A 72089-nucleotide genomic window follows, 5' to 3' on the forward strand; every position below is an offset into this window, starting at 1 on the left:
TTCCCCGCCTTTTATTCCCGGCCTCTGTTTCCCTGCCACTGATTCCCTGCTTCTGATTCTGATTCCCTGCCTCTGATTCCCCATCTCTGATTCCGCACATCTGATTCCCTGCCTCTGATTCCCCACCTCTGATTCCCCATATCTGATTCCCCGCCTCTGTTTCCCCGCCTCTGATTCCCCGCCTCTGTTTCCCCATATCTGATTCCCCGCCTCTGATTCCCCAACTCTGATTCCCCTCCTCTAATTCGCCAGCTATGATTCCCCGCCTCTGATTCCCTGCGTCTGATTCCCTGCCTCTGATTCCGAGCCTCTGATTCCCCTTCTCTGATTCACCACCTCTGAATCCCCACCTCTCATTCCCCATCTCTGATTCCGCACATCCGATTCCCTGCCTCTGATTCCCCGCCTCTGATTCCCCACCTCTGATTCGCAACCTCTAATTCCCCACCTCTGATTCCCCATATCTGATTCCCCGCCTCTGTTTCCCTGCCTCTGATTCCCGGCCTCTGTTTCCCCATATCTGATTCCCCTCCTCTGATTCCCCAACTCTGATTCCCCGTCTCTGATTCCCCAGCTCTGATTCCCCGCCTTTTATTCCCGGCCTCTGATTCCCTGCCATTGATTCCCCGCCCCTGATTCCCCACCTCTCATTCCCCATGTCTGATTCCCCGCCTCTGTTTCCCCAGCTCTGATTCCCCACCTCTGATTCCCCAGCTCTGATTCCCTGCCACTGATTCCCCGCCCCTGATTCCCCACCTCTGATTCCACATATCTGATTCCCCGCCTCTGTTTCCCCAGCTCTGATTCCCTGCCCCTGATTCCCTGCACTGATACCCCATCTCTGTTTCACCGCCTTTGATTCGCCACCTCTGATTCCCCATATCTGATTCCCCGCCTCTGATTCCCCAACTCTGATTCCCCGCCTCTGATTCCCCAGCTCTGATTCCCCGCCTCTGATTCCCGGCGTCCGATTCCCTGCCTCTGATTCCCGGCCTCTGATTCGCCATCTCTGATTCCCCGCCTCTGATTCCCCGTGTCTGATTCCCTGCCTCTGATTCCCCGCCTCAGATTCCCCGCCTCTGATTCCCTGCCACTGATTCCCTGCCCCTGATTCCCCACCTCTGATTCCCCATATCTGATTCCCCGCCTCTGTTTCCCCGCCTCTGATTCCCCGCCTCTGATTCCCCATATCTGATTCCCTGCCTCTGATTCCACTACTCTGATTGCCCGCCTCTGATTCCCCAGCTCTGAATCCCCGCCTCTGATTCCCCGCGTCTGATTCCCTCCCTCTGATTCCCCGCCTTGATTCCCCATCTCTGATTCACAACCTCTGATTCCCCACCTCTGATTCCCCATATCTGATTCCCAGCCTCTGTTTCCCCGCCTCTGATTCCCCGCCTCTGATTCCCCATATCTGATTCGCCGGCTCTGATTGCCCACCTCTGATTCCCCGCCTCTGATTCGCCAGCTCTGATTCCCTCCTCTGAATCCCCGCATCTGATTCCCTGCCTCTGATTCCCCGCCTCTGATTCCCCATCTCTGATTCACCGCCTTTGATTCGCCACCTCTGATTCCCCATATCTGATTCCCACCTCTGTTTCCCCGCCTCTGATTCCCCGCCTCTGATTCTCCATATCTCATTCCCCGCCTCTGAATCCCCATCTCTGATTCCCGGACTCTGATTCCCCACCTCTGATTCCCGGCTTCTTATTCCGAGCATCTGATTCCCGGCCTCTGATTCCCAGCCTCTGATTCCCCGCTTCTGATTCTGATTCCCTGACTCTGATTCCCCATCTCTGATTCCGCACATCTGATTCCCTGCCTCTGATTCCCCACCTCTGATTCCCCATATCTGATTCCCCGCCTCTGTTTCCCCACCTCTGATTCCCCGCCTCTGTTTCCCCATATCTAATTCCCCACCTCTGATGCCCCAATTCTGATTCCCCGCCTCTGATTCCCCACCTCTGATTCCCCATATCTGATTCCCCGCCTCTGTTTCCCCGCCTCTGATTCCCCGCCTCTGTTTCCCCATATCTAATTCCCCACCTCTGATGCCCCAACTCTGATTCCCCGCCTCTGATTCCCCAGCTCTGATTCCCCGCCTCTGATTCCCCGCATCCGATTCCCCATGTCTGATTCCCCGCCTCTGTTTCCCCGCCTCTGATTCCCCGCCTCTGTTTCCCCATATCTGATTCCCCGCCTCTGATTCCCCAGCTCTGATTCCCCGCCTCTGTTTCCCTATATCTGATTCCCCACCTCTGATTCCCGGCTTCTTATTCCGAGCATCTGATTCCCGGCCTCTGATTCCCAGCCTCTGATTCCCCGCTTCTGATTCTGATTCCCTGACTCTGATTCCCCATCTCTGATTCCGCACATCTGATTCCCTGCCTCTGATTCCCCACCTCTGATTCCCCATATCTGATTCCCCGCCTCTGTTTCCCCGCCTCTGATTCCCCGCCTCTGTTTCCCCATATCTAATTCCCCACCTCTGATGCCCCAATTCTGATTCCCCGCCTCTGATTCCCCACCTCTGATTCCCCATATCTGATTCCCCGCCTCTGTTTCCCCGCCTCTGATTCCCCGCCTCTGTTTCCCCATATCTAATTCCCCACCTCTGATGCCCCAACTCTGATTCCCCGCCTCTGATTCCCCAGCTCTGATTCCCCGCCTCTGATTCCCCGCATCCGATTCCCCATGTCTGATTCCCCGCCTCTGTTTCCCCGCCTCTGATTCCCCGCCTCTGTTTCCCCATATCTGATTCCCCGCCTCTGATTCCCCAGCTCTGATTCCCTGCCTCTGATTCCCCGCGTTCTATTCGCTGCCTCTGAATCCCCGCCTGTGATTCCCCATCTCTGATTCACCACCTCTGATTCCCCACCTCTGATTCCCCATATCTAATTCCCCGCCTCTGCTTGCCCGCCTCTCATTCCCCGCCTCTGTTTCCCCATATCTGATTCCCCGCCTCTGAATCCCCAACTCTGATTCCCTGCCTCTGATTCACCAGCTCTGATTCCCCGCCTTTGATTCCCCCCGTCTGATTCCCAGCCTCTGAATCCCCGTCTGATTTCTTGCCTCTGATTCCCCGCCTCTGATTCCCCATCTCTGATTCACTGCCTCTGATTCCCTACATCTGATTCCCCATCTCTGATTCCGCACAACCGTTTCCCTGCCTCTGATTCCCCGACTCTGATTCCCCACCTCTGATTCCCCAGCTCTGATTCCCCGCCTCTGATTCCCCATCTCTGATTCCGCACATCTGATTCCCTGCCTCTGATTCCCCACCTCTGATTCCCCATATCTGATTCCCCGCCTCTGTTTCCCCGCCTCTGATTCCCCGCCTCTGTTTCCCCATATCTAATTCCCCACCACTGATGCCCCAACTCTGATTCCCCGCCTCTGATTCCCCAGCTCTGATTCCCCGCCTCTGATTCCCCGCATCCGTTTCCCCATGTCTGATTCCCCGCCTCTGTTTCCCCGCCTCTGATTCCCCGCCTCTGTTTCCCAATATCTGATTCCCCGCCTCTGATTCCCCAGCTCTGATTCCCTGCCTCTGATTCCCCGCGTTCTATTCGCTGCCTCTGATTCCCCGCCTGTGATTCCCCATCTCTGATTCACCACCTCTGATTCCCCACCTCTGATTCCCCATATCTAATTCCCCGCCTCTGCTTGCCCGCCTCTCATTCCCCGCCTCTGTTTCCCCATATCTGATTCCCCGCCTCTGAATCCCCAACTCTGATTCCCTGCCTCTGATTCACCAGCTCTGATTCCCCGCCTTTGATTCCCCCCGTCTGATTCCCAGCCTCTGAATCCCCGTCTGATTTCTTGCCTCTGATTCCGCGCCTCTGATTCCCCATCTCTGATTCACTGCCTCTGATTCCCCACATCTGATTCCCCATCTCTGATTCCGCACAACCGTTTCCCTGCCTCTGATTCCCCGACTCTGATTCCCCACCTCTGATTCCCCAGCTATGATTCCCCGCCTCTGATTCCCCGCGTCTGATTCCCTGCCTGTGATTCCCCGCCTCTGATTCCCCATCTCTGATTCCCCACCTCTGATTCCCCGTGTATGATTCCCTTCCTTTGATTCCCCGCCTCTGATTCCCCGCCTCTGATTCCCTGCCACTGATTCCCCGCCCCTGATTCCCCACCTCTGATTCCCCATATCTTATTCCCCGCCTCTGTTTCCCCCCCTCTGATTCCCAGCCTCTGATTCCCCATATCTGATTCCCCGCCTCTGAATTCCCCATATCTGATTCCCCGCCTCTATTTCCCCATATCTGCTTCGCCGCCTCTGATTCCCCAACTCTGATTCCCCGCCTCTGATTCCCCAGCTCTGATTTCCCGCCTCTGATTCCCGGCATCCGATTTCCTGCCTCTGATTACCCGCCTCTGATTCCCCATCTCTGATTCCCCGCCTCTGATTCCCCGTGTCCGATTCCCTGCCTCTGATTCCCCGCCTCTGATTCCCCATATCTGATTCCCCGCCTCTGTTTTCCCGCCTCTGATTCCCTGCCTCTGATTCCCCATATCTGATTCCCCGCCTCTGATTCCCCAACTCTGATTCCCCGCCTCTGATTCCCCAGCTCTGAATCCCCGCCTCTGATTCCCCGCGTCTGATTCCCTGCCTCTGATTCCCCGCCTCTGATTCCCCATCTGTGATTCACAACCTCAGATGCCCCACCTCTGATTCCCCATATCTGATTCCCCGCCTCTGTTTCCCCGCCTCTGATTCCCCGCCTCTGATTCCCCATATCTGATTCCCCGCCTCTGATTGCCCACCTCTGATTCCCCGCGTCTGATTCCCTGCCTCTGATTCCCCGCCACTGATTCCCCATCTCTGATTCACCACCTCTGATTCCCGGCCTCTGATTCCCCATCTCTGATTCCGCACATCCGATTCCCTGCCTATGATTCCCCACCTCTGATTCCCCATATCTGATTCCCCGCCTCTGATTCCCCAACTCTGATTCCCCTCCTCTAATTCGCCAGCTATGATTCCCCGCCTCTGATTCCCTGCATCTGATTCCCTGCCTCTGATTCCCAGCCTCTGATTCCCCTTCTCTGATTCACCACCTCTGAATCCCCACCTCTGATTCCCCATCTCTGATTCCGCACATCCGATTCCCTGCCTCTGATTCCCCGCCTTTTATTCCCGGCCTCTGTTTCCCTGCCACTGATTCCCTGCTTCTGATTCTGATTCCCTGCCTCTGATTCCCCATCTCTGATTCCGCACATCTGATTCCCTGCCTCTGATTCCCCACCTCTGATTCCCCATATCTGATTCCCCGCCTCTGTTTCCCCGCCTCTGATTCCCCGCCTCTGTTTCCCCATATCTGATTCCCCGCCTCTGATTCCCCAACTCTGATTCCCCTCCTCTAATTCGCCAGCTATGATTCCCCGCCTCTGATTCCCTGCGTCTGATTCCCTGCCTCTGATTCCCAGCCTCTGATTCCCCTTCTCTGATTCACCACCTCTGAATCCCCACCTCTCATTCCCCATCTCTGATTCCGCACATCCGATTCCCTGCCTCTGATTCCCCGCCTCTGATTCCCCACCTCTGATTCGCAACCTCTAATTCCCCACCTCTGATTCCCCATATCTGATTCCCCGCCTCTGTTTCCCTGCCTCTGATTCCCGGCCTCTGTTTCCCCATATCTGATTCCCCTCCTCTGATTCCCCAACTCTGATTCCCCGTCTCTGATTCCCCAGCTCTGATTCCCCGCCTTTTATTCCCGGCCTCTGATTCCCTGCCATTGATTCCCTGCCCCTGATTCCCCACCTCTCATTCCCCATGTCTGATTCCCCGCCTCTGTTTCCCCAGCTCTGATTCCCCACCTCTGATTCCCCAGCTCTGATTCCCTGCCACTGATTCCCCGCCCCTGATTCCCCACCTCTGATTCCACATATCTGATTCCCCGCCTCTGTTTCCCCAGCTCTGATTCCCTGCCCCTGATTCCCTGCACTGATACCCCATCTCTGTTTCACCGCCTTTGATTCGCCACCTCTGATTCCCCATATCTGATTCCCCGCCTCTGATTCCCCAACTCTGATTCCCCGCCTCTGATTCCCCAGCTCTGATTCCCCGCCTCTGATTCCCGGCGTCCGATTCCCTGCCTCTGATTCCCGGCCTCTGATTCGCCATCTCTGATTCCCCGCCTCTGATTCCCCGTGTCTGATTCCCTGCCTCTGATTCCCCGCCTCAGATTCCCCGCCTCTGATTCCCTGCCACTGATTCCCTGCCCCTGATTCCCCACCTCTGATTCCCCATATCTGATTCCCCGCCTCTGTTTCCCCGCCTCTGATTCCCCGCCTCTGATTCCCCATATCTGATTCCCTGCCTCTGATTCCACTACTCTGATTGCCCGCCTCTGATTCCCCAGCTCTGAATCCCCGCCTCTGATTCCCCGCGTCTGATTCCCTCCCTCTGATTCCCCGCCTTGATTCCCCATCTCTGATTCACAACCTCTGATTCCCCACCTCTGATTCCCCATATCTGATTCCCTGCCTCTGTTTCCCCGCCTCTGATTCCCCGCCTCTGATTCCCCATATCTGATTCGCCGGCTCTGATTGCCCACCTCTGATTCCCCGCCTCTGATTCGCCAGCTCTGATTCCCTCCTCTGAATCCCCGCATCTGATTCCCTGCCTCTGATTCCCCGCCTCTGATTCCCCATCTCTGATTCACCGCCTTTGATTCGCCACCTCTGATTCCCCATATCTGATTCCCACCTCTGTTTCCCCGCCTCTGATTCCCCGCCTCTGATTCTCCATATCTCATTCCCCGCCTCTGAATCCCCATCTCTGATTCCCGGACTCTGATTCCCCACGTCTGATTCCCGGCTTCTTATTCCGAGCATCTGATTCCCGGCCTCTGATTCCCAGCCTCTGATTCCCCGCTTCTGATTCTGATTCCCTGACTCTGATTCCCCATCTCTGATTCCGCACATCTGATTCCCTGCCTCTGATTCCCCACCTCTGATTCCCCATATCTGATTCCCCGCCTCTGTTTCCCCACCTCTGATTCCCCGCCTCTGTTTCCCCATATCTAATTCCCCACCTCTGATGCCCCAATTCTGATTCCCCGCCTCTGATTCCCCACCTCTGATTCCCCATATCTGATTCCCCGCCTCTGTTTCCCCGCCTCTGATTCCCCGCCTCTGTTTCCCCATATCTAATTCCCCACCTCTGATGCCCCAACTCTGATTCCCCGCCTCTGATTCCCCAGCTCTGATTCCCCGCCTCTGATTCCCCGCATCCGATTCCCCATGTCTGATTCCCCGCCTCTGTTTCCCCGCCTCTGATTCCCCGCCTCTGTTTCCCCATATCTGATTCCCCGCCTCTGATTCCCCAGCTCTGATTCCCCGCCTCTGTTTCCCTATATCTGATTCCCCACCTCTGATTCCCGGCTTCTTATTCCGAGCATCTGATTCCCGGCCTCTGATTCCCAGCCTCTGATTCCCCGCTTCTGATTCTGATTCCCTGACTCTGATTCCCCATCTCTGATTCCGCACATCTGATTCCCTGCCTCTGATTCCCCACCTCTGATTCCCCATATCTGATTCCCCGCCTCTGTTTCCCCGCCTCTCATTCCCCGCCTCTGTTTCCCCATATCTAATTCCCCACCTCTGATGCCCCAATTCTGATTCCCCGCCTCTGATTCCCCACCTCTGATTCCCCATATCTGATTCCCCGCCTCTGTTTCCCCGCCTCTGATTCCCCGCCTCTGTTTCCCCATATCTAATTCCCCACCTCTGATGCCCCAACTCTGATTCCCCGCCTCTGATTCCCCAGCTCTGATTCCCCGCCTCTGATTCCCCGCATCCGATTCCCCATGTCTGATTCCCCGCCTCTGTTTCCCCGCCTCTGATTCCCCGCCTCTGTTTCCCCATATCTGATTCCCCGCCTCTGATTCCCCAGCTCTGATTCCCTGCCTCTGATTCCCCGCGTTCTATTCGCTGCCTCTGAATCCCCGCCTGTGATTCCCCATCTCTGATTCACCACCTCTGATTCCCCACCTCTGATTCCCCATATCTAATTCCCCGCCTCTGCTTGCCCGCCTCTCATTCCCCGCCTCTGTTTCCCCATATCTGATTCCCCGCCTCTGAATCCCCAACTCTGATTCCCTGCCTCTGATTCACCAGCTCTGATTCCCCGCCTTTGATTCCCCCCGTCTGATTCCCAGCCTCTGAATCCCCGTCTGATTTCTTGCCTCTGATTCCCCGCCTCTGATTCCCCATCTCTGATTCACTGCCTCTGATTCCCTACATCTGATTCCCCATCTCTGATTCCGCACAACCGTTTCCCTGCCTCTGATTCCCCGACTCTGATTCCCCACCTCTGATTCCCCAGCTCTGATTCCCCGCCTCTGATTCCCCGCGTCTGATTCCCTGCCTGTGATTCCCCGCCTCTGATTCCCCATCTCTGATTCCCCACCTCTGATTCCCCGTGTATGATTCCCTTCCTTTGATTCCCCGCCTCTGATTCCCCGCCTCTGATTCCCTGCCACTGATTCCCCGCCCCTTATTCCCCACCTCTGATTCCCCATATCTTATTTCCCGCCTCTGTTCCCCCCCCTCTGATTCCCCATATCTGATTCCCCGCCTCTGAATTCCCCATATCTGATTCCCCGCCTCTATTTCCCCATATCTGCTTCGCCGCCTCTGATTCCCCAACTCTGATTCCCCGCCTCTGATTCCCCAGCTCTGATTCACCGCCTTTGATTCGCCACCTCTGATTCCCCATATCTGATTCCCCACCTCTGTTTCCCCGCCTCTGATTCCCAGCCTCTGATTCTCCATATCTCATTCCCCGCCTCTGAATCCCCATCTCTGATTCCCGGACTCTGATTCCCCACCTCTGATTCCCGGCCTCTTATTCCCAGCATCTGATTCCCGGCCTCTGATTCCCGGCCTCTGATTCCCCGCTTCTGATTCTGATTCCCTGCCTCTGATTCCCCATCTCTGATTCCGCACATCTGATTCCCTGCCTCTGATTCCCCACCTCTGATTCCCCATATCTGATTCCCCGCCTCTGTTTCCCCGCCTCTGATTCCCCGCCTCTGTTTCCCCATATCTAATTCCCCACCTCTGATGCCCCAACTCTGATTCCCCGCCTCTGATTCCCCAGCACTGATTCCCCGCCTCTGATTCCCCGCATCCGATTCCCCATGTCTGATTCCCCGCCTCTGTTTCCCCGCCTCTGATTCCCCGCCTCTGTTTCCCCATATCTGATTCCCCGCCTCTGATTCCCCAGCTCTGATTCCCTGCCTCTGATTCCCCGCGTTCTATTCGCTGCCTCTGATTCCCCGCCTGTGATTCCCCATCTCTGATTCACCACCTCTGATTCCCCACCTCTGATTCCCCATATCTAATTCCCCGCCTCTGCTTGCCCGCCTCTCATTCCCCGCCTCTGTTTCCCCATATCTGATTCCCCGCCTCTGAATCCCCAACTCTGATTCCCTGCCTCTGATTCACCAGCTCTGATTCCCCGCCTTTGATTCCCCCCGTCTGATTCCCAGCCTCTGAATCCCCGTCTGATTTCTTGCCTCTGATTCCCCGCCTCTGATTCCCCATCTCTGATTCACTGCCTCTGATTCACCACATCTGATTCCCCATCTCTGATTCCGCACAACCGATTCCCTGCCTCTGATTCCCCGACTCTGATTCCCCACCTCTGATTCCCCAGCTCTGATTCCCCGCCTCTGATTCCCCGCGTCTGATTCCCTGCCTGTGATTCCCCGCCTCTGATTCCCCATCTCTGATTCCCCACCTCTGATTCCCCGTGTATGATTCCCTTCCTTTGATTCTCCGCCTCTGATTCCCCGCCTCTGATTCCCTGCCACTGATTCCCCGCCCCTGATTCCCCACCTCTGATTCCCCATATCTTTTTCCCCGCCTCTGTTTCCCCCCCTCTGATTCCCAGCCTCTGATTCCCCATATCTGATTCCCCGCCTCTGAATTCCCCATATCTGATTCCCCGCCTCTATTTCCCCATATCTGCTTCGCCGCCTCTGATTCCCCAACTCTGATTCCCCGCCTCTGATTCCCCAGCTCTGATTTCCCGCCTCTGATTCCCGGCATCCGATTCCCTGCCTCTGATTACCCGCCTCTGATTCCCCATCTCTGATTCCCCGCCTCTGATTCCCCGTGTCTGATTCCCTGCCTCTGATTCCCCGCCCCTTATTCCCCATATCTGATTCCCCGCCTCTGTTTTCCCGCCTCTGATTCCCTGCCTCTGATTCCCCATATCTGATTCCCCGCCTCTGATTCCCCAACTCTGATTCCCCGCCTCTGATTCCCCAGCTCTGAATCCCCGCCTCTGATTCCCCGCGTCTGATTCCCTGCCTCTGATTCCCCGCCTCTGATTCCCCATCTGTGATTCACAACCTCAGATGCCCCACCTCTGATTCCCCATATCTGATTCCCCGCCTCTGTTTCCCCGCCTCTGATTCCCCGCCTCTGATTCCCCATATCTGATTCCCCGCCTCTGATTGCCCACCTCTGATTCCCCGCGTCTGATTCCCTGCCTCTGATTCCCCGCCACTGATTCCCCATCTCTGATTCACCACCTCTGATTCCCGGCCTCTGATTCCCCATCTCTGATTCCGCACATCCGATTCCCTGCCTATGATTCCCCACCTCTGATTCCCCGCCTCTCATTCCCTGCCTCTGATTCCCCATCTCCGATTCCGCACATCTGATTCCCTTCCTCTGATTCCCCGCCTCTGTTTCCCCATATCTGATTCCCCGCCTCTGATTCCCCAACTCTGATTCCCCTCCTCTAATTCGCCAGCTATGATTCCCCGCCTCTGATTCCCTGCATCTGATTCCCTGCCTCTGATTCCCAGCCTCTGATTCCCCTTCTCTGATTCACCACCTCTGAATCCCCACCTCTGATTCCCCATCTCTGATTCCGCACATCCGATTCCCTGCCTCTGATTCCCCGCCTTTTATTCCCGGCCTCTGTTTCCCTGCCACTGATTCCCTGCTTCTGATTCTGATTCCCTGCCTCTGATTCCCCATCTCTGATTCCGCACATCTGATTCCCTGCCTCTGATTCCCCACCTCTGATTCCCCATATCTGATTCCCCGCCTCTGTTTCCCCGCCTCTGATTCCCCGCCTCTGTTTCCCCATATCTGATTCCCCGCCTCTGATTCCCCAACTCTGTTTCCCCTCCTCTAATTCGCCAGCTATGATTCCCCGCCTCTGATTCTCTGCGTCTGATTCCCTGCCTCTGATTCCCAGCCTCTGATTCCCCTTCTCTGATTCACCACCTCTGAATCCCCACCTCTCATTCCCCATCTCTGATTCCGCACATCCGATTCCCTGCCTCTGATACCCCGCCTCTGATTCCCCGCCTCTGATTCGCAACCTCTAATTCCCCACCTCTGATTCCCCATATCTGATTCCCCGCCTCTGTTTCCCTGCCTCTGATTCCCGGCCTCTGTTTCCCCATATCTTATTCCCCTCCTCTGATTCCCCAACTCTGATTCCCCGCCTCTGATTCCCCAGCTCTGATTCCCCGCCTTTTATTCCCGGCCTCTGATACCCTGCCACTGATTCCCCGCCCCTGATTCCCCACCTCTCATTCCCCATATCTGATTCCCCGCCTCTGTTTTCCCAGCTCTGATTCCCCACCTCTGATTCCCCAGCTCTGATTCACTGCCACTGATTCCCCGCCCCTGATTCCCCACCTCTGATTCCCCATATCTGATTCCCCGCCTCTGTTTCCCCAGCTCTGATTCCCTGCCCCTGATTCCCTGCACTGATTCCCCATCTCTGTTTCACCGCCTTTGATTCGCCACCTCTGATTCCCCATATCTGATTCCCCGCCTCTGATTCCCCAACTCTGATTCCCCGCCTCTGATTCCCCAGCTCTGATTCCCCGCCTCTGATTCCCGGCGTCCGATTCCCTGCCTCTGATTCCCGGCCTCTGATTCGCCATCTCTGATTCCCCGCCTCTGATTCCCCGTGTCTGATTCCCTGCCTCTGATTCCCCGCCTCAGATTCCCCGCCTCTGATTCCCTGCCACTGATTCCCTGCCCCTGATTCCCCACCTCTGATTCCCCATATCTGATTCCCCGCCTCTGTTTCACGCCTCTGATTCCCCGCCTCTGATTCCCCATATCTGATTCCCTGCCTCTGATTCCACAACTCTGATTCCCCGCCTCTGATTCCCCAGCTCTGAATCCCCGCCTCTGATTCCCCGCGTCTGATTCCCTCCCTCTGATTCCCCGCCTTGATTCCCCATCTCTGATTCACAACCTCTGATTCCCCACCTCTGATTCCCCATATCTGATTCCCCGCCTCTGTTTCCCTGCCTCTGATTCCCCGCCTCTGATTCCCCATATCTGATTCGCCGGCTCTGATTGCCCACCTCTGATTCCCCGCCTCTGCTTCGCCAGCTCTGATTCCCCGCCTCTGAATCCCCGCATCTGATTCCCTGCCTCTGATTCCCCGCCTCTGATTCCCCATCTCTGATTCACCGCCTTTGATTCGCCACCTCTGATTCCCCATATCTGATTCCCCACCTCTGTTTCCCCGCCTCTGATTCCCCGCCTCTGATTCTCCATATCTCATTCCCCGCCTCTGAATCCCCATCTCTGATTCCCGGACTCTGATTCCCCACCTCTGATTCCCGGCCTCTTATTCCCAGCATCTGATTCCCGGCCTCTGATTCCCGGCCTCTGATTCCCCGCTTCTGATTCTGATTCCCTGACTCTGATTCCCCATCTCTGATTCCGCACATCTGATTCCCTGCCTCTGATTCCCCACCTCTGATTCCCCATATCTGATTCCCCGCCTCTGTTTCCCCGCCTCTGATTCCCCGCCTCTGTTTCCCCATATCTAATTCCCCACCACTGATGCCCCAACTCTGATTCCCCGCCTCTGATTCCCCAGCTCTGATTCCCCGCCTCTGATTCCCCGCATCCGTTTCCCCATGTCTGATTCCCCGCCTCTGTTTCCCCGCCTCTGATTCCCCGCCTCTGTTTCCCAATATCTGATTCCCCGCCTCTGATTCCCCAGCTCTGATTCCCTGCCTCTGATTCCCCGCGTTCTATTCGCTGCCTCTGATTCCCCGCCTGTGATTCCCCATCTCTGATTCACCACCTCTGATTCCCCACCTCTGATTCCCCATATCTAATTCCCCGCCTCTGCTTGCCCGCCTCTCATTCCCCGCCTCTGTTTCCCCATATCTGATTCCCCGCCTCTGAATCCCCAACTCTGATTCCCTGCCTCTGATTCACCAGCTCTGATTCCCCGCCTTTGATTCCCCCCGTCTGATTCCCAGCCTCTGAATCCCCGTCTGATTTCTTGCCTCTGATTCCGCGCCTCTGATTCCCCATCTCTGATTCACTGCCTCTGATTCCCCACATCTGATTCCCCATCTCTGATTCCGCACAACCGTTTCCCTGCCTCTGATTCCCCGACTCTGATTCCCCACCTCTGATTCCCCAGCTATGATTCCCCGCCTCTGATTCCCCGCGTCTGATTCCCTGCCTGTGATTCCCCGCCTCTGATTCCCCATCTCTGATTCCCCACCTCTGATTCCCCGTGTATGATTCCCTTCCTTTGATTCCCCGCCTCTGATTCCCCGCCTCTGATTCCCTGCCACTGATTCCCCGCCCCTGATTCCCCACCTCTGATTCCCCATATCTTATTCCCCGCCTCTGTTTCCCCCCCTCTGATTCCCAGCCTCTGATTCCCCATATCTGATTCCCCGCCTCTGAATTCCCCATATCTGATTCCCCGCCTCTATTTCCCCATATCTGCTTCGCCGCCTCTGATTCCCCAACTCTGATTCCCCGCCTCTGATTCCCCAGCTCTGATTTCCCGCCTCTGATTCCCGGCATCCGATTTCCTGCCTCTGATTACCCGCCTCTGATTCCCCATCTCTGATTCCCCGCCTCTGATTCCCCGTGTCCGATTCCCTGCCTCTGATTCCCCGCCTCTGATTCCCCATATCTGATTCCCCGCCTCTGTTTTCCCGCCTCTGATTCCCTGCCTCTGATTCCCCATATCTGATTCCCCGCCTCTGATTCCCCAACTCTGATTCCCCGCCTCTGATTCCCCAGCTCTGAATCCCCGCCTCTGATTCCCCGCGTCTGATTCCCTGCCTCTGATTCCCCGCCTCTGATTCCCCATCTGTGATTCACAACCTCAGATGCCCCACCTCTGATTCCCCATATCTGATTCCCCGCCTCTGTTTCCCCGCCTCTGATTCCCCGCCTCTGATTCCCCATATCTGATTCCCCGCCTCTGATTGCCCACCTCTGATTCCCCGCGTCTGATTCCCTGCCTCTGATTCCCCGCCACTGATTCCCCATCTCTGATTCACCACCTCTGATTCCCGGCCTCTGATTCCCCATCTCTGATTCCGCACATCCGATTCCCTGCCTATGATTCCCCACCTCTGATTCCCCATATCTGATTCCCCGCCTCTGATTCCCCAACACTGATTCCCCTCCTCTAATTCGCCAGCTATGATTCCCCGCCTCTGATTCCCTGCATCTGATTCCCTGCCTCTGATTCCCAGCCTCTGATTCCCCTTCTCTGATTCACCACCTCTGAATCCCCACCTCTGATTCCCCATCTCTGATTCCGCACATCCGATTCCCTGCCTCTGATTCCCCGCCTTTTATTCCCGGCCTCTGTTTCCCTGCCACTGATTCCCTGCTTCTGATTCTGATTCCCTGCCTCTGATTCCCCATCTCTGATTCCGCACATCTGATTCCCTGCCTCTGATTCCCCACCTCTGATTCCCCATATCTGATTCCCCGCCTCTGTTTCCCCGCCTCTGATTCCCCGCCTCTGTTTCCCCGCCTCTGATTCCCCGCCTCTGTTTCCCCATATCTGATTCCCCGCCTCTGATTCCCCAACTCTGATTCCCCTCCTCTAATTCGCCAGCTATGATTCCCCGCCTCTGATTCCCTGCGTCTGATTCCCTGCCTCTGATTCCCAGCCTCTGATTCCCCTTCTCTGATTCACCACCTCTGAATCCCCACCTCTCATTCCCCATCTCTGATTCCGCACATCCGATTCCCTGCCTCTGATTCCCCGCCTCTGATTCCCCACCTCTGATTCGCAACCTCTAATTCCCCACCTCTGATTCCCCATATCTGATTCCCCGCCTCTGTTTCCCTGCCTCTGATTCCCGGCCTCTGTTTCCCCATATCTGATTCCCCTCCTCTGATTCCCCAACTCTGATTCCCCGTCTCTGATTCCCCAGCTCTGATTCCCCGCCTTTTATTCCCGGCCTCTGATTCCCTGCCATTGATTCCCCGCCCCTGATTCCCCACCTCTCATTCCCCATGTCTGATTCCCCGCCTCTGTTTCCCCAGCTCTGATTCCCCACCTCTGATTCCCCAGCTCTGATTCCCTGCCACTGATTCCCCGCCCCTGATTCCCCACCTCTGATTCCACATATCTGATTCCCCGCCTCTGTTTCCCCAGCTCTGATTCCCTGCCCCTGATTCCCTGCACTGATACCCCATCTCTGTTTCACCGCCTTTGATTCGCCACCTCTGATTCCCCATATCTGATTCCCCGCCTCTGATTCCCCAACTCTGATTCCCCGCCTCTGATTCCCCAGCTCTGATTCCCCGCCTCTGATTCCCGGCGTCCGATTCCCTGCCTCTGATTCCCGGCCTCTGATTCGCCATCTCTGATTCCCCGCCTCTGATTCCCCGTGTCTGATTCCCTGCCTCTGATTCCCCGCCTCAGATTCCCCGCCTCTGATTCCCTGCCACTGATTCCCTGCCCCTGATTCCCCACCTCTGATTCCCCATATCTGATTCCCCGCCTCTGTTTCCCCGCCTCTGATTCCCCGCCTCTGATTCCCCATATTTGATTCCCTGCCTCTGATTCCACTACTCTGATTGCCCGCCTCTGATTCCCCAGCTCTGAATCCCCGCCTCTGATTCCCCGCGTCTGATTCCCTCCCTCTGATTCCCCGCCTTGATTCCCCATCTCTGATTCACAACCTCTGATTCCCCACCTCTGATTCCCCATATCTGATTCCCCGCCTCTGTTTCCCCGCCTCTGATTCCCCGCCTCTGATTCCCCATATCTGATTCGCCGGCTCTGATTGCCCACCTCTGATTCCCCGCCTCTGATTCGCCAGCTCTGATTCCCTCCTCTGAATCCCCGCATCTGATTCCCTGCCTCTGATTCCCCGCCTCTGATTCCCCATCTCTGATTCACCGCCTTTGATTCGCCACCTCTGATTCCCCATATCTGATTCCCACCTCTGTTTCCCCGCCTCTGATTCCCCGCCTCTGATTCTCCATATCTCATTCCCCGCCTCTGAATCCCCATCTCTGATTCCCGGACTCTGATTCCCCACCTCTGATTCCCGGCTTCTTATTCCGAGCATCTGATTCCCGGCCTCTGATTCCCAGCCTCTGATTCCCCGCTTCTGATTCTGATTCCCTGACTCTGATTCCCCATCTCTGATTCCGCACATCTGATTCCCTGCCTCTGATTCCCCACCTCTGATTCCCCATATCTGATTCCCCGCCTCTGTTTCCCCACCTCTGATTCCCCGCCTCTGTTTCCCCATATCTAATTCCCCACCTCTGATGCCCCAATTCTGATTCCCCGCCTCTGATTCCCCACCTCTGATTCCCCATATCTGATTCCCCGCCTCTGTTTCCCCGCCTCTGATTCCCCGCCTCTGTTTCCCCATATCTAATTCCCCACCTCTGATGCCCCAACTCTGATTCCCCGCCTCTGATTCCCCAGCTCTGATTCCCCGCCTCTGATTCCCCGCATCCGATTCCCCATGTCTGATTCCCCGCCTCTGTTTCCCCGCCTCTGATTCCCCGCCTCTGTTTCCCCATATCTGATTCCCCGCCTCTGATTCCCCAGCTCTGATTCCCCGCCTCTGTTTCCCTATATCTGATTCCCCACCTCTGATTCCCGGCTTCTTATTCCGAGCATCTGATTCCCGGCCTCTGATTCCCAGCCTCTGATTCCCCGCTTCTGATTCTGATTCCCTGACTCTGATTCCCCATCTCTGATTCCGCACATCTGATTCCCTGCCTCTGATTCCCCACCTCTGATTCCCCATATCTGATTCCCCGCCTCTGTTTCCCCGCCTCTGATTCCCCGCCTCTGTTTCCCCATATCTAATTCCCCACCTCTGATGCCCCAATTCTGATTCCCCGCCTCTGATTCCCCACCTCTGATTCCCCATATCTGATTCCCCGCCTCTGTTTCCCCGCCTCTGATTCCCCGCCTCTGTTTCCCCATATCTAATTCCCCACCTCTGATGCCCCAACTCTGATTCCCCGCCTCTGATTCCCCAGCTCTGATTCCCCGCCTCTGATTCCCCGCATCCGATTCCCCATGTCTGATTCCCCGCCTCTGTTTCCCCGCCTCTGATTCCCCGCCTCTGTTTCCCCATATCTGATTCCCCGCCTCTGATTCCCCAGCTCTGATTCCCTGCCTCTGATTCCCCGCGTTCTATTCGCTGCCTCTGAATCCCCGCCTGTGATTCCCCATCTCTGATTCACCACCTCTGATTCCCCACCTCTGATTCCCCATATCTAATTCCCCGCCTCTGCTTGCCCGCCTCTCATTCCCCGCCTCTGTTTCCCCATATCTGATTCCCCGCCTCTGAATCCCCAACTCTGATTCCCTGCCTCTGATTCACCAGCTCTGATTCCCCGCCTTTGATTCCCCCCGTCTGATTCCCAGCCTCTGAATCCCCGTCTGATTTCTTGCCTCTGATTCCCCGCCTCTGATTCCCCATCTCTGATTCACTGCCTCTGATTCCCTACATCTGATTCCCCATCTCTGATTCCGCACAACCGTTTCCCTGCCTCTGATTCCCCGACTCTGATTCCCCACCTCTGATTCCCCAGCTCTGATTCCCCGCCTCTGATTCCCCATCTCTGATTCCGCACATCTGATTCCCTGCCTCTGATTCCCCACCTCTGATTCCCCATATCTGATTCCCCGCCTCTGTTTCCCCGCCTCTGATTCCCCGCCTCTGTTTCCCCATATCTAATTCCCCACCACTGATGCCCCAACTCTGATTCCCCGCCTCTGATTCCCCAGCTCTGATTCCCCGCCTCTGATTCCCCGCATCCGTTTCCCCATGTCTGATTCCCCGCCTCTGTTTCCCCGCCTCTGATTCCCCGCCTCTGTTTCCCAATATCTGATTCCCCGCCTCTGATTCCCCAGCTCTGATTCCCTGCCTCTGATTCCCCGCGTTCTATTCGCTGCCTCTGATTCCCCGCCTGTGATTCCCCATCTCTGATTCACCACCTCTGATTCCCCACCTCTGATTCCCCATATCTAATTCCCCGCCTCTGCTTGCCCGCCTCTCATTCCCCGCCTCTGTTTCCCCATATCTGATTCCCCGCCTCTGAATCCCCAACTCTGATTCCCTGCCTCTGATTCACCAGCTCTGATTCCCCGCCTTTGATTCCCCCCGTCTGATTCCCAGCCTCTGAATCCCCGTCTGATTTCTTGCCTCTGATTCCGCGCCTCTGATTCCCCATCTCTGATTCACTGCCTCTGATTCCCCACATCTGATTTCCCATCTCTGATTCCGCACAACCGTTTCCCTGCCTCTGATTCCCCGACTCTGATTCCCCACCTCTGATTCCCCAGCTATGATTCCCCGCCTCTGATTCCCCGCGTCTGATTCCCTGCCTGTGATTCCCCGCCTCTGATTCCCCATCTCTGATTCCCCACCTCTGATTCCCCGTGTATGATTCCCTTCCTTTGATTCCCCGCCTCTGATTCCCCGCCTCTGATTCCCTGCCACTGATTCCCCGCCCCTGATTCCCCACCTCTGATTCCCCATATCTTATTCCCCGCCTCTGTTTCCCCCCCTCTGATTCCCAGCCTCTGATTCCCCATATCTGATTCCCCGCCTCTGAATTCCCCATATCTGATTCCACGCCTCTATTTCCCCATATCTGCTTCGCCGCCTCTGATTCCCCAACTCTGATTCCCCGCCTCTGATTCCCCAGCTCTGATTTCCCGCCTCTGATTCCCGGCATCCGATTTCCTGCCTCTGATTACCCGCCTCTGATTCCCCATCTCTGATTCCCCGCCTCTGATTCCCCGTGTCCGATTCCCTGCCTCTGATTCCCCGCCTCTGATTCCCCATATCTGATTCCCCGCCTCTGTTTTCCCGCCTCTGATTCCCTGCCTCTGATTCCCCATATCTGATTCCCCGCCTCTGATTCCCCAACTCTGATTCCCCGCCTCTGATTCCCCAGCTCTGAATCCCCGCCTCTGATTCCCCGCGTCTGATTCCCTGCCTCTGATTCCCCGCCTCTGATTCCCCATCTGTGATTCACAACCTCAGATGCCCCACCTCTGATTCCCCATATCTGATTCCCCGCCTCTGTTTCCCCGCCTCTGATTCCCCGCCTCTGATTCCCCATATCTGATTCCCCGCCTCTGATTGCCCACCTCTGATTCCCCGCGTCTGATTCCCTGCCTCTGATTCCCCGCCACTGATTCCCCATCTCTGATTCACCACCTCTGATTCCCGGCCTCTGATTCCCCATCTCTGATTCCGCACATCCGATTCCCTGCCTATGATTCCCCACCTCTGATTCCCCATATCTGATTCCCCGCCTCTGATTCCCCAACTCTGATTCCCCTCCTCTAATTCGCCAGCTATGATTCCCCGCCTCTGATTCCCTGCATCTGATTCCCTGCCTCTGATTCCCAGCCTCTGATTCCCCTTCTCTGATTCACCACCTCTGAATCCCCACCTCTGATTCCCCATCTCTGATTCCGCACATCCGATTCCCTGCCTCTGATTCCCCGCCTTTTATTCCCGGCCTCTGTTTCCCTGCCACTGATTCCCTGCTTCTGATTCTGATTCCCTGCCTCTGATTCCCCATCTCTGATTCCGCACATCTGATTCCCTGCCTCTGATTCCCCACCTCTGATTCCCCATATCTGATTCCCCGCCTCTGTTTCCCCGCCTCTGATTCCCCGCCTCTGTTTCCCCATATCTGATTCCCCGCCTCTGATTCCCCAACTCTGATTCCCCTCCTCTAATTCGCCAGCTATGATTCCCCGCCTCTGATTCCCTGCGTCTGATTCCCTGCCTCTGATTCCGAGCCTCTGATTCCCCTTCTCTGATTCACCACCTCTGAATCCCCACCTCTCATTCCCCATCTCTGATTCCGCACATCCGATTCCCTGCCTCTGATTCCCCGCCTCTGATTCCCCACCTCTGATTCGCAACCTCTAATTCCCCACCTCTGATTCCCCATATCTGATTCCCCGCCTCTGTTTCCCTGCCTCTGATTCCCGGCCTCTGTTTCCCCATATCTGATTCCCCTCCTCTGATTCCCCAACTCTGATTCCCCGTCTCTGATTCCCCAGCTCTGATTCCCCGCCTTTTATTCCCGGCCTCTGATTCCCTGCCATTGATTCCCCGCCCCTGATTCCCCACCTCTCATTCCCCATGTCTGATTCCCCGCCTCTGTTTCCCCAGCTCTGATTCCCCACCTCTGATTCCCCAGCTCTGATTCCCTGCCACTGATTCCCCGCCCCTGATTCCCCACCTCTGATTCCACATATCTGATTCCCCGCCTCTGTTTCCCCAGCTCTGATTCCCTGCCCCTGATTCCCTGCACTGATACCCCATCTCTGTTTCACCGCCTTTGATTCGCCACCTCTGATTCCCCATATCTGATTCCCCGCCTCTGATTCCCCAACTCTGATTCCCCGCCTCTGATTCCCCAGCTCTGATTCCCCGCCTCTGATTCCCGGCGTCCGATTCCCTGCCTCTGATTCCCGGCCTCTGATTCGCCATCTCTGATTCCCCGCCTCTGATTCCCCGTGTCTGATTCCCTGCCTCTGATTCCCCGCCTCAGATTCCCCGCCTCTGATTCCCTGCCACTGATTCCCTGCCCCTGATTCCCCACCTCTGATTCCCCATATCTGATTCCCCGCCTCTGTTTCCCCGCCTCTGATTCCCCGCCTCTGATTCCCCATATCTGATTCCCTGCCTCTGATTCCACTACTCTGATTGCCCGCCTCTGATTCCCCAGCTCTGAATCCCCGCCTCTGATTCCCCGCGTCTGATTCCCTCCCTCTGATTCCCCGCCTTGATTCCCCATCTCTGATTCACAACCTCTGATTCCCCACCTCTGATTCCCCATATCTGATTCCCAGCCTCTGTTTCCCCGCCTCTGATTCCCCGCCTCTGATTCCCCATATCTGATTCGCCGGCTCTGATTGCCCACCTCTGATTCCCCGCCTCTGATTCGCCAGCTCTGATTCCCTCCTCTGAATCCCCGCATCTGATTCCCTGCCTCTGATTCCCCGCCTCTGATTCCCCATCTCTGATTCACCGCCTTTGATTCGCCACCTCTGATTCCCCATATCTGATTCCCACCTCTGTTTCCCCGCCTCTGATTCCCCGCCTCTGATTCTCCATATCTCATTCCCCGCCTCTGAATCCCCATCTCTGATTCCCGGACTCTGATTCCCCACCTCTGATTCCCGGCTTCTTATTCCGAGCATCTGATTCCCGGCCTCTGATTCCCAGCCTCTGATTCCCCGCTTCTGATTCTGATTCCCTGACTCTGATTCCCCATCTCTGATTCCGCACATCTGATTCCCTGCCTCTGATTCCCCACCTCTGATTCCCCATATCTGATTCCCCGCCTCTGTTTCCCCACCTCTGATTCCCCGCCTCTGTTTCCCCATATCTAATTCCCCACCTCTGATGCCCCAATTCTGATTCCCCGCCTCTGATTCCCCACCTCTGATTCCCCATATCTGATTCCCCGCCTCTGTTTCCCCGCCTCTGATTCCCCGCCTCTGTTTCCCCATATCTAATTCCCCACCTCTGATGCCCCAACTCTGATTCCCCGCCTCTGATTCCCCAGCTCTGATTCCCCGCCTCTGATTCCCCGCATCCGATTCCCCATGTCTGATTCCCCGCCTCTGTTTCCCCGCCTCTGATTCCCCGCCTCTGTTTCCCCATATCTGATTCCCCGCCTCTGATTCCCCAGCTCTGATTCCCCGCCTCTGTTTCCCTATATCTGATTCCCCACCTCTGATTCCCGGCTTCTTATTCCGAGCATCTGATTCCCGGCCTCTGATTCCCAGCCTCTGATTCCCCGCTTCTGATTCTGATTCCCTGACTCTGATTCCCCATCTCTGATTCCGCACATCTGATTCCCTGCCTCTGATTCCCCACCTCTGATTCCCCATATCTGATTCCCCGCCTCTGTTTCCCCGCCTCTGATTCCCCGCCTCTGTTTCCCCATATCTAATTCCCCACCTCTGATGCCCCAATTCTGATTCCCCGCCTCTGATTCCCCACCTCTGATTCCCCATATCTGATTCCCCGCCTCTGTTTCCCCGCCTCTGATTCCCCGCCTCTGTTTCCCCATATCTAATTCCCCACCTCTGATGCCCCAACTCTGATTCCCCGCCTCTGATTCCCCAGCTCTGATTCCCCGCCTCTGATTCCCCGCATCCGATTCCCCATGTCTGATTCCCCGCCTCTGTTTCCCCGCCTCTGATTCCCCGCCTCTGTTTCCCCATATCTGATTCCCCGCCTCTGATTCCCCAGCTCTGATTCCCTGCCTCTGATTCCCCGCGTTCTATTCGCTGCCTCTGAATCCCCGCCTGTGATTCCCCATCTCTGATTCACCACCTCTGATTCCCCACCTCTGATTCCCCATATCTAATTCCCCGCCTCTGCTTGCCCGCCTCTCATTCCCCGCCTCTGTTTCCCCATATCTGATTCCCCGCCTCTGAATCCCCAACTCTGATTCCCTGCCTCTGATTCACCAGCTCTGATTCCCCGCCTTTGATTCCCCCCGTCTGATTCCCAGCCTCTGAACCCCGTCTGATTTCTTGCCTCTGATTCCCCGCCTCTGATTCCCCATCTCTGATTCACTGCCTCTGATTCCCTACATCTGATTCCCCATCTCTGATTCCGCACAACCGTTTCCCTGCCTCTGATTCCCCGACTCTGATTCCCCACCTCTGATTCCCCAGCTCTGATTCCCCGCCTCTGATTCCCCATCTCTGATTCCGCACATCTGATTCCCTGCCTCTGATTCCCCACCTCTGATTCCCCATATCTGATTCCCCGCCTCTGTTTCCCCGCCTCTGATTCCCCGCCTCTGTTTCCCCATATCTAATTCCCCACCACTGATGCCCCAACTCTGATTCCCCGCCTCTGATTCCCCAGCTCTGATTCCCCGCCTCTGATTCCCCGCATCCGTTTCCCCATGTCTGATTCCCCGCCTCTGTTTCCCCGCCTCTGATTCCCCGCCTCTGTTTCCCAATATCTGATTCCCCGCCTCTGATTCCCCAGCTCTGATTCCCTGCCTCTGATTCCCCGCGTTCTATTCGCTGCCTCTGATTCCCCGCCTGTGATTCCCCATCTCTGATTCACCACCTCTGATTCCCCACCTCTGATTCCCCATATCTAATTCCCCGCCTCTGCTTGCCCGCCTCTCATTCCCCGCCTCTGTTTCCCCATATCTGATTCCCCGCCTCTGAATCCCCAACTCTGATTCCCTGCCTCTGATTCACCAGCTCTGATTCCCCGCCTTTGATTCCCCCCGTCTGATTCCCAGCCTCTGAATCCCCGTCTGATTTCTTGCCTCTGATTCCGCGCCTCTGATTCCCCATCTCTGATTCACTGCCTCTGATTCCCCACATCTGATTCCCCATCTCTGATTCCGCACAACCGTTTCCCTGCCTCTGATTCCCCGACTCTGATTCCCCACCTCTGATTCCCCAGCTATGATTCCCCGCCTCTGATTCCCCGCGTCTGATTCCCTGCCTGTGATTCCCCGCCTCTGATTCCCCATCTCTGATTCCCCACCTCTGATTCCCCGTGTATGATTCCCTTCCTTTGATTCCCCACCTCTGATTCCCCGCCTCTGATTCCCTGCCACTGATTCCCCGCCCCTGATTCCCCACCTCTGATTCCCCATATCTTATTCCCCGCCTCTGTTTCCCCCCCTCTGATTCCCAGCCTCTGATTCCCCATATCTGATTCCCCGCCTCTGAATTCCCCATATCTGATTCCCCGCCTCTATTTCCCCATATCTGCTTCGCCGCCTCTGATTCCCCAACTCTGATTCCCCGCCTCTGATTCCCCAGCTCTGATTTCCCGCCTCTGATTCCCGGCATCCGATTTCCTGCCTCTGATTACCCGCCTCTGATTCCCCATCTCTGATTCCCCGCCTCTGATTCCCCGTGTCCGATTCCCTGCCTCTGATTCCCCGCCTCTGATTCCCCATATCTGATTCCCCGCCTCTGTTTTCCCGCCTCTGATTCCCTGCCTCTGATTCCCCATATCTGATTCCCCGCCTCTGATTCCCCAACTCTGATTCCCCGCCTCTGATTCCCCAGCTCTGAATCCCCGCCTCTGATTCCCCGCGTCTGATTCCCTGCCTCTGATTCCCCGCCTCTGATTCCCCATCTGTGATTCACAACCTCAGATGCCCCACCTCTGATTCCCCATATCTGATTCCCCGCCTCTGTTTCCCCGCCTCTGATTCCCCGCCTCTGATTCCCCATATCTGATTCCCCGCCTCTGATTGCCCACCTCTGATTCCCCGCGTCTGATTCCCTGCCTCTGATTCCCCGCCACTGATTCCCCATCTCTGATTCACCACCTCTGATTCCCGGCCTCTGATTCCCCATCTCTGATTCCGCACATCCGATTCCCTGCCTATGATTCCCCACCTCTGATTCCCCATATCTGATTCCCCGCCTCTGATTCCCCAACTCTGATTCCCCTCCTCTAATTCGCCAGCTATGATTCCCCGCCTCTGATTCCCTGCATCTGATTCCCTGCCTCTGATTCCCAGCCTCTGATTCCCCTTCTCTGATTCACCACCTCTGAATCCCCACCTCTGATTCCCCATCTCTGATTCCGCACATCCGATTCCCTGCCTCTGATTCCCCGCCTTTTATTCCCGGCCTCTGTTTCCCTGCCACTGATTCCCTGCTTCTGATTCTGATTCCCTGCCTCTGATTCCCCATCTCTGATTCCGCACATCTGATTCCCTGCCTCTGATTCCCCACCTCTGATTCCCCATATCTGATTCCCCGCCTCTGTTTCCCCGCCTCTGATTCCCCGCCTCTGTTTCCCCATATCTGATTCCCCGCCTCTGATTCCCCAACTCTGATTCCCCTCCTCTAATTCGCCAGCTATGATTCCCCGCCTCTGATTCCCTGCGTCTGATTCCCTGCCTCTGATTCCCAGCCTCTGATTCCCCTTCTCTGATTCACCACCTCTGAATCCCCACCTCTCATTCCCCATCTCTGATTCCGCACATCCGATTCCCTGCCTCTGATTCCCCGCCTCTGATTCCCCACCTCTGATTCGCAACCTCTAATTCCCCACCTCTGATTCCCCATATCTGATTCCCCGCCTCTGTTTCCCTGCCTCTGATTCCCGGCCTCTGTTTCCCCATATCTGATTCCCCTCCTCTGATTCCCCAACTCTGATTCCCCGTCTCTGATTCCCCAGCTCTGATTCCCCGCCTTTTATTCCCGGCCTCTGATTCCCTGCCATTGATTCCCTGCCCCTGATTCCCCACCTCTCATTCCCCATGTCTGATTCCCCGCCTCTGTTTCCCCAGCTCTGATTCCCCACCTCTGATTCCCCAGCTCTGATTCCCTGCCCCTGATTCCCCGCCCCTGATTCCCCACCTCTGATTCCACATATCTGATTCCCCGCCTCTGTTTCCCCAGCTCTGATTCCCTGCCCCTGATTCCCTGCACTGATACCCCATCTCTGTTTCACCGCCTTTGATTCGCCACCTCTGATTCCCCATATCTGATTCCCCGCCTCTGATTCCCCAACTCTGATTCCCCGCCTCTGATTCCCCAGCTCTGATTCCCCGCCTCTGATTCCCGGCGTCCGATTCCCTGCCTCTGATTCCCGGCCTCTGATTCGCCATCTCTGATTCCCCGCCTCTGATTCCCCGTGTCTGATTCCCTGCCTCTGATTCCCCGCCTCAGATTCCCCGCCTCTGATTCCCTGCCACTGATTCCCTGCCCCTGATTCCCCACCTCTGATTCCCCATATCTGATTCCCCGCCTCTGTTTCCCCGCCTCTGATTCCCCGCCTCTGATTCCCCATATCTGATTCCCTGCCTCTGATTCCACTACTCTGATTGCCCGCCTCTGATTCCCCAGCTCTGAATCCCCGCCTCTGATTCCCCGCGTCTGATTCCCTCCCTCTGATTCCCCGCCTTGATTCCCCATCTCTGATTCACAACCTCTGATTCCCCACCTCTGATTCCCCATATCTGATTCCCCGCCTCTGTTTCCCCGCCTCTGATTCCCCGCCTCTGATTCCCCATATCTGATTCGCCGGCTCTGATTGCCCACCTCTGATTCTCCGCCTCTGATTCGCTAGCTCTGATTCCCTCCTCTGAATCCCCGCATCTGATTCCCTGCCTCTGATTCCCCGCCTCTGATTCCCCATCTCTGATTCACCGCCTTTGATTCGCCACCTCTGATTCCCCATATCTGATTCCCACCTCTGTTTCCCCGCCTCTGATTCCCCGCCTCTGATTCTCCATATCTCATTCCCCGCCTCTGAATCCCCATCTCTGATTCCCGGACTCTGATTCCCCACCTCTGATTCCCGGCTTCTTATTCCGAGCATCTGATTCCCGGCCTCTGATTCCCAGCCTCTGATTCCCCGCTTCTGATTCTGATTCCCTGACTCTGATTCCCCATCTCTGATTCCGCACATCTGATTCCCTGCCTCTGATTCCCCACCTCTGATTCCCCATATCTGATTCCCCGCCTCTGTTTCCCCACCTCTGATTCCCCGCCTCTGTTTCCCCATATCTAATTCCCCACCTCTGATGCCCCAATTCTGATTCCCCGCCTCTGATTCCCCACCTCTGATTCCCCATATCTGATTCCCCGCCTCTGTTTCCCCGCCTCTGATTCCCCGCCTCTGTTTCCCCATATCTAATTCCCCACCTCTGATGCCCCAACTCTGATTCCCCGCCTCTGATTCCCCAGCTCTGATTCCCCGCCTCTGATTCCCCGCATCCGATTCCCCATGTCTGATTCCCCGCCTCTGTTTCCCCGCCTCTGATTCCCCGCCTCTGTTTCCCCATATCTGATTCCCCGCCTCTGATTCCCCAGCTCTGATTCCCCGCCTCTGTTTCCCTATATCTGATTCCCCACCTCTGATTCCCGGCTTCTTATTCCGAGCATCTGATTCCCGGCCTCTGATTCCCAGCCTCTGATTCCCCGCTTCTGATTCTGATTCCCTGACTCTGATTCCCCATCTCTGATTCCGCACATCTGATTCCCTGCCTCTGATTCCCCACCTCTGATTCCCCATATCTGATTCCCCGCCTCTGTTTCCCCGCCTCTCATTCCCCGCCTCTGTTTCCCCATATCTAATGCCCCACCTCTGATGCCCCAATTCTGATTCCCCGCCTCTGATTCCCCACCTCTGATTCCCCATATCTGATTCCCCGCCTCTGTTTACCCGCCTCTGATTCCCCGCCTCTGTTTCCCCATATCTAATTCCCCACCTCTGATGCCCCAACTCTGATTCCCCGCCTCTGATTCCCCAGCTCTGATTCCCCGCCTCTGATTCCCCGCATCCGATTCCCCATGTCTGATTCCCCGCCTCTGTTTCCCCGCCTCTGATTCCCCGCCTCTGTTTCCCCATATCTGATTCCCCGCCTCTGATTCCCCAGCTCTGATTCCCTGCCTCTGATTCCCCGCGTTCTATTCGCTGCCTCTGAATCCCCGCCTGTGATTCCCCATCTCTGATTCACCACCTCTGATTCCCCACCTCTGATTCCCCATATCTAATTCCCCGCCTCTGCTTGCCCGCCTCTCATTCCCCGCCTCTGTTTCCCCATATCTGATTCCCCGCCTCTGAATCCCCAACTCTGATTCCCTGCCTCTGATTCACCAGCTCTGATTCCCCGCCTTTGATTCCCCCCGTCTGATTCCCAGCCTCTGAATCCCCGTCTGATTTCTTGCCTCTGATTCCCCGCCTCTGATTCCCCATCTCTGATTCACTGCCTCTGATTCCCTACATCTGATTCCCCATCTCTGATTCCGCACAACCGTTTCCCTGCCTCTGATTCCCCGACTCTGATTCCCCACCTCTGATTCCCCAGCTCTGATTCCCCGCCTCTGATTCCCCGCGTCTGATTCCCTGCCTGTGATTCCCCGCCTCTGATTCCCCATCTCTGATTCCCCACCTCTGATTCCCCGTGTATGATTCCCTTCCTTTGATTCCCCGCCTCTGATTCCCCGCCTCTGATTCCCTGCCACTGATTCCCCGCCCCTTATTCCCCACCTCTGATTCCCCATATCTTATTTCCCGCCTCTGTTCCCCCCCCTCTGATTCCCCATATCTGATTCCCCGCCTCTGAATTCCCCATATCTGATTCCCCGCCTCTATTTCCCCATATCTGCTTCGCCGCCTCTGATTCCCCAACTCTGATTCCCCGCCTCTGATTCCCCAGCTCTGATTTCCCGCCTCTGATTCCCCGTCATCAGATTCCCTGCCTCTGATTCCCCGCCTCTGATTCCCCATCTCTGATTCCCCGCCTCTGATTCCCCGTGTCTGATTCCCCTCCTCTGATTCCCCGCCTCTGTTTTCCCGCCTCTGATTCCCTGCCTCTGATTCCCCATATCTGATTCCGCACATCTGATTCCCTGCCTCTGATTCCCCACCTCTGATTCCCCATATCTGATTCCCCGCCTCTGTTTCCCCGCCTCTGATTCCCCGCCTCTGTTTCCCCATATCTAATTCCCCACCTCTGATGCCCCAATTCTGATTACCCGCCTCTGATTCCCCACCTCTGATTCCCCATATCTGTTTCCCCGCCTCTGATTCCCCGCCTCTGTTTCCCCATATCTAATTCCCCACCTCTGATGCCCCAATTCTGATTCCCCGCCTCTGATTCCCCACCTCTGATTCCCCATATCTGATTCCCCGCCTCTGTTTCCCCGCCTCTGATTCCCCGCCTCTGTTTCCCCATATCTGATTCCGCACATCTGATTCCCTGCCTCTGATTCCCCACCTCTGATTCCCCATATCTGATTCCCCGCCTCTGTTTCCCCGCCTCTGATTCCCCGCCTCTGTTTCCCCATATCTAATTCCCCACCTCTGATGCCCCAATTCTGATTCCCCGCCTCTGATTCCCCACTTCTGATTCCCCATATCTGTTTCCCCGCCTCTGATTCCCCGCCTCTGTTTCCCCATATCTAATTCCCCACCTCTGATGCCCCAATTCTGATTCCCCGCCTCTGATTCCCCACCTCTGATTCCCCATATCTGATTCCCCGCCTCTGTTTCCCCGCCTCTGATTCCCCGCCTCTGTTTCCCCATATCTAATTCCCCACCTCTGATGCCCCAACTCTGATTCCCCGCCTCTGATTCCCCAGCTCTGATTCCCCGCCTCTGATTCCCCGCATCCGATTCCCCATGTCTGATTCCCCGCCTCTGTTTCCCCGCCTCTGATTCCCCGCCTCTGTTTCCCCATATCTGATTCCCCGCCTCTGATTCCCCAGCTCTGATTCCCCGCCTCTGTTTCCCCATATCTGATTCCCCACCTCTGATTCCCGGCTTCTTATTCCGAGCATCTGATTCCCGGCCTCTGATTCCCAGCCTCTGATTCCCCGCTTCTGATTCTGATTCCCTGACTCTGATTCCCCATCTCTGATTCCCCATATCTGATTCCCCGCCTCTGTTTCCCCGCCTCTGATTCCCCGCCTCTGTTTCCCCATATCTAATTCCCCACCTCTGATGCCCCAATTCTGATTCCCCGCCTCTGATTCCCCACCTCTGATTCCCCATATCTGATTCCCCGCCTCTGTTTCCCCGCCTCTGATTCCCCGCCTCTGTTTCCCCATATCTAATTCCCCACCTCTGATGCCCCAACTCTGATTCCCCGCCTCTGATTCCCCAGCTCTGATTCCCCGCCTCTGATTCCCCGCATCCGATTCCCCATGTCTGATTCCCCGCCTCTGTTTCCCCGCCTCTGATTCCCCGCCTCTGTTTCCCCATATCTGATTCCCCGCCTCTGATTCCCCAGCTCTGATTCCCTGCCTCTGATTCCCCGCGTTCTATTCGCTGCCTCTGATTCCCCGCCTGTGATTCCCCATCTCTGATTCACCACCTCTGATTCCCCACCTCTGATTCCCCATATCTAATTCCCCGCCTCTGCTTGCCCGCCTCTCATTCCCCGCCTCTGTTTCCCCATATCTGATTCCCCGCCTCTGAATCCCCAACTCTGATTCCCTGCCTCTGATTCACCAGCTCTGATTCCCCGCCTTTGATTCCCCCCGTCTGATTCCCAGCCTCTGAATCCCCGTCTGATTTCTTGCCTCTGATTCCCCGCCTCTGATTCCCCATCTCTGATTCACTGCCTCTGATTCCCTACATCTGATTCCCCATCTCTGATTCCGCACAACCGTTTCCCTGCCTCTGATTCCCCGACTCTGATTCCCCACCTCTGATTCCCCAGCTCTGATTCCCCGCCTCTGATTCCCCAGCTCTGATTCCCCGCCTCTGATTCCCCACGTCTGATTCCCTGCCTGTGATTCCCCGCCTCTGATTCCCCATCTCTGATTCCCCACCTCTGATTCCCCGTGTATGATTCCCTTCCTTTGATTCCCCGCCTCTGATTCCCCGCCTCTGATTCCCTGCCACTGATTCCCCGCCCCTTATTCCCCACCTCTGATTCCCCATATCTTATTTCCCGCCTCTGTTCCCCCCCCTCTGATTCCCCATATCTGATTCCCCGCCTCTGAATTCCCCATATCTGATTCCCCGCCTCTATTTCCCCATATCTGCTTCGCCGCCTCTGATTCCCCAACTCTGATTCCCCGCCTCTGATTCCCCAGCTCTGATTTCCCGCCTCTGATTCCCCGTCATCAGATTCCCTGCCTCTGATTCCCCGCCTCTGATTCCCCATCTCTGATTCCCCGCCTCTGATTCCCCGTGTCTGATTCCCCTCCTCTGATTCCCCGCCTCTGATTCCCCATATCTGATTCCCCGCCTCTGTTTTCCCGCCTCTGATTCCCTGCCTCTGATTCCCCATATCTGATTCCGCACATCTGATTCCCTGCCTCTGATTCCCCTCCTCTGATTCCCCATATCTGATTCCCCGCCTCTGTTTCCCCGCCTCTGATTCCCCGCCTCTGTTTCCCCATATCTAATTCCCCACCTCTGATGCCCCAATTCTGATTACCCGCCTCTGATTCCCCACCTCTGATTCCCCATATCTGTTTCCCCGCCTCTGATTCCCCGCCTCTGTTTCCCCATATCTAATTCCCCACCTCTGATGCCCCAATTCTGATTCCCCGCCTCTGATTCCCCACCTCTGATTCCCCATATCTGATTCCCCGCCTCTGTTTCCCCGCCTCTGATTCCCCGCCTCTGTTTCCCCATATCTGATTCCGCACATCTGATTCCCTGCCTCTGATTCCCCACCTCTGATTCCCCATATCTGATTCCCCGCCTCTGTTTCCCCGCCTCTGATTCCCCGCCTCTGTTTCCCCATATCTAATTCCCCACCTCTGATGCCCCAATTCTGATTCCCCGCCTCTGATTCCCCACCTCTGATTCCCCATATCTGTTTCCCCGCCTCTGATTCCCCGCCTCTGTTTCCCCATATCTAATTCCCCACCTCTGATGCCCCAATTCTGATTCCCCGCCTCTGATTCCCCACCTCTGATTCCCCATATCTGATTCCCCGCCTCTGTTTCCCCGCCTCTGATTCCCCGCCTCTGTTTCCCCATATCTAATTCCCCACCTCTGATGCCCCAACTCTGATTCCCCGCCTCTGATTCCCCAGCTCTGATTCCCCGCCTCTGATTCCCCGCATCCGATTCCCCATGTCTGATTCCCCGCCTCTGTTTCCCCGCCTCTGATTCCCCGCCTCTGTTTCCCCATATCTGATTCCCCGCCTCTGATTCCCCAGCTCTGATTCCCCGCCTCTGTTTCCCCATATCTGATTCCCCACCTCTGATTCCCGGCTTCTTATTCCGAGCATCTGATTCCCGGCCTCTGATTCCCAGCCTCTGATTCCCCGCTTCTGATTCTGATTCCCTGACTCTGATTCCCCATCTCTGATTCCGCACATCTGATTCCCTGCCTCTGATTCCCCACCTCTGATTCCCCATATCTGATTCCCCGCCTCTGTTTCCCCGCCTCTGATTCCCCGCCTCTGTTTCCCCATATCTAATTCCCCACCTCTGATGCCCCAATTCTGATTCCCCGCCTCTGATTCCCCACCTCTGATTCCCCATATCTGATTCCCCGCCTCTGTTTCCCCGCCTCTGATTCCCCGCCTCTGTTTCCCCATATCTAATTCCCCACCTCTGATGCCCCAACTCTGATTCCCCGCCTCTGATTCCCCAGCTCTGATTCCCCGCCTCTGATTCCCCGCATCCGATTCCCCATGTCTGATTCCCCGCCTCTGTTTCCCCGCCTCTGATTCCCCGCCTCTGTTTCCCCATATCTGATTCCCCGCCTCTGATTCCCCAGCTCTGATTCCCTGCCTCTGATTCCCCGCGTTCTATTCGCTGCCTCTGATTCCCCGCCTGTGATTCCCCATCTCTGATTCACCACCTCTGATTCCCCACCTCTGATTCCCCATATCTAATTCCCCGCCTCTGCTTGCCCGCCTCTCATTCCCCGCCTCTGTTTCCCCATATCTGATTCCCCGCCTCTGAATCCCCAACTCTGATTCCCTGCCTCTGATTCACCAGCTCTGATTCCCCGCCTTTGATTCCCCCCGTCTGATTCCCAGCCTCTGAATCCCCGTCTGATTTCTTGCCTCTGATTCCCCGCCTCTGATTCCCCATCTCTGATTCACTGCCTCTGATTCCCTACATCTGATTCCCCATCTCTGATTCCGCACAACCGTTTCCCTGCCTCTGATTCCCCGACTCTGATTCCCCACCTCTGATTCCCCAGCTCTGATTCCCCGCCTCTGATACCCCGCGTCTGATTCCCTGCCTGTGATTCCCCGCCTCTGATTCCCCATCTCTGATTCCCCACCTCTGATTCCCCGTGTATGATTCCCTTCCTTTGATTCCCCGCCTCTGATTCCCCGCCTCTGATTCCCTGCCACTGATTCCCCGCCCCTTATTCCCCACCTCTGATTCCCCATATCTTATTTCCCGCCTCTGTTCCCCCCCCTCTGATTCCCCATATCTGATTCCCCGCCTCTGAATTCCCCATATCTGATTCCCCGCCTCTATTTCCCCATATCTGCTTCGCCGCCTCTGATTCCCCAACTCTGATTCCCCGCCTCTGATTCCCCAGCTCTGATTTCCCGCCTCTGATTCCCCGTCATCAGATTCCCTGCCTCTGATTCCCCGCCTCTGTTTCCCCGCCTCTGATTCCCCGCCTCTGATTCCCCATATCTGATTCGCCGGCTCTGATTGCCCACCTCTGATTCCCCGCCTCTGATTCGCCAGCTCTGATTCCCTCCTCTGAATCCCCGCATCTGATTCCCTGCCTCTGATTCCCCGCCTCTGATTCCCCATCTCTGATTCACCGCCTTTGATTCGCCACCTCTGATTCCCCATATCTGATTCCCACCTCTGTTTCCCCGCCTCTGATTCCCCGCCTCTGATTCTCCATATCTCATTCCCCGCCTCTGAATCCCCATCTCTTATTCCCGGACTCTGATTCCCCACCTCTGATTCCCGGCTTCTTATTCCGAGCATCTGATTCCCGGCCTCTGATTCCCAGCCTCTGATTCCCCACTTCTGATTCTGATTCCCTGACTCTGATTCCCCATCTCTGATTCCGCACATCTGATTCCCTGCCTCTGATTCCCCACCTCTGATTCCCCATATCTGATTCCCCGCCTCTGTTTCCCCGCCTCTGATTCCCCGCCTCTGTTTCCCCATATCTAATTCCCCACATCTGATGCCCCAATTCTGATTCCCCGCCTCTGATTCCCCAGCTCTGATTCCCCGCCTCTGATTCCCCGCATCCGATTCCCCATGTCTGATTCCCCGCCTCTGATTCCCTGAATCTGATTCCCCACCTCTGATTCCCCATATCTGATTCCCCGCCTCTGTTTCCCCGCCTCTGATTCCCCGCCTCTGTTTCCCCATATCTAATTCCCCACCTCTGATGCCCCAACTCTGATTCCCCATCTCTGATTCCCCAGCTCTGATTCCCCGCCTCTGATTCCCCGCATCCGATTCCCCATGTCTGATTCCCCGCCTCTGTTTCCCCGCCTCTGATTCCCCGCCTCTGTTTCCCCATATCTGATTCCCCGCCTCTGATTCCCCAGCTCTGATTCCCTGCCTCTGATTCCCCGCATTCTATTCGCTGCCTCTGATTCCCCGCCTGTGATTCCCCATCTCTGATTCACCACCTCTGATTCCCCACCTCTGATTCCCCATATCTAATTCCCCGCCTCTGCTTGCCCGCCTCTCATTCCCCGCCTCTGTTTCCCCATATCTGATTCCCCGCCTCTGAATCCCCAACTCTGATTCCCTGCCTCTGATTCACCAGCTCTGATTCCCCGCCTTTGATTCCCCCCGTCTGATTCCCAGCCTCTGAATCCCCGTCTGATTTCTTGCCTCTGATTCCCCGCCTCTGATTCCCCATCTCTGATTCACTGCCTCTGATTCCCTACATCTGATTCCCCATCTCTGATTCCGCACAACCGTTTCCCTGTCTCTGATTCCCCGACTCTGATTCCCCACCTCTGATTCCCCAGCTCTGATTCCCCACCTCTGATTCCCCGTGTATGATTCCCTTCCTTTGATTCCCCGCCTCTGATTCCCCGCCTCTGATTCCCTGCCACTGATTCCCCGCCCCTTATTCCCCACCTCTGATTCCCCATATCTTATTTCCCGCCTCTGTTCCCCCCCCTCTGATTCCCCATATCTGATTCCCCGCCTCTGAATTCCCCATATCTGATTCCCCGCCTCTATTTCCCCATATCTGCTTCGCCGCCTCTGATTCCCCAACTCTGATTCCCCGCCTCTGATTCCCCAGCTCTGATTTCCCGCCTCTGATTCCCCGTCATCAGATTCCCTGCCTCTGATTCCCCGCCTCTGATTCCCCATCTCTGATTCCCCGCCTCTGATTCCCCGTGTCTGATTCCCTGCCTCTGATTCCCCGCCTCTGATTCCCCATATCTGATTCCCCGCCTCTGTTTTCCCGCCTCTGATTCCCTGCCTCTGATTCCCCATATCTGATTCCCCGCCTCTGATTCCCCAACTCTGATTCCCCACCTCTGATTCCCCAGCTCTGAATCCCCGCCTCTGATTCCCCGCGTCTGATTCCCTGCCTCTGATTCCCCGCCTCTGATTCCCCATCTGTGATTCACAACCTCTGATGCCCCACCTCTGATTCCCCATATCTGATTCCCCGCCTCTGTTTCCCCGCCTTTGATTCCCCGCCTCTGATTCCCCATATCTGATTCCCCGCCTCTGATTGCCCACCTCTGATTCCCCGCGTCTGATTCCCTGCCTCTGATTCCCCGCCACTGATTCCCCATCTCTGATTCACCACCTCTGATTCCCGGCCTCTGATTCCCGGCCTCTGATTCCCCACCTCTGTTTCCCCATATCTGATTCCCCGCCTCTGTTTCCCCGCCTCTGATTCCCCACCTCTGTTTCCCCATATCTGATTCCCCGCCTCTGTTTCCCCGCCACTGATTCCCCATCTCTGATTCCGCACATCCGATTCCCTGCCTATGATTCCCCACCTCTGATTCCCCGCCTCTCATTCCCCATATCTGATTCCCTGCCTCTGTTTCCCCGCCTCTGATTCCCCACCTCTGTTTCCCCATATCTGATTCCCCGCCTCTGATTCCCCAACTCTAATACTCCGCCTCTGATTCCCCAGCTCTGATTCCCCGCCTCTGATTCCCCGCATCTGATTCCCAGCCTCTGATTCCCCGCCTCTGATTCCAGGCCTCTGATTCCCAGCATCTGATTCCGGCCTCTGATTCCCAGCCTCTGATTCCCCGCTTCTGATTCTGATTCCCTGACTCTGATTCCCCATCTCTGATTCCGCACATCTGATTCCCTGCCTCTGATTCCCCACCTCTGATTCCCCATATCTGATTCCCCGCCTCTGTTTCCCCGCCTCTGATTCCCCGCCTCTGTTTCCCCATATCTAATTCCCCACCTCTGATGCCCCAATTCTGATTCCCCGCCTCTGATTCCCCACCTCTGATTCCCCATATCTGATTCCCCGCCTCTGTTTCCCCGCCTCTGATTCCCCGCCTCTGTTTCCCCATATCTAATTCCCCACCTCTGATGCCCCAACTCTGATTCCCCGCCTCTGATTCCCCAGCTCTGATTCCCCGCCTCTGATTCCCCGCATCCGATTCCCCATGTCTGATTCCCCGCCTCTGTTTCCCCGCCTCTGATTCCCCGCCTCTGTTTCCCCATATCTGATTCCCCGCCTCTGATTCCCCAGCTCTGATTCCCCGCCTCTGTTTCCCTATATCTGATTCCCCACCTCTGATTCCCGGCTTCTTATTCCGAGCATCTGATTCCCGGCCTCTGATTCCCAGCCTCTGATTCCCCGCTTCTGATTCTGATTCCCTGACTCTGATTCCCCATCTCTGATTCCGCACATCTGATTCCCTGCCTCTGATTCCCCACCTCTGATTCCCCATATCTGATTCCCCGCCTCTGTTTCCCCGCCTCTGATTCCCCGCCTCTGTTTCCCCATATCTAATTCCCCACCTCTGATGCCCCAATTCTGATTCCCCGCCTCTGATTCCCCACCTCTGATTCCCCATATCTGATTCCCCGCCTCTGTTTCCCCGCCTCTGATTCCCCGCCTCTGTTTCCCCATATCTAATTCCCCACCTCTGATGCCCCAACTCTGATTCCCCGCCTCTGATTCCCCAGCTCTGATTCCCCGCCTCTGATTCCCCGCATCCGATTCCCCATGTCTGATTCCCCGCCTCTGTTTCCCCGCCTCTGATTCCCCGCCTCTGTTTCCCCATATCTGATTCCCCGCCTCTGATTCCCCAGCTCTGATTCCCTGCCTCTGATTCCCCGCGTTCTATTCGCTGCCTCTGAATCCCCGCCTGTGATTCCCCATCTCTGATTCACCACCTCTGATTCCCCACCTCTGATTCCCCATATCTAATTCCCCGCCTCTGCTTGCCCGCCTCTCATTCCCCGCCTCTGTTTCCCCATATCTGATTCCCCGCCTCTGAATCCCCAACTCTGATTCCCTGCCTCTGATTCACCAGCTCTGATTCCCCGCCTTTGATTCCCCCCGTCTGATTCCCAGCCTCTGAATCCCCGTCTGATTTCTTGCCTCTGATTCCCCGCCTCTGATTCCCCATCTCTGATTCACTGCCTCTGATTCCCTACATCTGATTCCCCATCTCTGATTCCGCACAACCGTTTCCCTGCCTCTGATTCCCCGACTCTGATTCCCCACCTCTGATTCCCCAGCTCTGATTCCCCGCCTCTGATTCCCCGCGTCTGATTCCCTGCCTGTGATTCCCCGCCTCTGATTCCCCATCTCTGATTCCCCACCTCTGATTCCCCGTGTATGATTCCCTTCCTTTGATTCCCCGCCTCTGATTCCCCGCCTCTGATTCCCTGCCACTGATTCCCCGCCCCTTATTCCCCACCTCTGATTCCCCATATCTTATTTCCCGCCTCTGTTCCCCCCCCTCTGATTCCCCATATCTGATTCCCCGCCTCTGAATTCCCCATATCTGATTCCCCGCCTCTATTTCCCCATATCTGCTTCGCCGCCTCTGATTCCCCAACTCTGATTCCCCGCCTCTGATTCCCCAGCTCTGATTTCCCGCCTCTGATTCCCCGTCATCAGATTCCCTGCCTCTGATTCCCCGCCTCTGATTCCCCATCTCTGATTCCCCGCCTCTGATTCCCCGTGTCTGATTCCCCTCCTCTGATTCCCCGCCTCTGATTCCCCATATCTGATTCCCCGCCTCTGTTTTCCCGCCTCTGATTCCCTGCCTCTGATTCCCCATATCTGATTCCGCACATCTGATTCCCTGCCTCTGATTCCCCACCTCTGATTCCCCATATCTGATTCCCCGCCTCTGTTTCCCCGCCTCTGATTCCCCGCCTCTGTTTCCCCATATCTAATTCCCCACCTCTGATGCCCCAATTCAGATTACCCGCCTCTGATTCCCCACCTCTGATTCCCCATATCTGTTTCCCCGCCTCTGATTCCCCGCCTCTGTTTCCCCATATCTAATTCCCCACCTCTGATGCCCCAATTCTGATTCCCCGCCTCTGATTCCCCACCTCTGATTCCCCATATCTGATTCCCCGCCTCTGTTTCCCCGCCTCTGATTCCCCGCCTCTGTTTCCCCATATCTGATTCCGCACATCTGATTCCCTGCCTCTGATTCCCCACCTCTGATTCCCCATATCTGATTCCCCGCCTCTGTTTCCCCGCCTCTGATTCCCCGCCTCTGTTTCCCCATATCTAATTCCCCACCTCTGATGCCCCAATTCTGATTCCCCGCCTCTGATTCCCCACCTCTGATTCCCCATATCTGTTTCCCCGCCTCTGATTCCCCGCCTCTGTTTCCCCATATCTAATTCCCCACCTCTGATGCCCCAATTCTGATTCCCCGCCTCTGATTCCCCACCTCTGATTCCCCATATCTGATTCCCCGCCTCTGTTTCCCCGCCTCTGATTCCCCGCCTCTGTTTCCCCATATCTAATTCCCCACCTCTGATGCCCCAACTCTGATTCCCCGCCTCTGATTCCCCAGCTCTGATTCCCCGCCTCTGATTCCCCGCATCCGATTCCCCATGTCTGATTCCCCGCCTCTGTTTCCCGGCCTCTGATTCCCCGCCTCTGTTTCCCCATATCTGATTCCCCGCCTCTGATTCCCCAGCTCTGATTCCCCGCCTCTGTTTCCCCATATCTGATTCCCCACCTCTGATTCCCGGCTTCTTATTCCGAGCATCTGATTCCCTGCCTCTGATTCCCAGCCTCTGATTCCCCGCTTCTGATTCTGATTCCCTGACTCTGATTCCCCATCTCTGATTCCGCACATCTGATTCCCTGCCTCTGATTCCCCACCTCTGATTCCCCATATCTGATTCCCCGCCTCTGTTTCCCCGCCTCTGATTCCCCGCCTCTGTTTCCCCATATCTAATTCCCCACCTCTGATGCCCCAATTCTGATTCCCCGCCTCTGATTCCCCACCTCTGATTCCCCATATCTGATTCCCCGCCTCTGTTTCCCCGCCTCTGATTCCCCGCCTCTGTTTCCCCATATCTAATTCCCCACCTCTGATGCCCCAACTCTGATTCCCCGCCTCTGATTCCCCAGCTCTGATTCCCCGCCTCTGATTCCCCGCATCCGATTCCCCATGTCTGATTCCCCGCCTCTGTTTCCCCGCCTCTGATTCCCCGCCTCTGTTTCCCCATATCTGATTCCCCGCCTCTGATTCCCCAGCTCTGATTCCCTGCCTCTGATTCCCCGCGTTCTATTCGCTGCCTCTGATTCCCCGCCTGTGATTCCCCATCTCTGATTCACCACCTCTGATTCCCCACCTCTGATTCCCCATATCTAATTCCCCGCCTCTGCTTGCCCGCCTCTCATTCCCCGCCTCTGTTTCCCCATATCTGATTCCCCGCCTCTGAATCCCCAACTCTGATTCCCTGCCTCTGATTCACCAGCTCTGATTCCCCGCCTTTGATTCCCCCCGTCTGATTCCCAGCCTCTGAATCCCCGTCTGATTTCTTGCCTCTGATTCCCCGCCTCTGATTCCCCATCTCTGATTCACTGCCTCTGATTCCCTACATCTGATTCCCCATCTCTGATTCCGCACAACCGTTTCCCTGCCTCTGATTCCCCGACTCTGATTCCCCACCTCTGATTCCCCAGCTCTGATTCCCCGCCTCTGATTCCCCGCGTCTGATTCCCTGCCTGTGATTCCCCGCCTCTGATTCCCCATCTCTGATTCCCCACCTCTGATTCCCCGTGTATGATTCCCTTCCTTTGATTCCCCGCCTCTGATTCCCCGCCTCTGATTCCCTGCCACTGATTCCCCGCCCCTTATTCCCCACCTCTGATTCCCCATATCTTATTTCCCGCCTCTGTTCCCCCCCCCTCTGATTCCCCATATCTGATTCCCCGCCTCTGAATTCCCCATATCTGATTCCCCGCCTCTATTTCCCCATATCTGCTTCGCCGCCTCTGATTCCCCAACTCTGATTCCCCGCCTCTGATTCCCCAGCTCTGATTTCCCGCCTCTGATTCCCCGTCATCAGATTCCCTGCCTCTGATTCCCCGCCTCTGTTTCCCCGCCTCTGATTCCCCGCCTCTGATTCCCCATATCTGATTCGCCGGCTCTGATTGCCCACCTCTGATTCCCCGCCTCTGATTCGCCAGCTCTGATTCCCTCCTCTGAATCCCCGCATCTGATTCCCTGCCTCTGATTCCCCGCCTCTGATTCCCCATCTCTGATTCACCGCCTTTGATTCGCCACCTCTGATTCCCCATATCTGATTCCCACCTCTGTTTCCCCGCCTCTGATTCCCCGCCTCTGATTCTCCATATCTCATTCCCCGCCTCTGAATCCCCATCTCTTATTCCCGGACTCTGATTCCCCACCTCTGATTCCCGGCTTCTTATTCCGAGCATCTGATTCCCGGCCTCTGATTCCCAGCCTCTGATTCCCCACTTCTGATTCTGATTCCCTGACTCTGATTCCCCATCTCTGATTCCGCACATCTGATTCCCTGCCTCTGATTCCCCACCTCTGATTCCCCATATCTGATTCCCCGCCTCTGTTTCCCCGCCTCTGATTCCCCGCCTCTGTTTCCCCATATCTAATTCCCCACCTCTGATGCCCCAATTCTGATTCCCCGCCTCTGATTCCCCAGCTCTGATTCCCCGCCTCTGATTCCCCGCATCCGATTCCCCATGTCTGATTCCCCGCCTCTGATTCCCTGAATCTGATTCCCCAACTCTGATTCCCCATATCTGATTCCCCGCCTCTGTTTCCCCGCCTCTGATTCCCCGCCTCTGTTTCCCCATATCTAATTCACCACCTCTGATGCCCCAACTCTGATTCCCCGCCTCTGATTCCCCAGCTCTGATTCCCCGCCTCTGATTCCCCGCATCCGATTCCCCATGTCTGATTCCCCGCCTCTGATTCCCCGCCTCTGTTTCCCCATATCTGATTCCCCGCCTCTGATTCCCCAGCTCTGATTCCCTGCCTCTGATTCCCCGCATTCTATTCGCTGCCTCTGATTCCCCGCCTGTGATTCCCCATCTCTGATTCACCACCTCTGATTCCCCACCTCTGATTCCCCATATCTAATTCCCCGCCTCTGCTTGCCCGCCTCTCATTCCCCGCCTCTGTTTCCCCATATCTGATTCCCCGCCTCTGAATCCCCAACTCTGATTCCCTGCCTCTGATTCACCAGCTCTGATTCCCCGCCTTTGATTCCCCCCGTCTGATTCCCAGCCTCTGAATCCCCGTCTGATTTCTTGCCTCTGATTCCCCGCCTCTGATTCCCCATCTCTGATTCACTGCCTCTGATTCCCTACATCTGATTTCCCATCTCTGATTCCGCACAACCGTTTCCCTGTCTCTGATTCCCCGACTCTGATTCCCCACCTCTGATTCCCCAGCTCTGATTCCCCGCCTCTGATTCCCCGCGTCTGATTCCCTGCCTGTGATTCCCCGCCTCTGATTCCCCATCTCTGATTCCCCACCTCTGATTCCCCGTGTATGATTCCCTTCCTTTGATTCCCCGCCTCTGATTCCCCGCCTCTGATTCCCTGCCACTGATTCCCCGCCCCTTATTCCCCACCTCTGATTCCCCATATCTTATTTCCCGCCTCTGTTCCCCCCCCTCTGATTCCCCATATCTGATTCCCCGCCTCTGAATTCCCCATATCTGATTCCCCGCCTCTATTTCCCCATATCTGCTTCGCCGCCTCTGATTCCCCAACTCTGATTCCCCGCCTCTGATTCCCCAGCTCTGATTTCCCGCCTCTGATTCCACGTCATCAGATTCCCTGCCTCTGATTCCCCGCCTCTGATTCCCCATCTCTGATTCCCCGCCTCTGATTCCCCGTGTCTGATTCCCTGCCTCTGATTCCCCGCCTCTGATTCCCCATATCTGATTCCCCGCCTCTGTTTTCCCGCCTCTGATTCCCTGCCTCTGATTCCCCATATCTGATTCCCCGCCTCTGATTCCCCAACTCTGATTCCCCACCTCTGATTCCCCAGCTCTGAATCCCCGCCTCTGATTCCCCGCGTCTGATTCCCTGCCTCTGATTCCCCGCCTCTGATTCCCCATCTGTGATTCACAACCTCTGATGCCCCACCTCTGATTCCCCATATCTGATTCCCCGCCTCTGTTTCCCCGCCTTTGATTCCCCGCCTCTGATTCCCCATATCTGATTCCCCGCCTCTGATTGCCCACCTCTGATTCCCCGCGTCTGATTCCCTGCCTCTGATTCCCCGCCACTGATTCCCCATCTCTGATTCACCACCTCTGATTCCCGGCCTCTGATTCCCGGCCTCTGATTCCCCACCTCTGTTTCCCCATATCTGATTCCCCGCCTCTGTTTCCCCGCCTCTGATTCCCCACCTCTGTTTCCCCATATCTGATTCCCCGCCTCTGTTTCCCCGCCACTGATTCCCCATCTCTGATTCCGCACATCCGATTCCCTGCCTATGATTCCCCACCTCTGATTCCCCGCCTCTCATTCCCCATATCTGATTCCCTGCCTCTGTTTCCCCGCCTCTGATTCCCCACCTCTGTTTCCCCATATCTGATTCCCCGCCTCTGATTCCCCAACTCTAATACCCCGCCTCTGATTCCCCAGCTCTGATTCCCCGCCTCTGATTCCCCGCATCTGATTCCCAGCCTCTGATTCCCCGCCTCTGATTCCAGGCCTCTGATTCCCAGCATCTGATTCCGGCCTCTGATTCCCGGCCTCTGATTCCCTGCTTCTGATTCTGATACCCTGCCTCTGATTCCCCATCTCTGATTCCGCACATCTGATTCCTTGCTTCTGTTTCCCCACCTCTGATTCCCCATATCTGATTCCCCGCCTGGGTTTCCCCGCCTCTGATTCCCCGCCTCTGTTTCCCAATATCTAAGTCCCCGCCTCTGATTCCCCAAATCTGATTCCCCACCTCTGATTCCCCAGCTCTGATTCCCCGCCTCTGATTCCCCGCATCTGATTCCATGCATCTGATTCCAAGCCTCTGATTCCCTGCCTCTGATTCCCTGCCTCTGATTCCCAAGCTCTGATTCCCCGCCTTTGATTCCCCCCGTCTGATTCCCAGCCTCTGAATCCCCGTGTCTGATTTCCTGCCTCTGATTCCCCGCCTCTGATTCCCCATCTCTGATTCACCGCCTCTGATTCCCCACCTCTGATTCCCCATCTCTGATTCCGCTCATCCAATTCCCTGCCTCTGATTCCCCAACTCTGATTCCCCACCTCTGATTCCCCAGCTCTGATTCCCCGCCTCAGATTCCCCGCGTCTGATTCCCTGCCTCTGATTCCCCGCCTCTGATTCCCTGCCTCTGATTCCCCATATCTGATTCCCCGGCTCTGATTCCCCAACTCTGATTCCCCGCTTCTGATTCCCCAGCTCTGAATCCCCGCCTCTGATTCCCCGCGTCTGATTCCCTGCCTCTGATTCCCCGCCTCTAATTCCCCATCTGTGATTCACAACCTCTGATGCCCCACCTCTGATTCCCCATATCGGATTCCCCGCCTCTGTTTCCCCACCTCTGATTCCCCGCCTCTGATTCCCCATATCTGATTCCCCGCCTCTGATTGCCCACCTCTGATTCCCCGCGTCTGATTCCCTGCCTCTGATTCCCCGCCTCTGATTCCCCATATCTGATTCACCACCTCTCATTCCCGGCCTCTGATTCCCCATCTCTGATTCCGCACATCCGATTCCCTGCCTATGATTCCCCACCTCTGATTCCCCGCCTCTGATTCCCCATATCTGATTCCCTGCCTCTGTTTCCCCGCCTCTGATTCCCCACCTCTGTTTCCCCATATCTGATTCCCCGCCTCTGATTCCCCAACTCTAATACCCTGCCTCTGATTCCCCAGCTCTGATTCCCCGCCTCTGATTCCCCGCATCTGATTCCCTGCCTCTGATTCCCCGCCTCTGATTCCAGGCCTCTGATTCCCAGCATCTGATTCCGGCCGCTGATTCCCGGCCTCTGATTCCCTGCTTCTGATTCTGATTCCCTGCCTCTGATTCCCCATCTCTGATTCCGCACATCTGATTCCCTGCCTCTGATTCCCCACCTCTGATTCCCCATATCTGATTCCCCGCCTCTGTTTCCCCGCCTCTGATTCCCCGCCTCTGTTTCCCCATATCTGATTCCCCGCCTCTGATTCCCCAACTCTGATTCCCGTCCTCTAATTCGCCAGCTATGATTCCCCGCCTCTGATTCCCTGCGTCTGATTCCCTGCCTCTGATTCCCAGCCTCTGATTCCCCTTCTCTGATTCACCACCTCTGAATCCCCACCTCTGATTCCCCATCTCTGATTCCGCACATCCGATTCCCTGCCTCTGATTCCCCGCCTCTGATTCCCCGCCTCTGATTCGCAACCTCTAATTCCCCACCTCTGATTCCCCATATCTGATTCCCCGCCTCTGTTTCCCTGCCTCTGATTCCCGGCCTCTGTTTCCCCATATCTGATTCCCCTCCTCTGATTCCCCAACTCTGATTCCCCGCCTCTGATTCCCCAGCTCTGATTCCCCGCCTTTTATTCCCGGCCTCTGATTCACTGCCACTGATTCCCCGCCCCTGATTCCCCACCTCTGATTCCCCATATCTGATTCCCCGCCTCTGTTTCCCCAGCTCTGATTCCCTGCCTCTGATTCCCCGCCTCTGATTCCCCATCTCTGTTTCACCGCCTTTGATTCGCCACCTCTGATTCCCCATATCTGATTCCGCACAACCGATTCCCTGCCTCTGATTCCCCGACTCTGATTCCCCACCTCTGATTCCCCAGCTCTGATTCCCCACCTCTGATTCCCCGCGTCTGATTCCCTGCCTGTGATTCCCCGCCTCTGATTCCCCATCTCTGATTCCCCACCTCTGATTCCCCGTGTCTGATTCCCTTCCTTTGATTCCCCGCCTCTGATTCCCCGCCTCTGATTCCCAACCACTGATTCCCCGCCCCTGATTCCCCACCTCTGATTCCCCATATCTTATTCCCCGCCTCTGTTTCCCCCCCTCTGATTCCCAGCCTCTGATTCCCCATATCTTATTCCCCGCCTCTGTTTCCCCCCCTCTGATTCCCAGCCTCTGATTCCCCATATCTGATTCCCTGCCTCTGATTCCCCGACTCTGATTCCCCACCTCTGATTCCCCAGCTCTGATTTCCCGCCTCTGATTCCCGGCATTCGATTCCCTGCCTCTGATTCCCCGCCTCTGATTCCCCATCTCTGATTCCCCGCCTCTGATTCCCCGCCTCTGATTCCCCATATCTGATTCCCGCCTCTGTTTTCCCGCCTCTGATTCCCTGCCTCTGATTCCCCATATCTGATTCCCCGCCTCTGATTCCCCGCCTCTGATTCGCCAGCTCTGATACCCCGCCTCTGAATCCCCGCATCTGATTCCCTGCCTCTGATTCCCCGCCTCTGATTCCCCATCTCTGATTCACCGCCTTTGATTCGCCACCTCTGATTCCCCATATCTGATTCCCCACCTCTGTTTCCCCGTCTCTGATTCCCCACCTCTGATTCTCCATATCTCATTCCCCGCCTCTGAATCCCCATCTCTGATTCCCGGACTCTGATTCCCCACCTCTGATTCCCGGCCTCTTATTCCCAGCATCTGATTCCCGGCCTCTGATTCCCGGCCTCTGATTCCGCACATCTGATTCCCTGCCTCTGATTCCCCACCTCTGATTTCCCATATCTGATTCCCCGCCTCTGTTTCCCCGCCTCTGATTCCCCGCCTCTGTTTCCCCATATCTAATTCCCCACCTCTGATGCCCCAACTCTGTTTCCCCGCCTCTGATTCCCCGCCTCTGATTCCCCATATCTGATTCCCCGCCTCTGATTGCCCACCTCTGAATCCCCGCGTCTGATTCCCTGCCTCTCATTCCCCGCCTCTGATTCCCCATCTCTGATTCACCACCTCTGATTCCCGGCCTCTGATTCCCCATCTCTGATTCCGCACATCCGATTCCCTGCCTATGATTCCCCACCTCTGATTCCCCGCCTCTGATTCCCCATATCTGATTCCCTGCCTCTATTTCGCCGCCTCTGATTCCCCACCTCTGTTTCCCCATATCTGATTCCCTGCCTCTGATTCCCCAACTCTAATACCCCGCCTCTGATTCCCCAGCTCTGATTCCCCTCCTCTGATTCCCCGCATCTGATTCCCTGCCTCTGATTCCCCGCCTCTGATTGCAGGCCTCTGATTCCCAGCATCTGATTCCGGCCTCTGATTCCCGGCCTCTGATTCCCTGCTTCTGATTCTGATTCCCTGCCTCTGATTCCCCATCTCTGATTCCGCACATCTGATTCCTTGCCTCTGATTCCCCACCTCTGATTCCCCATATCTGATTCCCCGCCTCTGTTTCCCAATATCTAAGTCCCCGCCTCTGATTCCCCAAATCTGATTCCCCACCTCTGATTCCCCAGCTCTGATTCCCCGCCTCTGATTCCCCGCATCTGATTCCCTGCATCTGATTCCAAGCCTCTGATTCCCTGCCTCTGATTCCCAACCTCTGATTCCCCACCTCTGATTCCCCATATCTGATTCCCCGCCTCTGTTTCCCCGCCTCGGATTCCCTGCCTCTGATTCCCCATATCTGATTCCCGGCCTCTGATTCCCCGCCTCTGATTCCCCGCCTCTGATTCCCTGCCTCTGATTCCCCATCTCCGATTCCGCACATCTGATTCCCTTCCTCTGATTCCCCGCCTCTGTTTCCCCATATCTGATTCCCCGCCTCTGATTCCCCAACTCTGATTCCCCTCCTCTAATTCGCCAGCTATGATTCCCCGCCTCTGATTCCCTGCATCTGATTCCCTTCCTCTGATTCCCAGCCTCTGATTCCCCTTCTCTGATTCACCACCTCTGAATCCCCACCTCTGATTCCCCATCTCTGATTCCGCACATCCGATTCCCTGCCTCTGATTCCCCGCCTTTTATTCCCGGCCTCTGATTCCCTGCCACTGATTCCCTGCTTCTGATTCTGATTCCCTGCCTCTGATTCCCCATCCCTGATTCCGCACATCTGATTCCCTGCCTCTGATTCCCCACCTCTGATTCCCCATATCTGATTCCCCGCCTCTGTTTCCCCGCCTCTGATTCCCCGCCTCTGTTTCCCCATATCTGATTCCCCGCCTCTGATTCCCCAACTCTGATTCCCCTCCTCTAATTCGCCAGCTATGATTCCCCGCCTCTGATTCCCTGCGTCTGATTCCCTGCCTCTGATTCCCAGCCTCTGATTCCCCTTCTCTGATTCACCACCTCTGAATCCCCACCTCTGATACCCCATCTCTGATTCCGCACATCCGATTCCCTGCCTCTGATTCCCCGCCGCTGATTCCCCGCCTCTGATTCGCAACCTCTAATTCCCCACCTCTGATTCCCCATATCTGATTCCCCGCCTCTGTTTCCCTGCCTCTGATTCCCGGCCTCTGTTTCCCCATATCTGATTCCCCTCCTCTGATTCCCCAACTCTGATTCCCCACCTCTGATTCCCCAGCTCTGATTCCCCGCCTTTTATTCCCGGCCTCTGATTCCCTGCCATTGATTCCCCGCCCCTGATTCCCCACCTCTGATTCCCCATATCTGATTCCCCGCCTCTGTTTCCCCAGCTCTGATTCCCCACCTCTGATTCCCCAGCTCTGATTCCCTGCCACTGATTCCCCGCCCCTTATTCCCCACCTCTGATTCCCCATATCTGATTCCCCGCCTCTGTTTCCCCAGCTCTGATTCCCTGCCTCTGATTCCCTGCCCTGATTCCCCATCTCTGTTTCACCGCCTTTGATTCGCCACCTCTGATTCCCCATATCTGATTCACCGCCTCTGTTTCCCCGCCTCTGATTCCCTGCCTCTGATTCCCAACCTCTGATTCCACACCTCTGATTCCCCATATCTGATTCCCCGCCTCTATTTACCCATATCTGATTCCCCGCCTCTGATTCCCCAACTCTGATTCCCCGCCTCTGATTCCCCAGCTCTGATTCCCCGCCTCTGATTCCCGGCGTCCGATTCCCTGCCTCTGATTCCCGGCCTCTGATTCGCCATCTGATTCCCCGCCTCTGATTCCCCGTGTCTGATTCCCTGCCTCTGATTCCCCGCCTCAGATTCCCCGCCTCTGATTCCCTGCCACTGATTCCCTGCCCCTGATTCCCCACCTCTGATTCCCCATATCTGATTCCCCGCCTCTGTTTCCCCGCCTCTGATTCCCCGCCTCTGATTCCCCATATCTGATTCCCCAGCTCTGAATCCCCGCCTCTGATTCCCCGCGTCTGATTCCCTCCCTCTGATTCCCCGCCTTGATTCCCCATCTCTGATTCACAACCTCTGATTCCCCACCTCTGATTATCCATATCTGATTCCCCGCCTCTGTTTCCCCGCCTCTGATTCCCCGCCTCTGATTCCCCATATCTGATTCCCCGTCTCTGATTGCCCACCTCTGATTCCCCGCCTCTGATTCGCCAGCTCTGATACCCCGCCTCTGAATCCCCGCATCTGATTCCCTGCCTCTGATTCCCCGCCTCTGATTCCCCATCTCTGATTCACCGCCTTTGATTCGCCACCTCTGATTCCCCATATCTGATTCCCCACCTCTGTTTCCCCGTCTCTGATTCCCCACCTCTGATTCTCCATATCTCATTCCCCGCCTCTGAATCCCCATCTCTGATTCCCGGACTCTGATTCCCCACCTCTGATTCCCGGCCTCTTATTCCCAGCATCTGATTCCCGGCCTCTGATTCCCGGCCTCTGATTCCGCACATCTGATTCCCTGCCTCTGATTCCCCACCTCTGATTTCCCATATCTGATTCCCCGCCTCTGTTTCCCCGCCTCTGATTCCCCGCCTCTGTTTCCCCATATCTAATTCCCCACCTCTGATGCCCCAACTCTGATTCCCCGCCTCTGATTCCCCAGCTCTGATTCCCCGCCTCTGATTCCCCGCATCCGATTCCCCATGTCTGATTCCCCGCCTCTGTTTCCCCGCCTCTGATTCCCCGCCTCTGTTTCCCCATATCTGATTCCCCGCCTCTGATTCCCCAGCTCTGATTCCCTGCCTCTGATTCCCCGCGTTCTATACGCTGCCTCTGATTCCCCGCCTGTGATTCCCCATCTCTGATTCACCACCTCTGATTCCCCACCTCTGATTCCCCATATCTAATTCCCCGCCTCTGCTTGCCCGCCTCTCATTCCCCGCCTCTGTTTCCCCATATCTGATTCCCCGCCTCTGAATCCCCAACTCTGATTCCCTGCCTCTGATTCACCAGCTCTGATTCCCCGCCTTTGATTCCCCCCGTCTGATTCCCAGCCTCTGAATCCCCGTCTGATTTCTTGCCTCTGATTCCCCGCCTCTGATTCCCCATCTCTGATTCACTGCCTCTGATTCCCCACATCTGATTCCCCATCTCTGATTCCGCAGAACCGATTCCCTGCCTCTGATTCCCCGACTCTGATTCCCCACCTCTGATTCCCCAGCTCTGATTCCCCGCCTCTGATTCCCCGCGTCTGATTCCCTGCCTGTGATTCCCCGCCTCTGATTCCCCATCTCTGATTCCCCACCTCTGATTCCCCGTGTATGATTCCCTTCCTTTGATTCCCCGCCTCTGATTCCCCGCCTCTGATTCCCTGCCACTGATTCCCCGCCCCTGATTCCCCACCTCTGATTCCCCATATCTTATTCCCCGCCTCTGTTTCCCCCCCTCTGATTCCCAGCCTCTGATTCCCCATATCTGATTCCCCGCCTCTGAATTCCCCATATCTGATTCCCCGCCTCTATTTCCCCATATCTGCTTCGCCGCCTCTGATTCCCCAACTCTGATTCCCCGCCTCTGATTCCCCAGCTCTGATTTCCCGCCTCTGATTCCCGGCATCCGATTCCCTGCCTCTGATTACCCGCCTCTGATTCCCCATCTCTGATTCCCCGCCTCTGATTCCCCGTGTCTGATTCCCTGCCTCTGATTCCCCGCCTCTGATTCCCCATATCTGATTTCCCGCCTCTGTTTTCCCGCCTCTGATTCCCTGCCTCTGATTCCCCATATCTGATTCCCCGCCTCTGATTCCCCAACTCTGATTCCCCGCCTCTGATTCCCCAGCTCTGAATCCCCGCCTCTGATTCCCCGCATCTGATTCCCTGCCTCTGATTCCCCGCCTCTGATTCCCCGCCTCTGATTCCCCATATCTGATTCCCCGCCTCTGATTGCCCACCTCTGATTCCCCGCGTCTGATTCCCTGCCTCTGATTCCCCGCCACTGATTCCCCATCTCTGATTCACCACCTCTGATTCCCGGCCTCTGATTCCCCATCTCTGATTCCGCACATCCGATTCCCTGCCTATGATTCCCCACCTCTGATTCCCCGCCTCTCATTCCCTGCCTCTGATTCCCCATCTCCGATTCCGCACATCTGATTCCCTTCCTCTGATTCCCCGCCTCTGTTTCCCCATATCTGATTCCCCGCCTCTGATTCCCCAACTCTGATTCCCCTCCTCTAATTCGCCAGCTATGATTCCCCGCCTCTGATTCCCTGCATCTGATTCCCTGCCTCTGATTCCCAGCCTCTGATTCCCCTTCTCTGATTCACCACCTCTGAATCCCCACCTCTGATTCCCCATCTCTGATTCCGCACATCCGATTCCCTGCCTCTGATTCCCCGCCTTTTATTCCCGGCCTCTGATTTCCTGCCACTGATTCCCTGCTTCTGATTCTGATTCCCTGCCTCTGATTCCCCATCTCTGATTCCGCACATCTGATTCCCTGCCTCTGATTCCCCACCTCTGATTCCCCATATCTGATTCCCCACCTCTGTTTCCCCGCCTCTGATTCCCCGCCTCTGTTTCCCCATATCTGATTCCCCGCCTCTGATTCCCCAACTCTGATTCCCCTCCTCTAATTCGCCAGCTATGATTCCCCGCCTCTGATTTCCTGCGTCTGATTCCCTGCCTCTGATTCCCAGCCTCTGATTCCCCTTCTCTGATTCACCACCTCTGAATCCCCACCTCTGATTCCCCATCTCTGATTCCGCACATCCGATTCCCTGCCTCTGATTCCCCGCCTCTGATTCCCCGCCTCTGATTTGCAACCTCTAATTCCCCACCTCTGATTCCCCATATCTGATTCCCCGCCTCTGTTTCCCTGCCTCTGATTCCCGGCCTCTGTTTCCCCATATCTGATTCCCCTCCTCTGATTCCCCAACTCTGATTCCCCGCCTCTGATTCCCCAGCTCTGATTCCCCGCCTTTTATTCCCGGCCTCTGATTCCCTGCCACTGATTCCCCGCCCCTGATTCCCCACCTCTGATTCCCCATATCTGATTCCCCGCCTCTGTTTCCCCAGCTCTGATTCCCCACCTCTGATTCCCCAGCTCTGATTCCCTGCCACTGATTCCCCGCCCCTGATTCCCCACCTCTGATTCCCCATATCTGATTCCCCGCCTCTGTTTCCCCAGATCTGATTCCCTGCCTCTGATTCCCTGCACTGATTCCCCATCTCTGTTTCACCGCCTTTGATTCGCCACCTCTGATTCCCCATATCTGATTCACCGCCTCTGTTTCCCCGCCTCTGATTCCCTGCCTCTGATTCCCAACCTCTGATTCCACACCTCTGATTCCCCATATCTGATTCCCCGCCTCTATTTCCCCATATCTGATTCCCCGCCTCTGATTCCCCAACTCTGATTCCCCGCCTCTAATTCCCCAGCTCTGATTCCCCGCCTCTGATTCCCGGCGTCCGATTCCCTGCCTCTGATTCCCGGCCTCTGATTCGCCATCTCTGATTCCCCGCCTCTGATTCCCCGTGTCTGATTCCCTGCCACTGAATCCCTGCCCCTGATTCCCCACCTCTGATTCCCCATATCTGATTCCCCGCCTCTGTTTCCCCGCCTCTGATTCCCCGCCTCTGATTCCCCATATCTGATTCCCTGCCTCTGATTCCACAACTCTGATTCCCCGCCTCTGATTCCCCAGCTCTGAATCCCCGCCTCTGATTCCCCGCGTCTGATTCCCTCCCTCTGATTCCCCGCCTTGATTCCCCATCTCTGATTCACAACCTCTGATTCCCCACCTCTGATTCCCCATAACTGATTCCCCGCCTCTGTTTCCCCGCCTCTGATTCCCCGCCTCTGATTCCCCATATCTCATTCCCCGCCTCTGAATCCCCATCTCTGATTCCCGGACTCTGATTCCCCACCTCTGATTCCCGGCCTCTTATTCCCAGCATCTGATTCCCGGCCTCTGATTCCCGGCTTCTGATTCCCCGCTTCTGATTCTGATTCCCTGACTCTGATTCCCCATCTCTGATTCCGCACATCTGATTCCCTGCCTCTGATTCCCCACCTCTGATTCCCCATATCTGATTCCCCGCCTCTGTTTCCCCGCCTCTGATTCCCCGCCTCTGTTTCCCCATATCTAATTCCCCACCTCTGATGCCCCTACTCTGATTCCCCGCCTCTGATTCCCCAGCTCTGATTCCCCGCCTCTGATTCCCCGCATCCGATTCCCCATGTCTGATTCCCCGCCTCTGTTTCCCCGCCTCTGATTCCCCGCCTCTGTTTCCCCATATCTGATTCCCCGCCTCTGATTCCCCAGCTCTGATTCCCTGCCTCTGATTCCCCGCGTTCTATTCGCTTCCTCTGATTCCCCGCCTGTGATTCCCCATCTCTGATTCACCACCTCTGATTCCCCACCTCTGATTCCCCATATCTAATTCCCCGCCTCTGCTTGCCCGCCTCTCATTCCCCGCCTCTGTTTCCCCATATCTGATTCCCCGCCTCTGAATCCCCAACTCTGATTCCCTGCCTCTGATTCACCAGCTCTGATTCCCCGCCTTTGATTCCCCCCGTCTGATTCCCAGCCTCTGAATCCCCGTCTGATTTCTTGCCTCTGATTCCCCGCCTCTGATTCCCCATCTCTGATTCACTGCCTCTGATTCCCCACATCTGATTCCCCATCTCTGATTCCGCACAACCGATTCCCTGCCTCTGATTCCCCGACTCTGATTCCCCACCTCTGATTCCCCAGCTCTGATTCCCCGCCTCTGATTCCCCGCGTCTGATTCCCTGCCTGTGATTCCCCGCCTCTGATTCCCCATCTCTGATTCCCCACCTCTGATTCCCCGTGTATGATTCCCTTCCTTTGATTCCCCGCCTCTGATTCCACGCCTCTGATTCCCTGCCACTGATTCCCCGCCCCTGATTCACCACCTCTGATTCCCCATATCTTATTCCCCGCCTCTGTTTCCCCCCCTCTGATTCCCAGCCTCTGATTCTCCATATCTGATTCCCCGCCTCTGAATTCCCCATATCTGATTCCCAGCCTCTATTTCCCCATATCTGCTTCGCCGCCTCTGATTCCCCAACTTTGATTCCCCGCCTCTGATTCCCCAGCTCTGATTTCCCGCCTCTGATTCCCGGCATCCGATTCCCTGCCTCTGATTCCCCGCCTCTGATTCGCCATCTCTGATTCCCCGCCTCTGATTCCCCGTGTCTGATTCCCTGCCTCTGATTCCCCGCCTCTGATTCCCCATATCTGATTCCCCGCCTCTGTTTTCCCGCCTCTGATTCACTGCCTCTGATTCCCCATATCTGATTCCCCGCCTCTGATTCCCCAACTCTGATTCCCCGCCTCTGATTCCCCAGCTCTGAATCCCCGCCTCTGATTCCCCGCGTCTGATTCCCTGCCTCTGATTCCCCGCCTCTGATTCCCCATCTGTGATTCACAACCTCTGATGCCCCGCCACTGATTCCCCATCTCTGATTCACCACCTCTGATTCCCGGCCTCTGATTCCCCATCTCTGATTCCGCACATCCGATTCCCTGCCTATGATTCCACACCTCTGATTCCCCGCCTCTCATTCCCTGCCTCTGATTCCCCATCTCCGATTCCGCACATCTGATTCCCTTCCTCTGATTCCCCGCCTCTGTTTCCCCATATCTGATTCCCCGCCTCTGATTCCCCAACTCTGATTCCCCTCCTCTAATTCGCCAGCTATGATTCCCCGCCTCTGATTCCCTGCATCTGATTCCCTGCCTCTGATTCCCAGCCTCTGATTCCCCTTCTCTGATTCACCACCTCTGAATCCCCACCTCTGATTCCCCATCTCTGATTCCGCACATCCGATTCCCTGCCTCTGATTCCCCACCTTTTATTCCCGGCCTCTGATTCTCTGCCACTGATTCCCTGCTTCTGATTCTGATTCCCTGCCTCTGATTCCCCATCTCTGATTCCGCACATCTGATTCCCTGCCTCTGATTCCCCACCTCTGATTCCCCATATCTGATTCCCCACCTCTGCTTCCCCGCCTCTGATTCCCCGCCTCTGTTTCCCCATATCTGATTCCCCGCCTCTGATTCCCCAACTCTGATTCCCCTCCTCTAATTCGCCAGCTATGATTCCCCGCCTCTGATTTCCTGCGTCTGATTCCCTGCCTCTGATTCCCAGCCTCTGATTCCCCTTCTCTGATTCACCACCTCTGAATCCCCACCTCTGATTCCCCATCTCTGATTCCGCACATCCGATTCCCTGCCTCTGATTCCCCGCCTCTGATTCCCCGCCTCTCATTTGCAACCTCTAATTCCCCACCTCTGATTCCCCATATCTGATTCCCCGCCTCTGTTTCCCTGCCTCTGATTCCCGGCCTCTGTTTCCCCATATCTGATTTCCCTCCTCTGATTCCCCAACTCTGATTCCCCGCCTCTGATTCCCCAGCTCTGATTCCCCGCCTTTTATTCCCGGCCTCTGATTCCCTGCCACTGATTCCCCGCCCCTGATTCCCCACCTCTGATTCCCCATATCTGATTCCCCGCCTCTGTTTCCCCAGCTCTGATTCCCCACCTCTGATTCCCCAGCTCTGATTCCCTGCCACTGATTCCCCGCCCCTGATTCCCCACCTCTGATTCCCCATATCTGATTCCCCGCCTCTGTTTCCCCAGATCTGATTCCCTGCCTCTGATTCCCTGCACTGATTCCCCATCTCTGTTTCACCGCCTTTGATTCGCCACCTCTGATTCCCCATATCTGATTCACCGCCTCTGTTTCCCCGCCTCTGATTCCCTGCCTCTGATTCCCAACCTCTGATTCCACACCTCTGATTCCCCATATCTGATTCCCCGCCTCTATTTCCCCATATCTGATTCCCCGCCTCTGATTCCCCAACTCTGATTCCCCGCCTCTGATTCCCCAGCTCTGATTCCCCGCCTCTGATTCCCGGCGTCCGATTCCCTGCCTCTGATTCCCGGCCTCCGATTCGCCATCTCTGATTCCCCGCCTCTGATTCCCCGTGTCTGATTCCCTGCCACTGAATCCCTGCCCCTGATTCCCCACCTCTGATTCCCCATATCTGATTCCCCGCCTCTGTTTCCCCGCCTCTGATTCCCCGCCTCTGATTCCCCATATCTGATTCCCTGCCTCTGATTCCACAACTCTGATTCCCCGCCTCTGATTCCCAAGCTCTGAATCCCCGCCTCTGATTCCCCGCGTCTGATTCCCTCCCTCTGATTCCCCGCCTTGATTCCCCATCTCTGATTCACAACCTCTGATTCCCCACCTCTGATTCCCCATAACTGATTCCCCGCCTCTGTTTCCCCGCCTCTGATTCCCCGCCTCTGATTCCCCATATCTCATTCCCCGCCTCTGAATCCCCATCTCTGATTCCCGGACTCTGATTCCCCACCTCTGATTCCCGGCCTCTTATTCCCAGCATCTGATTCCCGGCCTCTGATTCCCGGCCTCTGATTCCCCGCTTCTGATTCTGATTCCCTGACTCTGATTCCCCATCTCTGATTCCGCACATCTGATTCCCTGCCTCTGATTCCCCACCTCTGATTCCCCATATCTGATTCCCCGCCTCTGTTTCCCCGCCTCTGATTCCCCGCCTCTGTTTCCCCATATCTAATTCCCCACCTCTGATGCCCCAACTCTGATTCCCCGCCTCTGATTCCCCAGCTCTGATTCCCCGCCTCTGATTCCCCGCATCCGATTCCCCATGTCTGATTCCCCGCCTCTGTTTCCCCGCCTCTGATTCCCCGCCTCTGTTTCCCCATATCTGATTCCCCGCCTCTGATTCCCCAGCTCTGATTCCCTGCCTCTGATTCCCCGCGTTCTATTCGCTTCCTCTGATTCCCCGCCTGTGATTCCCCATCTCTGATTCACCACCTCTGATTCCCCACCTCTGATTCCCCATATCTAATTCCCCGCCTCTGCTTGCCCGCCTCTCATTCCCCGCCTCTGTTTCCCCATATCTGATTCCCCGCCTCTGAATCCCCAACTCTGATTCCCTGCCTCTGATTCACCAGCTCTGTTTCCCCGCCTTTGATTCCCCCCGTCTGATTCCTAGCCTCTGAATCCCCATCTGATTTCTTGCCTCTGATTCCCCGCCTCTGATTCCCCATCTCTGATTCACTGCCTCTGATTCCCCACATCTGATTCCCCATCTCTGATTCCGCACAACCGATTCCCTGCCTCTGATTCCCCGACTCTGATTCCCCACCTCTGATTCCCCAGCTCTGATTCCCCGCCTCTGATTCCCCGCGTCTGATTCCCTGCCTGTGATTCCCCGCCTCTGATTCCCCATCTCTGATTCCCCACCTCTGATTCCCCGTGTATGATTCCCTTCCTTTGATTCCCCGCCTCTGATTCCACGCCTCTGATTCCCTGCCACTGATTCCCCGCCCCTGATTCACCACCTCTGATTCCCCATATCTTATTCCCCGCCTCTGTTTCCCCCCCTCTGATTCCCAGCCTCTGATTCTCCATATCTGATTCCCCGCCTCTGAATTCCCCATATCTGATTCCCAGCCTCTATTTCCCCATATCTGCTTCGCTGCCTCTGATTCCCCAACTTTGATTCCCCGCCTCTGATTCCCCAGCTCTGATTTCCCGCCTCTGATTCCCGGCATCCGATTCCCTGCCTCTGATTCCCCGCCTCTGATTCGCCATCTCTGATTCCCCGCCTCTGATTCCCCGTGTCTGATTCCCTGCCTCTGATTCCCCGCCTCTGATTCCCCATATCTGATTCCCCGCCTCTGTTTTCCCGCCTCTGATTCACTGCCTCTGATTCCCCATATCTGATTCCCCGCCTCTGATTCCCCAACTCTGATTCCCCGCCTCTGATTCCCCAGCTCTGAATCCCCGCCTCTGATTCCCCGCGTCTGATTCCCTGCCTCTGATTCCCCGCCTCTGATTCCCCATCTGTGATTCACAACCTCTGATGCCCCGCCACTGATTCCCCATCTCTGATTCACCACCTCTGATTCCCGGCCTCTGATTCCCCATCTCTGATTCCGCACATCCGATTCCCTGCCTATGATTCCCCACCTCTGATTCCCGCCTCTCATTCCCTGCCTCAGATTCCCCATCTCCGATTCCGCACATCTGATTCCCTTCCTCTGATTCCCCGCCTCTGTTTCCCCATATCTGATTCCCCGCCTCTGATTCCCCAACTCTGATTCCCCTCCTCTAATTCGCCATCTATGATTCCCCGCCTCTGATTCCCTGCATCTGATTCGCTGCCTCTGATTCCCAGCCTCTGATTCCCCTTCTCTGATTCACCACCTCTGAATCCCCACCTCTGATTCCCCATCTCTGATTCCGCACATCCGATTCCCTGCCTCTGATTCCCCGCCTTTTATTCCCGGCCTCTGATTCCCTGCCACTGATTCCCTGCTTCTGATTCTGATTCCCTGCCTCTGATTCCCCATCTCTGATTCCGCACATCTGATTCCCTGCCTCTGATTCCCCACCTCTGATTCCCCATATCTGATTCCCCGCCTCTGTTTCCCCGCCTCTGATTCCCCGCCTCTGTTTCCCCATATCTGATTCCCCGCCTCTGATTCCCCAACTCTGATTCCCCTCCTCTAATTCGCCAGCTATGATTCCCCGCCTCTGATTTCCTGCGTCTGATTCCCTGCCTCTGATTCCCAGCCTCTGATTCCCCTTCTCTGATTCACCACCTCTGAATCCCCACCTCTGATTCCCCATCTCTGATTCCGCACATCCGATTCCCTGCCTCTGATTCCCCGCCTCTGATTCCCCGCCTCTGATTCGCAACCTCTAATTCCCCACCTCTGATTCCCCATATCTGATTCCCCGCCTCTGTTTCCCTGCCTCTGATTCCCGGCCTCTGTTTCCCCATATCTGATTCCCCTCCTCTGATTCCCCAACTCTGATTCCCCGCCTCTGATTCCCCAGCTCTGATTCCCCGCCTTTTATTCCCGGCCTCTGATTCCCTGCCACTGATTCCCCGCCCCTGATTCCCCACCTCTGATTCCCCATATCTGATTCCCCGCCTCTGTTTCCCCAGCTCTGATTCCCCACCTCTGATTCCCCAGCTCTGATTCCCTGACACTGATTCCCCGCCCCTGATTCCCCACCTCTGATTCCCCATATCTGATTCCCCGCCTCTGTTTCCCCAGCTCAGATTCCCTGCCTCTGATTCCCTGCACTGATTCCCCATCTCTGTTTCACCGCCTTTGATTCGCCACCTCTGATTCCCCATATCTGATTGACCGCCTCTGTTTCCCCGCCTCTGATTCCCTGCCTCTGATTCCCAACCTCTGATTCCACACCTCTGATTCCCCATATCTGATTCCCCGCCTCTATTTCCCCATATCTGATTCCCCGCCTCTGATTCCCCAACTCTGATTCCCCGCCTCTGATTCCCCAGCTCTGATTCCCCGCCTCTGATTCCCGGCGTCCGATTCCCTGCCTCTGATTCCCGGCCTCTGATTCGCCATCTCTGATTCCCCGCCTCTGATTCCCCGTGTCTGATTCCCTGCCTCTGATTCCCCGCCTCAGATTCCCCGCCTCTGATTCCCTGCCACTGATTCCCTGCCCCTGATTCCCCACCTCTGATTCCCCATATCTGATTCCCCGCCTCTGTTTCCCCGCCTCTGATTCCCCGCTTCTGATTCCCCATATCTGATTCCCTGCCTCTGATTCCACAACTCTGATTCCCCGCCTCTGATTCCCCAGCTCTGAATCCCCGCCTCTGATTCCCCGCGTCTGATTCCCTCCCTCTGATTCCCCGCCTTGATTCCCCATCTCTGATTCACAACCTCTGATTCCCCACCTCTGATTCCCCATAACTGATTCCCCGCCTCTGTTTCCCCGCCTCTGATTCCCCGCCTCTGATTCCCCATATCTGATTCCCCGGCTCTGATTGCCCACCTCTGATTCCCCGCCACTGATTCGCCAGCTCTGATTCCCCGCCTCTGAATCCCCGCATCTGATTCCCTGCCTCTGATTCCCCGCCTCTGATTCCCCATCTCTGATTCACCGCCTTTGATTCGCCACCTCTGATTCCCCATATCTGATTCCCCACCTCTGTTTCCCCGCCTCTGATTCCCCGCCTCTGATTCTCCATATCTCATTCCCCGCCTCTGAATCCCCATCTCTGATTCCCGGATTCTGATTCCCCACCTCTGATTCCCGGCCTCTTATTCCCAGCATCTGATTCCCGGCCTCTGATTCCCGGCCTCTGATTCCCCGCTTCTGATTCTGTTTCCCCACCTCTGATTCCCCGCCTCTGATTCTCCATATCTCATTCCCCGCCTCTGATTCCCCAGCTCTGATTCCCTGCCTCTGATTCCCCGCGTTCTATTCGCTTCCTCTGATTCCCCGCCTGTGATTCCCCATCTCTGATTCACCACCTCTGATTCCCCACCTCTGATTCCCCATATCTAATTCCCCGCCTCTGCTTGCCCGCCTCTCATTCCCCGCCTTTGATTCCCCCCGTCTGATTCCCAGCCTCTGAATCCCCGTCTGATTTCTTGCCTCAGATTCCCCGCCTCTGATTCCCCATCTCTGATTCACTGCCTCTGATTCCCCACATCTGATTCCCCATCTCTGATTCCGCACAACCGATTCCCTGCCTCTGATTCCCCGACTCTGATTCCCCACCTCTGATTCCCCAGCTCTGATTCCCCGCCTCTGATTCCCCGCGTCTGATTCCCTGCCTGTGATTCCCCGCCTCTGATTCCCCATCTCTGATTCCCCACCTCTGATTCCCCGTGTATGATTCCCTTCCTTTGATTCCCCGCCTCTGATTCCCCGCCTCTGATTCCCTGCCACTGATTCCCCGCCCCTGATTCCCCACCTCTGATTCCCCATATCTTATTCCCCGCCTCTGTTTCCCCCCCTCTGATTCCCAGCCTCTGATTCCCCATATCTGATTCCCCGCCTCTGAATTCCCCATATCTGATTCCCCGCCTCTATTTCCCCATATCTGCTTCGCTGCCTCTGATTCCCCAACTTTGATTCCCCGCCTCTGATTCCCCAGCTCTGATTTCCCGCCTCTGATTCCCGGCATCCGATTCCCTGCCTCTGATTCCCCGCCTCTGATTCCCCATCTCTGATTCCCCTCCTCTGATTCCCCGTGTCTGATTCCCTGCCTCTGATTCCCCGCCTCTGATTCCCCATATCTGATTCCCCGCCTCTGTTTTCCCGCCTCTGATTCCCTGCCTCTGATTCCCCATATCTGATTCCCCGCCTTTGATTCCCCAACTCTGATTCCCCGCCTCTGATTCCCCAGCTCTGAATCCCCGCCTCTGATTCCCAGCGTCTGATTCCCTGCCTCTGATTCCCCGCCTCTGATTCCCCATCTGTGATTCACAACCTCTGATGCCCCACCTCTGATTCCCCATATCTGACTCCCCGCCTCTGTTTCCCCGCCTCTGATTCCCCGCCTCTGATTCCCCATATCTGATTCCCCGCCTCTGATTGCCCACCTCTGATTCCCCGCGTCTGATTCCCTGCCCCTGATTCCCCGCCACTGATTCCCCATCTCTGATTCACCACCTCTGATTCCCGGCCTCTGATTCCCCATCTCTGATTCCGCACATCCGATTCCCTGCCTATGATTCCCCACCTCTGATTCCCCGCCTCTCATTCCCCATATCTGATTCCCTGCCTCTGTTTCCCCGCCTCTGATTCCCCACCTCTGTTTCCCCATATCTGATTCCCCGCCTCTGATTCCCCAACTCTAATACCCCGCCTCTGATTCCCCAGCTCTGATTCCCCGCCTCTGATTCCCCGCATCTGATTCCCTGCCTCTGATTCCCCGCCTCTGATTCCAGGCCTCTGATTCCCAGCATCTGATTCCGGCCTCTGATTCCCGGCCTCTGATTCCCTGCTTCTGATTCTGATACCCTGCCTCTGATTCCCCATCTCTGATTCCGCACATCTGATTCCTTGCCTCTGATTCCCCACCTCTGATTCCCCATATCTGATTCCCCGCCTGGGTTTCCCCGCCTCTGATTCCCCGCCTCTGTTTCCCAATATCTAAGTCCCCGCCTCTGATTCCCCAAATCTGATTCCCCACCTCTGATTCCCCAGCTCTGATTCCCCGCCTCTGATTCCCCGCATCTGATTCCATGCATCTGATTCCAAGCCTCTGATTCCCTGCCTCTGATTCCCAACCTCTGATTCCCCACCTCTGATTCCCCATATCTGATTCCCCGCCTCTGTTTCCCCGCCTCGGATTCCCCGCCTCTGTTTCCCCATATCTGATTCCCGGCCTCTGATTCCCCGCCTCTGATTCCCCGCCTCTGATTCCCTGCCTCTGATTCCCCATCTCCGATTCCGCACATCTGATTCCCTTCCTCTGATTCCCCGCCTCTGATTCCCCGCCTCTGATTCCCTGCCTCTGATTCCCAACCTCGGATTCCCCACCTCTGATTCCCCATATCTGATTCCCCGCCTCTCTTTCCCCGCCTCTGTTTCCCCGCCTCTGATTCCCCGCCTCTGTTTCCCTATATCTAATTCCCCACCTCTGATGCCCCAACTCTGATTCCCCGCCTCTGATTCCCCAGCTCCGATTCCCCGCCTCTGATTCCCTGCATCCGATTCCCCATATCTGATTCCCCGCCTCTGTTTCCCCGCCTCTGATTCCCCGCCTCTGTTTCCCCATATCTGATTCCCCGTCTCTGATTCCCAACTATGATTCCCCGCCTCTGATTCCCCAGCTCTGATTCCCTGCCTCTGATTCCCCGCGTTCTATTCCCTGCCTCTGATTCCCCGCCTGTGATTCCCCATCACTGATTCACCACCTCTGATTCCCCACCTTTGATTCCCCCCGTCTGATTCCCAGCCTCTGAATCCCCGTGTCTGATTTCCTGCCTCTGATTCCCCGCCTCTGATTCCCCATCTCTGATTCACGGCCTCTGATTCCCCACCTCTGATTCCCCATCTCTGATTCCGCACATCCAATTCCCTGTCTCTGATTCCCCAACTCTGATTCCCCACCTCTGATTCCCCAGCTCTGATTCCCCGCCTCAGATTCCCCGCGTCTGATTCCCTGCCTCTGATTCCCCGCCTCTGATTCCCTGCCTCTGATTCCCCATATCTGATTCCCCGCCTCTGATTCCCCAACTCTGATTCCCCGCTTCTGATTCCCCAGCTCTGAATCCCCGCCTCTGATTCCCCGCGTCTGATTCCCTGCCTCTGATTCCCCGCCTCTAATTCCCCATCTGTGATTCACAACCTCTGATGCCCCACCTCTGATTCCCCATATCTGATTCCCCGCCTCTGTTTCCCCGCCTCTGATTCCCCGCCTCTGATTCCCCATATCTGATTCCCCGCCTCTGATTGCCCACCTCTGATTCCCCGCGTCTGATTCCCTGCCTCTGATTCCCCGCCTCTGATTCCCCATATCTGATTCACCACCTCTGATTCCCGGCCTCTGATTCCCCATCTCTGATTCCGCACATCCGATTCCCTGCCTATGATTCCCCACCTCTGATTCCCCGCCTCTTATTCCCCATATCTGATTCCCTGCCTCTGTTTCCCCGCCTCTGATTCCCCACCTCTGTTTCCCCATATCTGATTCCCCGCCTCTGATTCCCCAACTCTAATACCCTGCCTCTGATTCCCCAGCTCTGATTCCTCGCCTCTGATTCCCCGCATCTGATTCCCTGCCTCTGATTCCCCGCCTCTGATTCCAGGCCTCTGATTTCCCGCATCTGATTCCCTGCCTCTGATTCCCCGCCTCTGATTCCAGGCCTCTGATTCCCAGCATCTGATTCCGGCCTCTGATTCCCGGCCTCTGATTCCCTGCTTCTGATTCTGATTCCCTGCCTCTGATTCCGCATCTCTGATTCCGCACATCTGATTCCCTGCCTCTGATTCCCCACCTCTGATTCCCCATATCTGATTCCTCGCCTCTGTTTCCCCGCCTCTGATTCCCCGCCTCTGTTTCCCCATATCTGATTCCCCGCCTCTGATTCCCCAACTCTGATTCCCCTCCTCTAATTCGCCAGCTATGATTGCCCGCCTCTGATTCCCTGCGTCTGATTCCCTGCCTCTGATTCCCAGCCTCTGATTCCCCTTCTCTGATTCACCACCTCTGATTCCCGGCCTCTGATTCCCCATCTCTGATTCCGCACATCCGATTCCCTGCCTATGATTCCCCACCTCTGATTCCCCGCCTCTTATTCCCCATATCTGATTCCCTGCCTCTGTTTCCCCGCCTCTGATTCCCCACCTCTGTTTCCCCATATCTGATTCCCCGCCTCTGATTCCCCAACTCTAATACCCTGCCTCTGATTCCCCAGCTCTGATTCCTCGCCTCTGATTCCCCGCATCTGATTCCCTGCCTCTGATTCCCCGCCTCTGATTCCAGGCCTCTGATTTCCCGCATCTGATTCCCTGCCTCTGATTCCCCGCCTCTGATTCCAGGCCTCTGATTCCGCACATCTGATTCCCTGCCTCTGATTCCCCGCCTCTGATTCCCCGCCTCTGATTCCCTGCCACTGATTCCCCGCCCCTGATTCCCCACCTCTGATTCCCCATATCTTATTCCCCGCCTCTGTTTCCCCCCCTCTGATTCCCAGCCTCTGATTCCCCATATCTGATTCCCCGCCTCTGAATTCCCCATATCTGATTCCCCGCCTCTATTTCCCCATATCTGCTTCGCCGCCTCTGATTCCCCAACTCTGATTCCCCGCCTCTGATTCCCCAGCTCTGATTTCCCGCCTCTGATTCCCGGCATCCGATTCCCTGCCTCTGATTACCCGCCTCTGATTCCCCATCTCTGATTCCCCGCCTCTGATTCCCCGTGTCTGATTCCCTGCCTCTGATTCCCCGCCTCTGATTCCCCATATCTGATTTCCCGCCTCTGTTTTCCCGCCTCTGATTCCCTGCCTCTGATTCCCCATATCTGATTCCCCGCCTCTGATTCCCCAACTCTGATTCCCCGCCTCTGATTCCCCAGCTCTGAATCCCCGCCTCTGATTCCCCGCATCTGATTCCCTGCCTCTGATTCCCCGCCTCTGATTCCCCGCCTCTGATTCCCCATATCTGATTCCCCGCCTCTGATTGCCCACCTCTGATTCCCCGCGTCTGATTCCCTGCCTCTGATTCCCCGCCACTGATTCCCCATCTCTGATTCACCACCTCTGATTCCCGGCCTCTGATTCCCCATCTCTGATTCCGCACATCCGATTCCCTGCCTATGATTCCCCACCTCTGATTCCCCGCCTCTCATTCCCTGCCTCTGATTCCCCATCTCCGATTCCGCACATCTGATTCCCTTCCTCTGATTCCCCGCCTCTGTTTCCCCATATCTGATTCCCCGCCTCTGATTCCCCAACTCTGATTCCCCTCCTCTAATTCGCCAGCTATGATTCCCCGCCTCTGATTCCCTGCATCTGATTCCCTGCCTCTGATTCCCAGCCTCTGATTCCCCTTCTCTGATTCACCACCTCTGAATCCCCACCTCTGATTCCCCATCTCTGATTCCGCACATCCGATTCCCTGCCTCTGATTCCCCGCCTTTTATTCCCGGCCTCTGATTTCCTGCCACTGATTCCCTGCTTCTGATTCTGATTCCCTGCCTCTGATTCCCCATCTCTGATTCCGCACATCTGATTCCCTGCCTCTGATTCCCCACCTCTGATTCCCCATATCTGATTCCCCACCTCTGTTTCCCCGCCTCTGATTCCCCGCCTCTGTTTCCCCATATCTGATTCCCCGCCTCTGATTCCCCAACTCTGATTCCCCTCCTCTAATTCGCCAGCTATGATTCCCCGCCTCTGATTTCCTGCGTCTGATTCCCTGCCTCTGATTCCCAGCCTCTGATTCCCCTTCTCTGATTCACCACCTCTGAATCCCCACCTCTGATTCCCCATCTCTGATTCCGCACATCCGATTCCCTGCCTCTGATTCCCCGCCTCTGATTCCCCGCCTCTGATTTGCAACCTCTAATTCCCCACCTCTGATTCCCCATATCTGATTCCCCGCCTCTGTTTCCCTGCCTCTGATTCCCGGCCTCTGTTTCCCCATATCTGATTCCCCTCCTCTGATTCCCCAACTCTGATTCCCCGCCTCTGATTCCCCAGCTCTGATTCCCCGCCTTTTATTCCCGGCCTCTGATTCCCTGCCACTGATTCCCCGCCCCTGATTCCCCACCTCTGATTCCCCATATCTGATTCCCCGCCTCTGTTTCCCCAGCTCTGATTCCCCACCTCTGATTCCCCAGCTCTGATTCCCTGCCACTGATTCCCCGCCCCTGATTCCCCACCTCTGATTCCCCATATCTGATTCCCCGCCTCTGTTTCCCCAGATCTGATTCCCTGCCTCTGATTCCCTGCACTGATTCCCCATCTCTGTTTCACCGCCTTTGATTCGCCACCTCTGATTCCCCATATCTGATTCACCGCCTCTGTTTCCCCGCCTCTGATTCCCTGCCTCTGATTCCCAACCTCTGATTCCACACCTCTGATTCCCCATATCTGATTCCCCGCCTCTATTTCCCCATATCTGATTCCCCGCCTCTGATTCCCCAACTCTGATTCCCCGCCTCTAATTCCCCAGCTCTGATTCCCCGCCTCTGATTCCCGGCGTCCGATTCCCTGCCTCTGATTCCCGGCCTCTGATTCGCCATCTCTGATTCCCCGCCTCTGATTCCCCGTGTCTGATTCCCTGCCACTGAATCCCTGCCCCTGATTCCCCACCTCTGATTCCCCATATCTGATTCCCCGCCTCTGTTTCCCCGCCTCTGATTCCCCGCCTCTGATTCCCCATATCTGATTCCCTGCCTCTGATTCCACAACTCTGATTCCCCGCCTCTGATTCCCCAGCTCTGAATCCCCGCCTCTGATTCCCCGCGTCTGATTCCCTCCCTCTGATTCCCCGCCTTGATTCCCCATCTCTGATTCACAACCTCTGATTCCCCACCTCTGATTCCCCATAACTGATTCCCCGCCTCTGTTTCCCCGCCTCTGATTCCCCGCCTCTGATTCCCCATATCTCATTCCCCGCCTCTGAATCCCCATCTCTGATTCCCGGACTCTGATTCCCCACCTCTGATTCCCGGCCTCTTATTCCCAGCATCTGATTCCCGGCCTCTGATTCCCGGCTTCTGATTCCCCGCTTCTGATTCTGATTCCCTGACTCTGATTCCCCATCTCTGATTCCGCACATCTGATTCCCTGCCTCTGATTCCCCACCTCTGATTCCCCATATCTGATTCCCCGCCTCTGTTTCCCCGCCTCTGATTCCCCGCCTCTGTTTCCCCATATCTAATTCCCCACCTCTGATGCCCCTACTCTGATTCCCCGCCTCTGATTCCCCAGCTCTGATTCCCCGCCTCTGATTCCCCGCATCCGATTCCCCATGTCTGATTCCCCGCCTCTGTTTCCCCGCCTCTGATTCCCCGCCTCTGTTTCCCCATATCTGATTCCCCGCCTCTGATTCCCCAGCTCTGATTCCCTGCCTCTGATTCCCCGCGTTCTATTCGCTTCCTCTGATTCCCCGCCTGTGATTCCCCATCTCTGATTCACCACCTCTGATTCCCCACCTCTGATTCCCCATATCTAATTCCCCGCCTCTGCTTGCCCGCCTCTCATTCCCCGCCTCTGTTTCCCCATATCTGATTCCCCGCCTCTGAATCCCCAACTCTGATTCCCTGCCTCTGATTCACCAGCTCTGATTCCCCGCCTTTGATTCCCCCCGTCTGATTCCCAGCCTCTGAATCCCCGTCTGATTTCTTGCCTCTGATTCCCCGCCTCTGATTCCCCATCTCTGATTCACTGCCTCTGATTCCCCACATCTGATTCCCCATCTCTGATTCCGCACAACCGATTCCCTGCCTCTGATTCCCCGACTCTGATTCCCCACCTCTGATTCCCCAGCTCTGATTCCCCGCCTCTGATTCCCCGCGTCTGATTCCCTGCCTGTGATTCCCCGCCTCTGATTCCCCATCTCTGATTCCCCACCTCTGATTCCCCGTGTATGATTCCCTTCCTTTGATTCCCCGCCTCTGATTCCACGCCTCTGATTCCCTGCCACTGATTCCCCGCCCCTGATTCACCACCTCTGATTCCCCATATCTTATTCCCCGCCTCTGTTTCCCCCCCTCTGATTCCCAGCCTCTGATTCTCCATATCTGATTCCCCGCCTCTGAATTCCCCATATCTGATTCCCAGCCTCTATTTCCCCATATCTGCTTCGCCGCCTCTGATTCCCCAACTTTGATTCCCCGCCTCTGATTCCCCAGCTCTGATTTCCCGCCTCTGATTCCCGGCATCCGATTCCCTGCCTCTGATTCCCCGCCTCTGATTCGCCATCTCTGATTCCCCGCCTCTGATTCCCCGTGTCTGATTCCCTGCCTCTGATTCCCCGCCTCTGATTCCCCATATCTGATTCCCCGCCTCTGTTTTCCCGCCTCTGATTCACTGCCTCTGATTCCCCATATCTGATTCCCCGCCTCTGATTCCCCAACTCTGATTCCCCGCCTCTGATTCCCCAGCTCTGAATCCCCGCCTCTGATTCCCCGCGTCTGATTCCCTGCCTCTGATTCCCCGCCTCTGATTCCCCATCTGTGATTCACAACCTCTGATGCCCCGCCACTGATTCCCCATCTCTGATTCACCACCTCTGATTCCCGGCCTCTGATTCCCCATCTCTGATTCCGCACATCCGATTCCCTGCCTATGATTCCACACCTCTGATTCCCCGCCTCTCATTCCCTGCCTCTGATTCCCCATCTCCGATTCCGCACATCTGATTCCCTTCCTCTGATTCCCCGCCTCTGTTTCCCCATATCTGATTCCCCGCCTCTGATTCCCCAACTCTGATTCCCCTCCTCTAATTCGCCAGCTATGATTCCCCGCCTCTGATTCCCTGCATCTGATTCCCTGCCTCTGATTCCCAGCCTCTGATTCCCCTTCTCTGATTCACCACCTCTGAATCCCCACCTCTGATTCCCCATCTCTGATTCCGCACATCCGATTCCCTGCCTCTGATTCCCCGCCTTTTATTCCCGGCCTCTGATTCTCTGCCACTGATTCCCTGCTTCTGATTCTGATTCCCTGCCTCTGATTCCCCATCTCTGATTCCGCACATCTGATTCCCTGCCTCTGATTCCCCACCTCTGATTCCCCATATCTGATTCCCCACCTCTGCTTCCCCGCCTCTGATTCCCCGCCTCTGTTTCCCCATATCTGATTCCCCGCCTCTGATTCCCCAACTCTGATTCCCCTCCTCTAATTCGCCAGCTATGATTCCCCGCCTCTGATTTCCTGCGTCTGATTCCCTGCCTCTGATTCCCAGCCTCTGATTCCCCTTCTCTGATTCACCACCTCTGAATCCCCACCTCTGATTCCCCATCTCTGATTCCGCACATCCGATTCCCTGCCTCTGATTCCCCGCCTCTGATTCCCCGCCTCTCATTTGCAACCTCTAATTCCCCACCTCTGATTCCCCATATCTGATTCCCCGCCTCTGTTTCCCTGCCTCTGATTCCCGGCCTCTGTTTCCCCATATCTGATTTCCCTCCTCTGATTCCCCAACTCTGATTCCCCGCCTCTGATTCCCCAGCTCTGATTCCCCGCCTTTTATTCCCGGCCTCTGATTCCCTGCCACTGATTCCCCGCCCCTGATTCCCCACCTCTGATTCCCCATATCTGATTCCCCGCCTCTGTTTCCCCAGCTCTGATTCCCCACCTCTGATTCCCCAGCTCTGATTCCCTGCCACTGATTCCCCGCCCCTGATTCCCCACCTCTGATTCCCCATATCTGATTCCCCGCCTCTGTTTCCCCAGATCTGATTCCCTGCCTCTGATTCCCTGCACTGATTCCCCATCTCTGTTTCACCGCCTTTGATTCGCCACCTCTGATTCCCCATATCTGATTCACCGCCTCTGTTTCCCCGCCTCTGATTCCCTGCCTCTGATTCCCAACCTCTGATTCCACACCTCTGATTCCCCATATCTGATTCCCCGCCTCTATTTCCCCATATCTGATTCCCCGCCTCTGATTCCCCAACTCTGATTCCCCGCCTCTGATTCCCCAGCTCTGATTCCCCGCCTCTGATTCCCGGCGTCCGATTCCCTGCCTCTGATTCCCGGCCTCCGATTCGCCATCTCTGATTCCCCGCCTCTGATTCCCCGTGTCTGATTCCCTGCCACTGAATCCCTGCCCCTGATTCCCCACCTCTGATTCCCCATATCTGATTCCCCGCCTCTGTTTCCCCGCCTCTGATTCCCCGCCTCTGATTCCCCATATCTGATTCCCTGCCTCTGATTCCACAACTCTGATTCCCCGCCTCTGATTCCCAAGCTCTGAATCCCCGCCTCTGATTCCCCGCGTCTGATTCCCTCCCTCTGATTCCCCGCCTTGATTCCCCATCTCTGATTCACAACCTCTGATTCCCCACCTCTGATTCCCCATAACTGATTCCCCGCCTCTGTTTCCCCGCCTCTGATTCCCCGCCTCTGATTCCCCATATCTCATTCCCCGCCTCTGAATCCCCATCTCTGATTCCCGGACTCTGATTCCCCACCTCTGATTCCCGGCCTCTTATTCCCAGCATCTGATTCCCGGCCTCTGATTCCCGGCCTCTGATTCCCCGCTTCTGATTCTGATTCCCTGACTCTGATTCCCCATCTCTGATTCCGCACATCTGATTCCCTGCCTCTGATTCCCCACCTCTGATTCCCCATATCTGATTCCCCGCCTCTGTTTCCCCGCCTCTGATTCCCCGCCTCTGTTTCCCCATATCTAATTCCCCACCTCTGATGCCCCAACTCTGATTCCCCGCCTCTGATTCCCCAGCTCTGATTCCCCGCCTCTGATTCCCCGCATCCGATTCCCCATGTCTGATTCCCCGCCTCTGTTTCCCCGCCTCTGATTCCCCGCCTCTGTTTCCCCATATCTGATTCCCCGCCTCTGATTCCCCAGCTCTGATTCCCTGCCTCTGATTCCCCGCGTTCTATTCGCTTCCTCTGATTCCCCGCCTGTGATTCCCCATCTCTGATTCACCACCTCTGATTCCCCACCTCTGATTCCCCATATCTAATTCCCCGCCTCTGCTTGCCCGCCTCTCATTCCCCGCCTCTGTTTCCCCATATCTGATTCCCCGCCTCTGAATCCCCAACTCTGATTCCCTGCCTCTGATTCACCAGCTCTGTTTCCCCGCCTTTGATTCCCCCCGTCTGATTCCTAGCCTCTGAATCCCCATCTGATTTCTTGCCTCTGATTCCCCGCCTCTGATTCCCCATCTCTGATTCACTGCCTCTGATTCCCCACATCTGATTCCCCATCTCTGATTCCGCACAACCGATTCCCTGCCTCTGATTCCCCGACTCTGATTCCCCACCTCTGATTCCCCAGCTCTGATTCCCCGCCTCTGATTCCCCGCGTCTGATTCCCTGCCTGTGATTCCCCGCCTCTGATTCCCCATCTCTGATTCCCCACCTCTGATTCCCCGTGTATGATTCCCTTCCTTTGATTCCCCGCCTCTGATTCCACGCCTCTGATTCCCTGCCACTGATTCCCCGCCCCTGATTCACCACCTCTGATTCCCCATATCTTATTCCCCGCCTCTGTTTCCCCCCCTCTGATTCCCAGCCTCTGATTCTCCATATCTGATTCCCCGCCTCTGAATTCCCCATATCTGATTCCCAGCCTCTATTTCCCCATATCTGCTTCGCTGCCTCTGATTCCCCAACTTTGATTCCCCGCCTCTGATTCCCCAGCTCTGATTTCCCGCCTCTGATTCCCGGCATCCGATTCCCTGCCTCTGATTCCCCGCCTCTGATTCGCCATCTCTGATTCCCCGCCTCTGATTCCCCGTGTCTGATTCCCTGCCTCTGATTCCCCGCCTCTGATTCCCCATATCTGATTCCCCGCCTCTGTTTTCCCGCCTCTGATTCACTGCCTCTGATTCCCCATATCTGATTCCCCGCCTCTGATTCCCCAACTCTGATTCCCCGCCTCTGATTCCCCAGCTCTGAATCCCCGCCTCTGATTCCCCGCGTCTGATTCCCTGCCTCTGATTCCCCGCCTCTGATTCCCCATCTGTGATTCACAACCTCTGATGCCCCGCCACTGATTCCCCATCTCTGATTCACCACCTCTGATTCCCGGCCTCTGATTCCCCATCTCTGATTCCGCACATCCGATTCCCTGCCTATGATTCCCCACCTCTGATTCCCGCCTCTCATTCCCTGCCTCAGATTCCCCATCTCCGATTCCGCACATCTGATTCCCTTCCTCTGATTCCCCGCCTCTGTTTCCCCATATCTGATTCCCCGCCTCTGATTCCCCAACTCTGATTCCCCTCCTCTAATTCGCCATCTATGATTCCCCGCCTCTGATTCCCTGCATCTGATTCGCTGCCTCTGATTCCCAGCCTCTGATTCCCCTTCTCTGATTCACCACCTCTGAATCCCCACCTCTGATTCCCCATCTCTGATTCCGCACATCCGATTCCCTGCCTCTGATTCCCCGCCTTTTATTCCCGGCCTCTGATTCCCTGCCACTGATTCCCTGCTTCTGATTCTGATTCCCTGCCTCTGATTCCCCATCTCTGATTCCGCACATCTGATTCCCTGCCTCTGATTCCCCACCTCTGATTCCCCATATCTGATTCCCCGCCTCTGTTACCCCGCCTCTGATTCCCCGCCTCTGTT

This window comes from Narcine bancroftii, chromosome 3, assembly GCF_036971445.1.
Source record: "Narcine bancroftii isolate sNarBan1 chromosome 3, sNarBan1.hap1, whole genome shotgun sequence".
In the NCBI taxonomy this organism is placed as follows: domain Eukaryota; kingdom Metazoa; phylum Chordata; class Chondrichthyes; order Torpediniformes; family Narcinidae; genus Narcine; species Narcine bancroftii.